The sequence below is a fragment of the Primulina tabacum genome, chromosome 17 (genome assembly GCF_025594145.1).
Source record: "Primulina tabacum isolate GXHZ01 chromosome 17, ASM2559414v2, whole genome shotgun sequence".
Lineage (NCBI taxonomy): Eukaryota > Viridiplantae > Streptophyta > Magnoliopsida > Lamiales > Gesneriaceae > Primulina > Primulina tabacum.
The window spans coordinates 15,761,015-15,830,605 of NC_134566.1; the positions used below are offsets into that span (position 1 = coordinate 15,761,015).

At 34.1% G+C, this 69,591-nt stretch overlaps 4 protein-coding genes and 2 pseudogenes across 4 annotated transcripts; 3 read left to right on the forward strand and 3 right to left on the reverse strand.

Annotated features, from left to right (window-relative positions):
* Nucleotides 1–22,787: 22,787 nt before the first annotated feature.
* On the reverse strand, nucleotides 22,788–25,361 carry LOC142530740 (tubulin alpha-3 chain-like; annotated as a pseudogene).
* Nucleotides 25,362–36,194: 10,833 nt separating this feature from the next.
* On the reverse strand, nucleotides 36,195–41,280 carry LOC142530739 (tubulin alpha-3 chain-like; annotated as a pseudogene).
* A 3,986-nt stretch (nucleotides 41,281–45,266) lies between these two features.
* LOC142530853 (protein transport protein SEC13 homolog B-like) lies at nucleotides 45,267–46,408 on the forward strand. The gene has a single exon (XM_075636725.1). The coding sequence runs from the start codon at nucleotides 45,267–45,269 to the stop codon at nucleotides 46,170–46,172; it is 906 nt and encodes a 301-aa protein (XP_075492840.1). The 3' UTR covers nucleotides 46,173–46,408.
* A 3,464-nt stretch (nucleotides 46,409–49,872) lies between these two features.
* LOC142531941 (GATA transcription factor 9-like) lies at nucleotides 49,873–51,348 on the forward strand. The gene is made up of 2 exons (XM_075638225.1): nucleotides 49,873–50,284; nucleotides 50,550–51,348. The coding sequence occupies exons 1-2, from the start codon at nucleotides 49,991–49,993 to the stop codon at nucleotides 51,192–51,194; spliced, it is 939 nt and encodes a 312-aa protein (XP_075494340.1). The 5' UTR covers nucleotides 49,873–49,990; the 3' UTR covers nucleotides 51,195–51,348.
* Nucleotides 51,349–56,578: 5,230 nt separating this feature from the next.
* On the forward strand, nucleotides 56,579–60,098 carry LOC142531863 (nuclear pore complex protein NUP35-like). The gene is made up of 4 exons (XM_075638134.1): nucleotides 56,579–56,714; nucleotides 57,316–57,920; nucleotides 58,602–58,713; nucleotides 59,703–60,098. Exons 2-4 carry the CDS (start codon nucleotides 57,331–57,333, stop codon nucleotides 60,009–60,011), a joined length of 1,011 nt encoding a protein of 336 aa, XP_075494249.1. The 5' UTR covers nucleotides 56,579–56,714; nucleotides 57,316–57,330; the 3' UTR covers nucleotides 60,012–60,098.
* Nucleotides 60,099–65,979: 5,881 nt separating this feature from the next.
* On the reverse strand, nucleotides 65,980–66,489 carry LOC142530543 (secreted RxLR effector protein 161-like). Its single transcript, XM_075636376.1, has one exon. It carries the CDS (start codon nucleotides 66,487–66,489, stop codon nucleotides 65,980–65,982), a length of 510 nt encoding a protein of 169 aa, XP_075492491.1.
* Between the last annotated feature and the right edge of the window lie 3,102 nt (nucleotides 66,490–69,591).

Consider the following 69,591-nt stretch of genomic DNA (forward strand, 5'->3'; position numbering starts at 1 on the left):
ATGCATGAAGGATGATCGAGAGCCTTGACCAATGTGTTAGGTGTATGTTAGGATATTTTACTGTTTTATTCGTTTTTAATATTTGATATTATTAAAGTGGGCCTGGTTTATGGTCTGTTCTCACCCCATGAGATGTATCTATTATGTGCCATGGCTATTTAAATGTAATTATTAGAAATAATGGGAGTTCAAGACTGGAAGATGGTGGGCCCGATGAACGAGATGAAGACATGTAAAATATTGGAAGCTCTTGTAATAGTTGCATTTGCATCCCTGCATTCACCTAGGTTTTGGACCTGGATCCATGTATGGCTCACATGGATCTAATAGTGTTGGCGATCGATCATCCTTATTTATTGTTGAATGTCATATTATGATATATGCGATATATAGTAGTATGCATGTATGTATATTATTAGATAATATAGTTGCATGGATCCGGCAAACATACAAACTCGTGGCACGCGATTTTTAAATTAAAATGATGAGACAATTTTAAAATTAAAATCCCTCATTTTGAATATGATTCAAAATTTATATCAAACCGTAAAAGTAAAAATTAAAAGATTTAATTTTTTCTTGCCTTCCATCAACCGTGGTTGCATGTTGATCGCTACCCGCGGACAGTGTGTGGCTCATATTATTGGGGAGGCCTGTACGCCGAAAAGCTGTGACTTCCACTGGACATATGATGTGAATTGAGTGGAACTCCCATGACTTCGGCTAATATTATTGGGGGAACTCATGGCGACCGTCTACTACAATTCAATATTGATGAGTCGGTTTGATACGCGAAAATAAACGACGTCATATTATTGTGTCCTTATTAAACGTGAGGCAAAACACGCGGAGGTTGCATAGGGATGCAATTGGATTCTACCTTTTAGAAATTATAATTGGCTGATATTATTCGGGATTATAATTGGCTAATTGGACTCTACGTGCCCACTAAACAAATACGATTTTCCTTTTTCATCAGAGGGTGGTGGAAATGTCAAAATAGTGGGAGGGAGATTTATAAAATAAAATCCATATTTTATATCTTAAAATTATTTTAAAATAATCAGCAACCATTATTCTGTTTCCATATCAGTATATTTTCGATTTCGTCACGTAATCCATTTTTTATCAACAAGCTAACCGAATCTAATTTTCAAGACTGGTTGGGAAATTGTTCTGAATTCGGAGAAAATGACGTACACACTAATGTCAGTCCTGCTGAACTGACAAAGCATGCAAGATGGTAGGACCATAGTATGCAAGCTAAAGTGTAACATGCTCGCTTTTGAATGCTGCTGACATTCGAATGCACATGCAAGAGTTGCATGGTGCATGAAACTCATACGATGATGCACACTACTTTCAAGGAGCTCATGAATACACACATGCAAGATGGGGCTCTAGCCCATGAGCATGGTGTACATATGATTGGGCTTATTGAAAATGTGGTGGGCATGGAATATGTGATTCCTAACGAGTTAATTGATAACATCAATTTGTTGTCTTTCTCTTCCTCATTTGACGGGGTGATGGTGAACTTCAATTTGAATAAGATAGATGATAGCCTTGATGAGCTAGTCAATACGCTTATAACTTATGAGATCACCATAAAACAGGAAATTATTTTTTTTCTTATGGGCATCTCGTCAGACGAAAATGGCCCACAAGATAAGGGAAAGAAATGTTCTGCCCCTCACAAGAAAAACAATCTCAATAAGAGGCAAACTCTGAAAGACACTTAAAAGGCCTACAAAGCCCGATAAGTTAGAACATATTTATTTCATTGCAAGAAATCCGGACATAAGAAATTATATGCGCCAGAAATGTTCTGGAAATGATAAGTGAATGTTCAAGTAAACATGATTTCAACAACAAACAAAATAAAGTTAGATGATCCAAATCCCACACAAATATGGCACGCTAGACTATGTCACATTTCCCAAAGAAGGATGCATAAACTAGTGAGAGAAGACATGTTTGACTTGTCAAACATAAATTCTCTACTTACTTGTGAGTTCTGTCTAAAAGGAAAAATGACCAAGACTCCATTCGATGGAAACGTGGAACGTGCGCATGGACTATTGGATTTGATCCACACAGACATTTGTGGCCCGCTAAGTGTTAACACAAAATATGGGCAATCCTACTTCATTACCTTTATTGATGACCATTCGAGGTATGGGTATGTTTATTAGATAAAACACAAATCTGAAGCATTTGAAAGGTTCAAAGAATTCAGATTTGAAGTAGAAAAACAGCTAGAAAGGAGTATTAAGACACTACGATCTGATCGAGATGGTGAATACTTAAGTGCTGAATTTTGGGTTATCTAAAAGAGAATGAGATTCTATCACAGTGGACTCCACCAGCAACACCACAATTGAATGGTGTTTCTGAACATCGTAAGCGAACCTTGTTGGACATGGTTTGATCCATGATGGGATTCACTAAATTGCCTACATCGTTTTGGGGCTTTGCGCTTGAAACCGCGGAAATGTTGTTGAATAATGTCCATACTAAAGCAGTGGATAAAACACCATACGAGATATGGATGAGAAAAACTCCCAAATATTCTTACGAAATAATATGGGGATGTCCTGCTTACGTGAAGCAGACAGTGGGAGACAAATTGGATAGTAGATCCACTTTGTGCTACTTTGTAGGATATCCAAAGAATTCTGTTGGATATTATTTCTATCATCCAAATGAAGCAAAATGTTTGTTTCAAGAAATGTCACCTTTTTGGAAAAGGAATTTCTATTAGATAGAAAAGGCAAGATGATAGAACTTGAAGAAATTCAAGATACTCCCTCAACTATAGAAGTTGAACCCATTTTCCAAGAACCAGTAGTTGAAGTACAAGCTCCTAGAAGGTCTGATAGGGTTATTAGACCACCTGCAAGATATACGCTTCTTCATGAACAAAGCCCTGATGAGCATTGTGTTGGATGTGATCCAATTAATTTTAAAGAAGAAATATCTGATACTGATTCAACCAAATGGCTTGAAGCCATGCAGTCAGAAACGGACTATATGTATCCAAACCAAGTCTGGACATTGGTGGATCAACCTGAGGGAATCGTTCCTATAGGGTGCCAATGGATCAACAAAAGAAAGCTTGGGGCGAATGGGAAGGTAGTGACCTTCAAAGCAAGGTTGGTTGGAAAAGATTATACTCAAAGGCAAGGAGTTGACTATGAGGAAACTTTTTCACTAGTTTCTATGTTTAAGTCCATTAGAATACTACTAGCCATAGCATCATGGTATGACTATGAGATATGGCAAATGGATGTAAAGACTGCATTCCCCAATGGAGACATCAAAGAAAAAATTTATATGTCTCAACCTGAGGGATACACATCAGTAAGAAGTGAGCATAAGATAAGCAAACTTCAGATATCAATATATGGTCTCAAGCAGGAGTCAAGGAGTTGGAACCTCAGATTTGATAGCACTATCAAAGAGTTTGGTTTTGCTAAGAATCCTGAAGAACCATGTGTTTACAAGAATGTTAGTGGGAGTGCAGTGACATTCTTAGTACTTTATGTTGATGATATCCTGCTCATTGGGAATGATGTAGGATTACTACAATCAACTAAAATATGGTTAGCAAGTAAATTCTCCATGAAAGACATGGGTGAAGCATCCTATGTATTGGGAATATAAATCTATAGAGATATATCAAAAAGGATGTTGGAGTTCACCCAAGCCACCTATATCGATACCATTATAAAGCGATTATCTATGGAAGAGTCCAAGAGAGGATATTTACCAATGTGTCATGGTGTTACTCTATCTAAGGCAATGTGTCCCAAAACTGATGAAGAGATATAGATGATGACACGTATTCCATATGCGTCAGCCATTGGTAGTATCATGTATGGTGTGATATAGACACGTACTGATTAGGGGTGGGCGTCGGTCGGTTCGGTCCGGTTTTTCTCTATAATGGTTCGATTTTTCGGTTTTCGGTTTTGAATATATCTGGTCCAAAACCAAACCATTTTATTACGGTTCAGTCCGGTTTTTTTGTAATACGGTTCGGTTATATGGTCGGTTTTATAATATTTTGTTAAGAAATAAAATTATACATCACTTGATGCTTGATGGATGCAACACATATAAAAAAAAATGATAGTAGATGAATAGAACATATACGATGATTACAATACACTTATGGCTTAACAATCTAAGATTCAATAACAATTTGAAATACAATTTCAAACAGTAGCTCTTCAATAAAAGAATATACAGTCATTAAATTCCAATTTTCAACTCCAAAATGCACATAGATTTTGCATCTCAAATCTCAATACATTTAACAATATGAGTTTCAATAAAAATTTGAAATTTCATTTGTCATATGATGATTATACTGAACAACCCTCCCTCGGACTTTCCAAGTGGTTATCATTCATCGAGAGGATAAGTCCTTGGTTATGATTGTACACCATTAGTCCTTACGACGCGGGACAACACTGAGGCTCTATATGCTAGGGATGTGCTTTGACTCGTTTACCGGCTCCAGGAGAGTCATCAGGTGGTGAGGTTGGGTACAGTTGCGACACATATAGGAGCCAGTGCATTGTAGTCGGGGATTCACCGCTCACCTACGGGTGTGGATATCCTGTGTGATCTGATGAAATAATAGTGCATGGAATCTCTGGCCAGAGTACGAGATGTACGTTGGAGAAGGAGTTCTCCAATAGTATACGCGATGCCATTATTATAGTTATCACATAGTTATCGAATTATTATGCAACCCTCGATGAACCAATGGTTGCAGATTCGATCGGGATATATGAGATGAAGGGACCGTACTGTACGTTAATCATAATCGACTGGTTCTTGCAGGCACTATCAGTGATACCTAGGGGATCATGGGGCGATGCTACTAGACGCTCTTACCATGATCCGATGGGTGCAATCAGAATTGAGTTCTGACATTCTTAATCAAGGTGTTGATAAAAAGAATGGGGCTAACCAGGGTAAGCCCGAATAAGAATAAATATTATTCTGAATCACAAAGAGTTGTGAACCCACGGCTAGCTGTATCCCTGAACCATTGAGGGTTACACAAGCACTGGATCGTTTGTTCCCGTTGAGAGAATAAATTCAAGGGGTTGAATTTATATTATGATATAGTAAATCCAAGGAGTTGAATTTATGATAATTAAATTTTGAGAAAAATAAATTCAAGGAGTTGAATTTATGATATAGTAAATTCAAGAAGTTGAATTTATGAATTTATAAAATTTGGAGAGAATAAATTCAAGGAGTTGAATTTATAGAATTTGAGAATTTAATTTATTAAACTCAAAAGTTGGGTTTATTAAATATTAAATTTTGGAGGTGATAAATTCAAATAGTTGAATTTATAATTTAAATAATAAATTCAAATTTTGAATTTATAATTAATTTAATTTATTAAGCTCAAAAGTTGAGGTTATTAAACATTAAATTAAATATAGTGAGTAATGTGTTTAATGGGCTTGTAGGAGTACAAGTCCAACATACTAAATAATTAAAGTTTTTAATGGACCTTGATTAATTAATTAAACTAGTTGGACTAGCCCAATTAATTAATAAAGCTCATTAATGTTAATTATGAATGCTAGGTCATGGATTAATTATAAATAGATGTAATCAAGCCATAACCCTAGCCACCACCTTCACAAATTTCGAAAAACCTCTCTTTCAAAGCTTGAGAAATTCGGCCACTTCCTTTTGAAGGAAAACTTTGAGCCGTCTCTCGTTTTCAATCTCCAACGTTAAAACTTCTTCTAATTTTCTAGTGCGAATTAGAAGAGGAACAAATCATCTAGTTGTGGACCTGATTAGAAGAAAGGAGTCCTTGAAGAAAGTTCGTAGGGATTCATCAAGAGCTAATCCGTTTATACCGGATTAATTGGAGCCTCGTGATTAATTCACAAAGGTATAATCTTCTAACATCTTGAATGTCAAGATCTAAAATTTTTTAAACTTCCACTGCGTTTGGGCGTGTAGAAAACCGTGATCCAACACATGCTTCAAAATAAAAACGAAGCACTTGAAGCCTTTAAGGTTTTTAAGGCTGAAGTGGAGAAGCAATGTGGAAAACATATTAAGATCGTGAGAACTGATAGAGGTGGAGAATATTACGGTAGATACACTGAGAATGGACAAGCACCTGGTCCGTTTGCAAAGTTTCTCCAAGAACATGGGATTGTTGCCCAATATACTATGCCTGGTTCTCCGGACCAAAATGGCGTAGCTGAGAGGAGAAACCGAACATTATTGGACATGGTGAGGAGCATGTTCAGTAGCTCTAAACTTCCTAAATCCTTGTGGACTGAAGCTCTTAAGACAGCTGTGTATATATTAAACCGAGTTCCAACTAAGGCTGTCCCAAAGACGCCATTTGAGTTATTTAAAGGTTGAAAACCGAGTTTGCAACATATAAGCGTTTGAGGTTGTCCTTCAGAAATAGGAGTTTACAACCCACATGAAAAAAAACTGGACCCAAGAACTATACGTGGATATTTCATTGGGTATGCCGAAAAATCCAAAGGGTACAGATTCTATTGTCCACAACACTAGAGTTGTGGAATCAAGAAATGCAAATTTTCTTGAAAATGACTTGATTAGTGGGAGTGATCATGACAAAATTTTTGAGAATGATCACATTAATGCACAACCCTTTTATTCAAATGACAGATTGATTGTTATTCGCACCCTTCAAGACCAAATGGGTGTTAGGCAACCGATTACTGAAGTTCCACAAATCGCTGATGAAAATCCAGTAGATCAAGTTGTTAATGAAGAACAACAAGAAATTTTTGATCAATCAAACAACCTTAGGAGATCTACTAGAATAAGAAGATCAGCAATATCTAGTGATTATGTTGTGTATTTACAAGAATTGGATTTTAACATCGGAGCCGAAAATGATCCTGAAACGTTTTTACAAGCCATGAGTTGTAATGAGTCAAAACTATGGTTTAATGCTATGAAAGAAGAGATGAATTATATGGCATTTAATGGAGTCTGGGATCTTGTCCAGTTGCCTGATGGTGTAAAAGCCATTGGATGTAAATGGGTCTTCAAAACACAGAAAGACTCATTAGACAACATTGAAAGGTATAAAGCAAGACTTGTTGCTAAAGGATTCACTTAGCAGGAAGGAATCGATTATAAGGAGACTTTTTCTCCTGTATCTAAGAAAGATTCTCTTCGTATCATTCTAGCATTAGTTGCACATTTTGACTTAGATTTGCAACAAATGGATGTGAAAACAACTTTTCTCAATGGAGAACTAGAGGAAGAGGTTTATATGAAACAACCTGAAGGATTCTTCTCTAGTAATGTTGAGCAATTGGTTTGTAAGCTTAAGAAATCTATATATGGATTGAAACAAGCTTCCCGTCAATGGTATTTAAAATTTCATGATGTTATCTCTTCATTTGGATTCGTTGAGAACCCCATGGATCAATGTATATATATACCAGAAGGTCAGTGGGAGCAAGATTTGTTTCCTTATTCTATATGTGGATGATATATTACTTGCAACCAATTATAAGGGTTTGTTATATGAGGTGAAACAATTTCTCTCTAAAAACTTTGATATGAAGGATATGGACGATGCATCTTATGTCATTAGCATTAAGATACATAGAGACAGAATTCGAGGTATTATAGGTCTGTCTCAAGAAACCTATATCAACAAAGTTTTAGAGAGATATCGGATGAAAGATTGTTCACCAAGTATAGCTCCCGTTGTGAAAGGCGATAAATTCAATTTGAGCCAATGCCCAAAGAATGATCTAGAGCGAGAACAAATGAAAAACATTCCTTATGCTTCTGCTGTCGGAAGCTTGATGTATGCTCAGGTTTGCACTAGACCTGAAATTGCATTTGTTGTTGGGATGTTGGGAAGATATCAGAGTAATCCAGGTTTAGACCATTGGAAAGCTGCAAAGAAAGTAATGAAATACCTTCAAGGGACCAAAGATTATATGCTTATGTTCAGATGAACTAAGAATTTGGAAGTAATTGGCTACTCTGATTCAGACTACGCTGGCTGCATTGACTCAAGAAATCAACTTCAGGATATATTTTCATGCTAGCTGGTGGAGCTGTATCTTGGAGAAGTGCAAAGCAGACATTGACTGCTACTTCCACTATGGAAGCTGAGCTTGTATCTTGTTTTGAGGCAACCTCACATGGTGTATGGTTGAAGAGTTTCATTTCGAGGCTTAGAATCATGGATTCTATATCTAGGCCATTAAGAATATGTTGCGACAATTCAGCTGCTGTTTTTATGGCTAAAAATAACAAAAGTGGTAGTCGAAGCAAGCACATCGACATTAAGTATTTAGCCATACGAGAACGTGTTAAAGATAAGAAGTTACTTATCGAACATATTAGCACTGCATTGATGATTGCAGATCCTTTGACTAAGGACATGCCACCATTGAAATTTAAGGATCATACAGAAAGAATGGGACTTGGTTCCTCTATGTAATTTTGTTGTAAGAACAAAGTTAATGAAACTATGATGTGATATTTTCTCATATTTGTTGTGTACACATTCATTGATTTGAGAAATATCAATAAAGTCGGACCTCGAATAAACATTGGGTTTATTCATTAAGTTATACAGATTTGAGAGGCATAATGCGTTGTAATACATGGAAGATAATATTCGTTTTAAGATGACCTATCGCCATGATTCATATATTTTGTTTTCTCCTATGGTAAATGAAATATATGTGTCAAGTGGGAGAATGTAAGAAAAACGTGACACATATTAAAAGAAGTAGCGTGTACAGATTGATATTGGCGACGGCCAAGAAAATTTAAATGCGTACACGATTCTTCTTCTGAATCTCGGCTCCCGATACACTCATCGATAGTATGAGAAACGCCTACAAATAGAGCGATTGAGGTCCCTAAGCATACACACCTCATAAGAAATATACACCGTCTATCGATAGGGTGGAGTGCTTAGAAGACTTCAACCGAGCGGAAAAACAGAAAAATCAAAAATTTTCAATGGCCGGAGGTAATTTTTGATTAAACTTCCGCATATTATATATCATGTTTATATATACGTAGGAACATGATTTTGAGAAAAATTCTAACATCTGGTTCAGCCCCCTTTTCAGCCGAGTCTACTCTACCTTGCACTATACCTCTCGAAACCCACTCACCCAAGAACACCACCTCTCGGCCCTTCATCCTGTAACCATCAGCAACGAATTTAATCTCCAAAACAACATCATGACACCATGTTCAGCCCCTTAACAACCAAAAACCGCAGCCCCTTGCACAACATACAAAGAAAAATGAGTTGGTAAAGAGGAATGCAAAGATTTGAACAAAACCGAAGCCTTAACATGCTATGTGTTGGATCGAGATATCTATGCAAATAACACATAAAGCAGCAATTATTTAGCATGTATGAAGCATAAATGAAAGTACATGGCATGCCTTTGATGTTTGAAGAGCAAGAACGAGAGGTAGGAGGAGCCGGAAAATTCTTTGTTGCAAGAACAAATGAAAAACAAGGCACCTAGAGGTTGCTGATGAAGGAAACCGAGGGACTGAATCTGAAAATGAGAGAAAAATATGGTGGGGGAGGGAAGTGTCAGCTGGTGGGAGGGAGATTTAAGTTTAGTGGGTTTAATTAAATAGTTAATTAATAGATAATGGCCTTAGTTGTCTTTTAAAAGTTTAAAAATGAGTTTTAGGCTCAATAAGCTTAAAATTATGCCCATTTAATTCAAACACACTCTCAAAAAATATTTCGTGTTGGAAAGTTTTTGAAAATATTAGCCGATCCCTCAAAAAGTTTTCCGATTCGATAAAATTTGCGTAACGGATAAAAATAAAAATCCTTCGGTAAAATACCCAACAAATCTCATTTTTGAAAAATACATTTAAAACATCTTATATTAATTAATAAAAATTAATCATGTAATAAAAATAATTTTCCTGAAAATTCTCCGGTCTCCGATCATTGATCGAGCGCGAAATGCAACTTAAAAATCTTTAATGCATGAATCTTTAAAATTTCATGAAATAAATTCTACCATGCAATAATTATGCATAAAATGCACAAAAATAATTAAACACATAATTTAAATAAAAATCCTAGATTGCGTGCATTCAGGTTACGTAAATTAAATTCATGGACCTTACAAGTGCCGTTGCGCAAGCTAAGGAACTGAGGTTTCATCAGCGATCTAAACATATACTGAAGAAGTTCCACATAATCTGGGAGATAATGGGAAGAGGAAACATATTAGTAGAGAGAGCCAGCTCTGCAGATAACGTTATTGATCTAATGACGAAGCCCCTGGTAAGACCATTGTTTGAGAAGTATCGTGAAGCAATGAGTCTAAAATCTATAGATAGTTGGCTATAAGGCAACTGGAAATTGTTTGAGTATGTGTCCAACGAGCCAACTTGTTGCTTGAGCTTTATTGATTCTTATGTAAAAATAATTTTATTTTAATAATCTTTTACTGTTTTATACACATACAAATATATAGATATAATAGATCCACTTATCCATATTAATAAGAAATATTTTTGATAATTATTTATTTTAAAATTATATGACAAAACTTGTCTTATAAATATTATGTTTACGTAATGCATGTGTTTTGGTTGTTAATCTAAATTTTAAGGCATGAGCATTTTTATAAAAATTAAAGGATAACCATATAGATAAGAACTATACAAACAAAACAAGATAATAGCCACAAAATTGATGAGTGTAAAATGACAACAATGTGGACGACATGTGAAGTAAAGAATTGTCTACTAAAAGTAAACATGCAATATAATGCAATGTTGGTGAGTCCATAATTTGTTATGTAGTAAACTTGCATAAATGTTTGCAACGAAGGGGTAAAAAAAGCCAAATTAAGTGATTTTAGCTAGCTCACTTCGCAACAAAGAGAAGTAGTTTATTTGTTTGCTTATCTCGAAGATGTCAACTTTGTTCATTTACGTCTCTCGTTTACTTGTTAGCCAGTCCTATTCTTCACCTTTGCTTTGAGGGAATTTTTTGTTGTGAAAAGCATTGGATCGAGCTCTAATTTGACCAACATGTTCCCAATGGATTGAAATAAATTGTGAATACTGGAGATCGGGTTTGGATATTGTTTGAAGTATATCCTGGATGAAAAATAGTAGTTATTGTATTCTATTCTAAAATCTGAGCAGTTTTCTTGCAGATGCTTTATATGAAAAATGGTCCACTGGATTTGGCTGAATTTTGGATATGTCAAAAATGTGGGTTGGTATATTTTGAGCTGTGTAGATTAAATTCATAAAGAATTTTGTTTTGAAAGTTCCACTCAAAAAATGAACATAATGTTTCTCATAAATTTTTTGTTAACACAAGTTAGAAAATGTGAAAGAGGTTTTGTAGATTTTGGTGCTTCAATTAAAAATGAGAGGTAAATATTTTTCAGAGTGATGTAGGAGTAAAATATGACAACTTGCTAGCATCAAGGCAATAGTTAGCCTCGATTTCATCCATCATGCAACTGATACTTTAGTTCAAACTGTTATGTTCTGATTCAAGGGTTCTTCTTTGGTACGACTTGTCAGTCAGTCTGCTGATACTTCAATTGATTATGTGGCCAACTAATTAGAAATCAACTGATCAGCCAATCAATTCAGCTGGGCATTATCAGTTGTAACTGATGTCCTATCAGTTACGAATAATTTAGTTGATAAGGTTTTTTCAGTTTAACTAGAACGAGGTCTTCAGTTACGATTACACGACTGTTCGATCACTTAGATTCTTCAGTTCTCTTCTTGATTAATTTGTCGAACTTTGAAACTTATAATATTCCAACAACATCCACTATGGCATGCTACTATCAAAGAGCTCATGACATTAGAGAAGGGACCTCGGTTCATTAGCATGGTGTGAGAATGATTAGGCTCATCGAGAAGCTAGTGGGCATATAACTCGTTATTCCAAACGAACTGTCTACGGACATTTACTATTATCGTTTCCATCGTCGTTTTTGATAGGTTTGTAGTGAAATTCAATATGAACAATTTGGAGGTCAGTCTTGAGGAGTTGGTGAACATATTTACAAGATATGAAGCCACCATAAAAAGGAGAAAACATGTTTTCCTAGTGGGCTCCTCGTCAGGGACGAAAGAAAAGCCCAAAAGGAAATGGGAAAAAGCGTTCTGATCCATCAAAGAAAAACAAAAGAAACAAGCACCAAACAGTTCTAAAGAGCCCGCAAAGCCCGATAAGGTAGAAGATGTTTGCTCCCACTACAAGAAAGCGTGGATATTAGAAGCGTAATTACAAGGAATCTCTAGAAAGAAAAAAAAGAGTTCTAGCAAGGGTATGTTTTATGTTGAAGTAAATGTTTCAATTAAATCAACTTCTTGCGTATTAGATACTAAATGTGGTTCTCATCTATGAAATGATTTGTAGACGATGACAAGAAGTAGAAAGCTAAGGGATTGTGAAACCTTCCTGAGGATAGACAATGGAGCAAGAGTTCCTGCAAAGGTCATATGAGACGTTTACTTAAAATCAAACAATAACTTTAAGTTTTTTTTTAGATATGTTTTATATGTTACAGATTTGGTTCAAAACATTATTACTATTTCTATATTTGATAAAGATTGATTTTTTTTGTTTATTTGATAAAGACGTTCGTAATATTTACAAGAATGAATGTTTAATTGAAAAGGCGAACTACGAAACGATTTCATAACTAAAAAATAAAATATATTCCAACAAACAATGTACAAGTAAACACGATATCAACAACAAATAAAAGAAAAGAAGATAGTCTAAATAAAGCACACTTATGGCATGCTAGACTATGACATATTTGCTAAAGAAGGATGCACAAGCTATTGGAGAGGGCATGTTTGACATGTCAGAAACTAACTCTCTTGAAACATGCGAGTTGTGTCTAAAAAGAAAGATGACCAAAGATCATTTCCCAAGGAAAGTGGAACGTGCACATGATCTATTGGATTTGATCCATACATATGTGTGTGGTCCACTAAGTTTTAGCACAAAATACTGTGAATCTTACTTCATTACCTTTACTGGTGACTACTCGATGTATGAGTATGTGTATTCAATGAAATACAAGCCTGAAACATCTGTAATGTTCAAAAAATTTAGAGCTAAAGTAGAAAAACAAACGTTTTGATCTGATCGAGATGGGTAATACTTAATTACTGAGTTTCAATACCACCTTAAGGAGAATGAGATTCTCTCACATTGGACTCCCCATGCCATACCCCAGTTGAATGGTGTGTCAAAACGTCATAATCAAATATTAATGGACTTGGTTCTATCTACCATGTGATTCACTGAATTGTCGTCATCCCTTTGGGAATTTATATGCTTGAAACCGCGACAAAGCTGTTGAAATGAGTTCATACAAACAAGCATCAAGGAGCTAGAACCTCATATTTGACAACACTATCAAATAGTTTGATTTTGTCAAGAATTCTGAGGAACCTTGTGTATACAAAAAGGTTAGTGGGAGTGTACTGACATTCCTTGTACTTTATGTTAATGACATACTACTCATTGGGAATGACGTAAGGATATTACAGTCAACTAAAGTATAGTTAGCTAAAAAATTCTCCATGAAGGATATGGATAAAGAATCCTACATATCAGGAATCCTGATATATATCGATAGATCAAAGAGGATGTTAGGACTCATGTAACCCACTTATATCGATAATATATTGAGGAGATTATCTATGGAAGAGTCCAAGAGAGAATACATCTCAATGTGTCATGCGTTACCCTGTCCAAGTCTATGTGTGAAGGGTGAAATCATATCCTCGTGATAGAACGGTGACGTAGGAGCATTTGAAATCTCCGAACATCCATTAAAATATGTGTGTTCGTTTCAGTTACCATTTCAGTTTTACACTATATCAACCCTAAGTATTCGATCTATATTTCAATCTTATTCCGCACTATTATCAGTTGACTGATTTATATCGACAAACAAGATTTTAGAATCAGTTCCTCAAAGAACTGATTCACATTTTGAAAAGAGTACAAAAGTCCGAAGTGTTTATTCAACCCTCATTTCTAAGCACTTCAACTACCTTAACCAATCATATCATAAGTTAATCCGCCGTCTAAAATATTTATTCTTATGTTATATGAAAAAATGGATGAAGAAATAAAATTAAAAATTGAAATTCTAATTTATTGACGTATGAAAATTTAAAAAAAAATTCTCTAGTTTTTTGTGACATGTGAGTTGTGATTTATGAAGCTTGATTCTCGCTCAACAAGAATATAGTGAGATTCTTCTCTCTCTCAACTCAAACACTTGGCTATTATATATACTAGTAAATTATGCACAAATTTTGTGCATGTAAAATTATAATCATAATTTATATAAGATATTTTTTTATTAAATGCTTAATTTCATTTTTAATTTAATAATAAATTATAGAAATTAGTGAGGGAGTCATAATGTAATTTGAGAAGGGTGATATTGAAAATATTTTGTGAAAATTTTGAGAAAAAATATTGGTGTAATGGCAATTTGGGAAAGATAAAAAGTAATAATTTTTCGTGGGTGACCCAAATAGGAGATCTGTCTCACAAAATTTATTCGTGAAACCGTCATACAAAAGTTTTTGTGTTGTAACAGTGAAAACATTTTGAAAATATAAATAAATACACCCCCTAAAATATTTATTCCTACGTTACATGAAAAAATTGATGAAGAAATAAAATTAAAAATTGAGATTAATTTATTGATGTATGACAATTAAAAAAAACAATAAAATTCTTTTTTTTTTTTTTTGTGACGTGTGAGTTTTGATTTTAAAGCTTGATTCTCGCTCAAAAAGAATATAGTGAGATTCTTCTCTTTCTCAACTCAAACACTTATCTATTATATATACTTGTAAATTATGCACAAATATTGTGTGTGTAAAATTATAATAATAATTTATGTAAGATTTTTTTATTCATTAAATGCTTAATTTCATGTTTAATTAATAATAAGTGACAGAAAACAGTAAGGGAGTTTTAGAGCAATTTGATAAGGGTAATATTAAAAATAAGTTGTGGCAATTTCGAAAAAAAAATATTGGTGTTAAGGCAATTTGGAAAATAAAAGATTGTTCATATTTACAATAAAATTAATATTTTTGACATAAAAATTAATATTTTTTCGTGAGTGACCCAAATAGGAGATCTTTCTCAAAAAAATAACTCGTGAGAACGTCTTACAACAATTTTTTTGTTGTAACAATGAAAACATTTTTAAAATATAAATAAATATACTGCCTAAAATATTTATTCTTATTTTACATGAAAAAAATGGATGAAGAAATAAAATTAAAAATTGAAATTCTAATTTATTGACGTATGAAAATTTAAAAAACAATAAAATTCTAAATTTTTTGTGATGTGTGAGTTGTGATTTCTGAAGTTTGATTCTCGCTCAACAAGAATATAGTGAGATTCTTCTCTCTCTCGACTAAAAAACTTAGCTATTATATATACTGGTAAATTATGCACAAATGTTGTGTGTGTAAAATTATAATCCTAATTTATATAAGATTTTTTAATTTTATTAAATGCTTAATTTCATGTTTAATTTAATAATAACTGACAGAAATCTATGAGTGAGTCATACTGCAATTTTAGAAGGGTAATATTGAAAGAAGTTGTGGCAATTTTGAGAAAAATTTTGGTGTAAGGGCAATTTGAGAAATAAAAAATGATGTCCTCTAGATGGCAAATTCTTTATATAATTGTATAAATTTTTATTTTTCTTGGTCTTAGGCTATTTAGGTTGTAATTTTATCTTCAATTCAAGGGGACATATCTTTATTTTGGAACATCTTTTTTTATAATATGCGATATCTATATTGGATCATAATTTCAATTCTATAGAACTTATTCATAAACTATACATTATTTAAATTAAAATTTCTATTATTGTTTGAGTTCAATGAGGGAAAAAAGGGATGAATATGTGTAAATATTTATATTTATGTGAATATAAAATGTAATTTTCGAAACTTAAGACCATAGAAATGTATAAATTATCAAAAATAAAATTTAAATTACAAAAGTATGAATATTATTTTGAGAATAAAAAGCATAAATATTATTAAAAATTAATTAAATTTAAACTATTGTATTGTTTTTGTAACGCCCCGAAAATTTAAGGTCCACGTGAACCACATGCGCAAGTTATTAAATTCCTTGTGTATTTCAATTAAATGTTTTAATTGCATTGATTTAATATGTTGTGTATATTGACATGTTTAAAATATATTTTCTACATGATTGCATTAAAATGTATTTTTAAAGGTTATTCGAGTCGCGATCGAGGAACGGAGACCGAAGACTGAAAAATAGAAAATTTTTTATTAAATAATTGTTTTAATTATTTAAATTAAGGGTGATGTTTTTTCTTATTTTTGAAAATATGGGGTTTTGAGTTGATTTTATACGCCGGGACGTAATTTTTATCGGTGCTGGATTTTCAAACGAAAATGCGAACATTTTGGCAACCCGGGTAATAAATTCACAAACTTTATTGAACAAAATAATTTTTAAATTTCAATTAAACACTAATAGGCCTAATTAACTCCACTAAATGGCCTAAGCTTGTTTAGTTATTAATTAACTATATAATATTCAAAACTCACCCCATAACCTACCCTACAACCCCACGCCAGTCTCCTATTGAATCACAAATTTTCTCCATCACAAATACACGGCACACACAGTAATTTTGAAAGGAAATTTCGAAGCTTTCAAAGGATAATCAAACCAAGGTCCTCCTCGTTGTCGTTCTTCAATTACCAACGATTATTCGTGCGTTAAATACGCAAAGGTACGTCATATTCTTTCCTTCAATCATCTATCACACCATAATAATTTTTTTAAACATATTTTGCATGAAAAACAAGGGACACTTTGTTATATTTTCGTTTATGCATCAAAGAGTATTTTTAAAGCTTGATTTTTGTGCCAAAAATATGTTTTATATGTATCTAAAGGGGCTGCCATGAATTAGGATGTTAAAGTGAAAGTTTTACACAAGTTTAGGGGTCTTAGAACACACTAAAAACACTGCAAACGAAATAGAAACAAGCTGGATTAACCACCGTGGAAAAGAAAAAGAGAGAGCGTGAGTTTGTGTTGGTTGTGCAAGATGCAAGGGTTCGGTTGTGTTGCACGGGGGCTTGGGTCTCGACCAGGTCTGGGGGTTGGGTCCTAAGGGTCGTGGCTAGGTCGTAGGAAGAGTCCTAGCATGGCTAGGACTCGTGGTTTAGGCTGGGAAGGAGTCCACGAAAGCTAGGGCTTTCCCCAAGCAACTCCCGATCAGCTGCTGTGCAAGGGGGCTGCGCCTCGGTAGGGGCACGGGCTAGGTGGTCTAGAGGGTGCCTTAGGAAGGTCCAGGGAGGGTAGGAAGGGCTGGGCTCAGGAGGTGGCTCGGTTGGGTCCTGGCTCATGAAAAACGTGAGGATGGCAGCAAGGTGTACGCGCAGGTTGCTGTCCTTGGTTCCAGGGGTTCGCAGCTTGGGTTGTAGGGCGTGGGATGGTCTGGGCTGGGTCTGGTCGTGGTCCAGGGATGGTTATGGTCATGTGGGCACGGTGGTGGCTCGGCTGGGAGAGTCCTTGTGCCACTAGGAGTCTTTGGGGCGAGAAACTCCTTGTGCGCAGGTTTGGGGGTCAGGTCCAGAAGGTTTTTGAGCGGGCCACGGCTGGTTTTCGGGCTGGGCTTGGGCAGTAGGGTGCCGAGGTGGGTTGGCTAGGGTTTGGCTCGAGGTGGCTCGGGCGTGGCTCGAGTAAATCGGGAGATGGCTCGGGTTGATCGGTTAAGGGTCAAAAACGAAAATTAAGGAACTAAAATTGGAACCATGGGTCCACGGATGTGGTTCATGGCTCCCAAGGGTTTAATAAATGATAAAAATGTTATGCTTAAAATTTGAAATCAAAATAATGAGTTTTGGATTTATCAGGGATTTAATCGTCACACGAAACATTAATTAAAGACTTAATTGAAACGCCTAGTTTTATGCGGAATAAAATTATGAAAAATTATATTTAAACTCAAATAATTATTAAAAATATAAGTTTTTAATTTGGGAATTTTATATTAAGGTTTGGTTTAATTCGGGATTAAAACGCATTAATATGTTATTTTTAAATATTAATTTAAAAATCATCGATTTAGTCCAAATAAAAATACGAGAAAATTCAGGTAAGCTTAAATAATTATTTGCGATGGTCTAGAGTCGACGAAATTAAGAAAATGTCAAAAACGGAAAATGTTATGTCTAGGGATAAAACAGTCATTTTGCACCTAGAAAATAGCAAACGTCGTGGCAGTGCCTTGAATGCTGTTTTATATGCTAATATGATTATTTTAAATGTTTATGGATGCTTTATGATTTCATATGCCAAAATGTTTAGCAGTTCTATGATTCAAACTATTGTCTTTTGGATTTTTAAAAGTTAGTTGTTTATTTTTAAAATGTTGCAAGGTATTTTTACCACTAAATTTATCCATTTGCAGACAAGTAATATTTAATACTTTTTTTATTTAGCCATTTTGTACTCATCCAGAACGATTTAATTATTTACTTCAATAATAACAATTTTAATTTCTATAATTAAATCAAAATATAAATCTAACCTTTTAAAATATAAAAAAGATTTTTTTTAGTTTTAAATAAATGCAAAGATACACCAATTGTAGTCCAATCGATTTTTAATATTAACTCACAATTTGGATATGTGAACATAATAATATTATTTATTCAATTTATAATCTATAATTGAATTTATAAATAGACAGAAATTATTAGTTTTTAATTTTATTAATTAATTATTTAAGAATATATACACGAACTGTACTTAGAATCCCTCCAAAATTTAATTCTTCGATCCAAATTCAAATATGATTCATACTAAATTCAAACTCCGTTAAACTATATCTCGATATCTAGCAAATTATGCACATATGCATATTTTGTGTGTAAAAGTATAATCATAATTTATATAATATTTTTTATTTTATTTTATTAAATGTGTAATTTCATGTTTAATTTAATAATAATTGATATAAATTAGTGAGGGGCAATAATGTAATTTGAAAGAGGCAATATTGAAAATAAGTTGTGGCAATTTTGAGAAAATATGTTTGTGCAAGGGCAATTTGAGAAACAAAAGATTGTGTCCCAGATTCTTTACATCAAATTTATAATAGTACATATATATACAAATTCGTCAAAATAACTCTTTTTTCCCAGTTATTGGACCCTAACTTTCAGAAATAAACGGCTTTGACATATTCGACAAGAGAAATACGTCTCTGAGTTTCGATTCTTTCATTTGTCGCTGTCTTTTTCTTTTCTTTTTTTAAATATATTTTTACGTGTGCATTACATGTTCATGGCGGATTATCTTCTTTGTTCGTTCTCGTTTTCTTTTTTTAGTTATTAATTCGGATCGATATGGAATTTTTCATTGAAAAGCGTTGATATATATACATGTGGTTCTTGAATATTTTTGTTGTGATACTTTTTGCAAATGTTAATTATTTTCTTGGGGCTGGATACTTAGAAACCTGAATTCTGGTTGAATTTAAGAAAGATGTCTGGTGCCGACTTGATTCGATCGATAAAACAAGTAAGTATAAGGTTTCGGAGAGTGTGTATATATATATTTTCTTCTGGTTGTAATATACTACATAATTAATGTTATATAAAAATCGGATCTCTTTTTTAACTTCTGAAAGATCATATCTATATTCCTTGTTCAAGAAAATGAAATTTTGTTCGAATGTCAAGAGTTATACTAACATTTGATTCGTCCTTGCATGTATGTACTAATTTCAGGTGCAGAATCTTATAAAGGGGTGTATCCAGCGTAGCATGAACAAATCAGAGTGCAAGCTTGCTCTCGAGTTCATCACGAGATCCATCCGTATATAACCGAAACAAGTAGCTACTCTGATCGTTTTTCTGCAATTTGAACTTAATTAAATTGATATATTGGAATCAAATAAATCATATTTCGGCCCATGAGGTCATGACGACGTTCTATACGTCCTAGACGATATTTTTAGACAAGAATTAATCTAATCTAGCCTACATGTAGCTTCCCAAAAACTTTAAATAGTGAAATGGTACAGGAGATGAAATATTATTGAGATACATTCCGATATTGTCAAACTGAAATGAAAATTCTCATTATTCACGAGTTCAGTTTTATTAGTTTGATTTGATTTGATTTGATTTATGGTTTGTGTTGCTGCAGTTTGGCGCAGGCTTGAGAAAGAAAACGAAGAATTTTTCCAAGCTTATTATGGTAGATTGGTGTTGATAAAACAAATCATAAAATTCAACATGTTTGTTGCAAAACAAGCGAGCTGGATGTATGAGACAAGGTTATCCACGATGCACACATCCGATCCATCTCCCGCTTTAAACAGTAAGATACTTTTCTATTTATATACCTCCGAACTTTTCCATTTTCCATGCAAATCTTTTATTTACTAGTTCTATTATAAGGATCGATACAATAAATTAATACTATATTGAAAGACTATATTAAAGTCAGCACAATGATTAAATTTAATTTGACATGCAAATTGAAATGTGTTTCCAGAAAATATTTATCTATTTGAGGATTATATTGCGGATGCACATAATATAATATGGCTAAAATATGTAAATCTATTCAGTCAGTAACTCCACACACACACACACAAATATATATATAATGAATACAATCTCCTGTTTTAAGCATTACTCGGTGTATAGGGCAGCAAGCATCCCCAAGTGCACCTCCATTGAAAGCTGAGGATATGCAGAAACCACATGTGTGTCACAACTTTGTATCGTCAATCCAGCCATCTCCAAAAGGATTTGTTAATACGCCGTTTTGTGATGGACAAAATATCAAAATGCATTCTGAACGCTTTGATGATGTACCCTCTGCTGCTCCACAAAACATAGTACCTTTGATAACAGTGAATATGCAGCAGCGACCCGAGTTTGGACCATCAATCCTGTCATCACCGACTCTAAGAACCGGTTATGTTTCCTATCCTGCTGCTCCACAATATCCCATATCTTTTGGTGCTGGACCGTCAAACCCAGGGTATTTTCAAGAAAATGTTTCTGTGTCCGGTTATGATCTAAACTTTGGAAGTTCTAAAAACTTAGTCGATCCTCGAAACCGAGATGCCATGATGACTAAAACTGAAAGTGTTATCACTGGAGAAGCTGATTATGATGGCAATCTGGCTTGCAATCCTGCTCCATACGGATATTTTGAGGACTTGTCTCCTCTAACGGGTAATGATGCATCCATCACTGCTTTAAGCAGTGACTGTACATCCATCATGTCTACACCAACAAAACTAAATAACCTATACTTGGAAGGTAATGCCTTTTCATTTCACATTTCCTACATTTGGGATAAATATCCAACTATAATGGTCTTAACAATGCCTCTGCTAACGTGATCACTAGTATCTACTCCTTTTTGTCTAGAAGACATATACCGGTGAAGTTAGTTTCAAGTGTGTCTACTTTATTGCAGATATATTAAGTCATTATAGAGCCTCATGGTTGGTGTGTGAGATCATTGACACTAATTGTTTTTTAATCATTTTCTTCATCAGAAGTAACCACAGTTTGTATCATGGTTTCAGCAGAAATGGAGGACGAGAACTTGGGAGTCCAGATGTATGAGATAGCTTTGCCCTGGTGACGACTGATATATCTTTTTATATGTGTCAAACAACAATGTGGTTCTTCTCTCTGTTCCTTTCGTGCAAAGTTTTCCGATACCTCTGTGGTTTCTAGGACTTTACCTAGTTCGGCTTCATTTTGTGCTAGGATCTGTTTTCACCTAACTTGGTGGTAGCAAAATCATCATCTGTGATAATTGAGAAATCTTTCTTTCGTATTTGGAGATAAAGCATTTGATTATTAGTGCGGTAAAGTGGTATTTTGAAACTATTTCTGCTCATATAGCGAGCATCAGTTGGTTGTTATGATGGGATAACAATTTGAAAAATAACTTACCATTTGGCTCAAGAAATGGGATGAGATGAAAGATGTAAGAAATAAGGATCATAAATCAATATATATGAATAATAAGATTATTTATAACTCAAATTATTCATAGAAAATGAGTCAAACAAGGAATGAAACAAACATCTGTAATCAACTAACAGATTATTATACCATTACTTTTATGTTAATATTTATTGAGCAGTCATATTCTCTATCATACTAACCAAACAATAATCATAGCAGCAAAATTGCGATATCATTCATTTTGGAACAAAACTCAATTACATCAAAATTTACTCAGCCCTAAAATTTATGCCTACTTTCTTAGTGCACAAATCTTCAACTAAAACTGTCAAACAAAATTGATTAAGCAATTCAGAATGGTTGATTCAGCAAAATTTATTTCTTCTTGGTTATTTTTTTCCCCAAAAGCCGAAACTATAATGACAGCCGCACTCAGAAAAATTACATTTTATACAAATTTGATTCGTTAATTCAGTTTATCTTGACTATTTAGGCTATTTCAGTTTGGCTAGTTTGGTTTCGTTAAAGTTGGAATCAACCATTTTATAAAATTTTAGTAATTTGGTTAGTTCATAAAAATTTTTGATTTGTTAAAAGCTAAGTTCGTACAATTTTTAAAACTTCGGCTGGATCAGTAGCCGAACCCTGTTTACTTCCTTGTTCTATGAATTTAGATTGCATTTAACCATAGAATATGATGTTCCAGCACCAAGTAACCATACATCAAATATTTTTTAAAGTTCCATGAAATTTTCACACAGAAGTTGGTAAACAGCAATACACAACATGATATTCATAGGTATAATTACACAAATGGTGGGAGAGTAACCAACCTTGCTAATTCAACAAACTTGTACTACAAAGATGTCAACGCATCATTGTTACTATTCTTCGCCTTCCTCTTCGTCATCTGCACCTTCGGCACCGACTTCTTCATAGTCTTTTTCGAGAGCAGCTAAATCTTCGCGGGCTTCGTTGAACTGCCCCTCCTTCATTCCTTCACCTACATACCAATGAACAAATGCCCTTTTGGCATACATGAGATCAAATTTGTAGTCAATGCGTGAAAAAACTTCGGCGACCGCGGTGTTGTCGCTGATCATGCACACTACTCGTCGCACTTTAACAAGATCACCTCCAGGCACCACTGTTGGAGGTTGGTAGTTGATTCCACACTTAAAGCCAGTTGGGCACCTGTCGAGTCCACGGGCCAACCGATTTCAGAACGGGTAATCTTATGTAACAACTCATATTGTAATTATTCGTGGACATCGCAACATCATAAATTTAGAAGTGAGACGGTTCAACAAACGCAAATTGATATTGAGTGCCATCATCAGCTACCATTGTCCAAAAGCTACAAGAAATTTACTTACCAGTCAACAAACTGAACAGTATGTTTGGTTTTAATGGCAGCAACAGCAGCTTTGACATCTTTGGGAAAAACATCTCCACGGTACATCAAGCAACATGCCATGTATTTCCTGTGTCTTGATCACATTTTGCCATCATACTCGATGGCTCAAAAACTGCATTCGTGATCCCATGGACCGAAAGCTGTTCATGATATGCTTTCTCAGAGGAAATAACGGGATCGTAAGATGATAGCTTGAAATGGATCCGAGGATATAGTACGAGGTTGGTCTGGAACTCAGTAATATCAACATTGACGTCACCATCAAATCGTAAAGAAGTAGTCAAGGATTACATGATTTGGGAAATCAATTGGTTCAAATTGGTATATGTAGGCCTTTCTATGTCTAATGACCTTCGGCATATATCATAAATGGCTTCATTGTCCAGGAGCACAACCACATCTGTATGCTAAAAAAGGGAATGAGTTGAGAGAACACTGTTGTAAGGCTCCACAACAGCAATGTAGACCTGCAATTGGAACGAAACCCGAAATTACAATTTTATTCATCTGTCTGAAAGTCCATGCTCAGAGTTATCGGACTTAATGCGTGATGATACAGTAATACCGATACAAGGAGTTCAGATTGTAATAGCTAACGAATAAAAAAAAAATTATCTCTATAGAAGTGACATATTGCTCTATACATAATTTCAAGAAGAGAGGTCCACTGAAGGAACCCCAGATATAATGAATCAAGAACTGCTTCAAGGCATCTGAGGTGATGGGTAAACAGTGAATCCAAGCTTTGACTTCTTTCCATAGTCCACTGAAAAACGTTCCAAGAGCAGAGAACCCAATCCTGAACCAGTACCACCACCTACGGAAATAAAAATAAAGAAAAAACCTTTGCAAACCTTTGCAGTTGTCAGCCAACTTCCTCACTCTAGCCAGACAAAGAACCACCACCTCTTTTCCTACTGCAAATACACCATTATTACAAAATCACATTAGCACTGGCTTGTAGTTAAATTGTGTATTGCCAATCAAATTCACCATATTAAGCCTGGATATTAGATACGTATAAATTACCTAAACTAAAGCTATCAATCATGTGAGAAAGACGTCCTCGTTGATATGTCAGTGAAAACAGGAATTATTAGCTATGCAAATAACAACGCTATTGCTACTTTACCTGTATGATGGCCCCGAGTACAGTTGTTGGCTGCATCTTCTATTCCGGAGATGAGCTGTTCTGGGTGGAAGAGCTGGCGATAAGTCCCTGTCCAAACTTCATCCATAACTGTGGGTTCAAGATCAACAAAAATTGCTCTTGGGGGATGCTTTCCGGAGCTAGTCTAGCTGAAGAAGGTGTTGAAAGTATCATGTGCCACACCAACAAAAGCGTCGCTGCAAATCCACAAATAATTTATTTCAAAAATTTTAACTTGAAAAACATTTGATAGAAAATAAAACAAAAATGTGATCATCTCAGATTCAGAAAAATGGTTAGCTAGCTTTGTGGTTGATTTTCACTTGGGGACAGAGGATAAATAAGTTAAATTCATCCCTTTTCCAGCCCACTTCAGACTCAACGAGAGACCACTCATCCATCAATCAATCAATCAAATCATACAAAAGAAGGGAAATCATATGGTCGAAGAACAAGATTAAAAAAAAGGTAAAAGTTTGTCTTTCCGGAACATAAAACATCAAAAATCACGACTCAACACGAAATTATGTTAAACGCGAAAGGCCCAAACGTAAAAAGCAAAAAAGAAAAGAACATGGGCATCATCCAATCAGGATGAACGCCGTGTTCAAGGCAATAGAGCTCCCAGCATTAATTCCCAACTTGAATCCCCGCTTGGCCGATGTGTATGCTAATTATCTATCTCATCTTTCAGATTTATTCCTCCTCGTATTCGATCGGTGATAGATTGGAAAGCAAACTATCCACGATCGTCTACAGAGAGAACCAGAGAGAAAAAGAGCAGAGACGGTAAGATGGGAAATGACAAGCTGCCCATTGTGGGTCCCAAACAGCTCATCTAAATTCGTTAGATTGGCCGAAGATCTTGATATTATTTTTAATCCAATTTTGACCAAATTGTATAAATTCAATAAATAGTGAATAATGAGTTTTGAGAAATATTAGAAATATTTTACTAATATTTATAGGTACACGTATAAATATATAGATATAATAGATCCAATTATCCATATTAATAAAAAATATTTTTGATATTAAAATTATATGACAACACTTGTCTTATAAATATTATGTTCACGTAATGCATGTGTTTTGGTTGTTAATCTAAATTTTAAGGCATGAGCATTTTTATAAACATTAAAGGATAACCATATAGATAAGAACTATAATATGACCTCACAAACAAAACAAGATAATAACCACAAAATTGATGAGTGTAAAACGACAACAATGTGGACGGCATGTGAAATAAAGAATTGTCTCCTAAAAGTAAACATGCAATATAATGCAATGTTGGTGAGTCCATAATTTGTCATGTAGTAAACCTTCATAAATGTTTGCAACGAAAGGGTAAAAAAAAGCCAAAATAAGTGATTTTAGCTAGCTCACTTCGCAACAAAGAGAAGTAGTTTATTTGCTTGCTTAGCTCGAAGATGTCAACTTTGTTCATTTACGTCTCTCGTTTACTTATTAGCCAGTCCTATTTTTTTCTTCACTTTTTCTTTGAGGGAATTTTTTGTTGTGAAAAGCATTGGGTCGAGCTCTAATTTGACCAACATGTTCCCAACGGATTGAACTAAATTGTGAATAGTGGAGATCGGGTTTGGATATTGTTTGAAGTAGATCCTGGATGAAAAATAGTAGTTATTGTATCCTATTCTAAAATCTGAGCAGTTTTCTTGCAAATGTTTTATATGAAAAATGGACCACTGGATTTGGCTGAATTTTGGAAATGTCAAAAATGTGGATTGGTATATTTTGAGCTGTGTAGATTAAGTTCATAAAGAATTTTGGCTTGAAAGTTCAACTCAAAAAATGAACATAATGTTTCTCATAAATTTTTTGTTAACACATGTTCGAAAATGTGAAGGAGGTTTTGTAGATTTTGGTGTCTTCAATTAAAAATGAGAGGTAAATATTTTTCAGAGTGATGTAGGAGTAAAATATGACAACTTGCTAGCATCAAGGCCATAGTTAGCCTCAATTTCATCCATCATGCAACTGATACTTTAGTTCAGACTGTTATGTTCTGATTCAAGGGTTCTGCTTTGGTACGACTTGTCAGTCAGTCTGCTGATACTTCAATTGATGATGTGGCCCACTAATTAGAAATCAACTGATCAGCCAATCAATTCAGCTGGGCATTATCAGTTGTAACTGATGTCCTATCAGTTACGAATAATTTAGTTGATAAGTTTTTTCAGTTTAACTAGAACGGGGTCTTCAGTTACGATTACACGACTGTTCGATCAGTTAGATTCTTCAGTTCTCTTCTTGATTAATTTGTCAAACTCTGAAACTTATAATATTCCAACAACATCCACTATGACATGCTACTATCAAAGAGCTCATGACATTAGAGAAGAGACCTCAGTTCATGAGCATGGTGTGAGAATGATTGGGCTCATCGAGAAGCTAGTGGGCCTATAACTCGTTATTCCAAACGAACTGTCTACGGACATTTTACTGCTATCGTTTTCATTGTCGTTTGATGGGTTTGTAGTGAAATTCAATATGAACAATTTGGAGGTCAGTCTTGAGGAGTTGGTGAACATATTTACAAGCTATGAAGCCACCATAAAAAAGGAGAAAACATGTTTTCCTAGTGGGCTCCTCGTCAGAGACAAAAGAAAACCCCAAAAGGAAATGGGAAAAAATGTTCTGATCCTTCAAATAAAAACAAATCAAGTAAGAAACAAGCACCAAACAATTCTAAAGAGCCCGCAAAGCCCGATAAGGTATAAGATGTTTGCTTCCACTACAAGAAACATGGATATTAGAAACGTAATTACAATGAATCTCTAGAAAGGGGAAAAAAAAGAGTTCTAGCAAGGGTATTTTTATGTTGAATTAAATATTTCAATTAAATCAACTTCTTGCGTATTAGATACTAAATGTGGCTCTCATCAATGCAATGATTTCATGCTTTCTGTTGGTCAACAACCAACCCAAACCTCATTGAAACAATGGCAGGAGGGCCCTTGATCTCTCAATAGAGGGAGAAAAAGGGGGGCATTCCCCTCTCTAGACGATGACAAGAAGTAGAAAGCTAAGGGATTGTGAAACTTTCTGAAGATAGACAATGGAGCAAGAGTTCCTGCAAAGATCATAGGAGACGTTTACTTAATATCAAACAATAACTTTAAGTTGTTTTTTAGATATGTTTTATATGTTCCAGATTTGGTTCAAATCATTATTACTATTTCTATATTTGATAAAGATTGATTTTTTTTGTTTATTTGATAAAGACGTTTGTAATATTTACAAGAATAATGTTTAATTGAAAAGGTGAACTACGAAACGATCTCATAACTAAAAAAATAAAATATATTCCAACAAACAATGTCTAAGTAAACACGTTATCAACAACAAATAAAAAAAAAGAAGAGAGTCTAAATAAAGCACACTTATGGCATGCTAGACTATGACATATTTGCTAAAGAAGGATGCACAAACTATTGGAGAGGGCATGTTTGACATGTCAGAAATTAACTCTCTTTAAACATGCGAGTCCTGTCTAAAAAGAAAGATGGCCAAAGCTCATTTCCCAAGGAAAGTAGAACGTGCACATGATCTATTGGATTTTATCCATACAGATGTGTGTGGTCCATTAAGTGTTAGCACAAAATACTGTGAATCTTACTTCATTACCTTTACTGGTGACTACTCGATGTATGAGTATGTGAATTTAATGAAATACAAGCCTGAAACCCCTGTAATGTTCAAAAAATTTAGAGCTAAAGTAGAAAAACAAACGTTTTGATCTGATCGAGGTGGATAATATTTAATTACTGAGTTTCAATACCACCTTAAGGAGAATGAGATTCTCTCACAGTGGACTCCCCCTGCCATACCCAGTTGAATGGTGTGTCAAAACGTCATAATCAAACATTGATGGACATGGTTCTATCTACCATCCCTTTGGGAATTTGTGCTTGAAACCATGACAAAGCTGTTGAACTGAGTCCATACAAACAAGCATCAAGGAGCTAGAACCTCATATTTGACAACACTATCAAATAGTTTATTTTGTCAAGAATTATGAAGAACCTTGTGTATACAAAAAGGTTAGTGGGAGTGTAGTGGCATTCCTACTACTTTATGTTAATGACATATTACTCATTGGGAATGACGTAAGGATATTACAGTCAACTAAATATAGTTAGCTAAAAAATTCTCCATGAAGGATATGGGTAAAGAATCCTACATATCAGGAATCCTGATATATATCGATAGATCAAAGAGGATGTTAGGACTCATGTAACCCACTTATATCGATAATATATTGAGGAGATTCTCTATGGAGGAGTCCAAGAGAGGATGTATCCCAATGTGTCATGTGTTACCCTGTCCAAGTCTATGTGTGAAGGGTGAAATCTTATCCTCGTAATAGAAGGGTGACGTAGGAGCATTTGAAGTCTCCAAACATCCATAAAAATATGTGTGTTCGTTTCAGTTACCATTTCAGTTTTACACTATATCAACCCTAAGTATTCGATCTATATTTCAATCTTATTCCGCACTATTATCAGTTGACTGATTTATATCGACAAACAAGATTTTAGAATCAGTTCCTGATTCACACTTTTGAAAAGAGTACAAAAGTCCGAAGTGTTTATTCAACCCTCATTTCTAAGCATTTCAACTACCTTAACCAATCATATCATAAGTTAATCCGCTGTCTAAAATATTTATTCTTATGTTATATGAAAAAATGGATGAAGAAATAAAATTAAAAATTGAAATTCTAATTTATTGACGTATGAAAATTAAAAAAAATTTCTAGTTTTTGTGACGTGTGAGTTGTGATTTTTGAAGCTTGATTCTCGCTCAACAAGAATATAGTGAGATTTTTCTTCCTCTCAGCTCAAACACTTGGCTATTATATATACTAGTAAATTATGCACAAATGTTGTGCATGTAAAATTTTAACCATAATTTATATAAGATTTTTTTTTATTAAATGCTTAATTTCATGTTTAATTTAATAATAAATTATAGAAATTAGTGAGGGAGTCATAATGCAATTTGAGAAGGGTGATATGGAAAATATGTTGTGAAAATTTTGAGAAAAAATATCGGTGTAATGGCAATTTGGGAAACATAAAAAGTAATAATTTTTCGTGGGTGATCTAAATAGAAGATCTTTCTCACAAAATTTATTCGTGAACCGTCATACAAAAGTTTTTGTGTTGTAACAATGAAAATATTTTGAAAATATAAATAAATACACCCCCTAAAATATTTATTTTTATGTTACATGCAATAAAATGGATGAAGAAATAAAATTAAAAATTGAGATTAATTTATTGATGTATGACAATTAAAAAAACAATAATTTTTTTTTTTTTTGTGACGTGTGAGTTTTGATTTCTGAAGCTTGATTCTCGCTCAACAAGAATTTAGTGAGATTCTTCTCTTTCTCAACTCAAACACTTAGCTATTATATATACTTGTAAATTATGCACAAACTTTGTGTGTGTAAAATTATAATACTAATTTATGTAAGATTTTTTTATTCATTAAATACTTAATTTCATGTTTAATGAATAATAAGTCATAGAAAACAGTAAGGGAGTTTTAGAGCAATTTGAGAAGGGTAATATTGAAAATAAGTTGTGGCAATTTTGAAATAAAAAATGTTGGTGTTAAGACAATTTGGAAAACAAAAGATTGCTCATATTTACATTAAAAATTAATATTTTTGACATAAACATTAATACTTTTTCGTGAGTGACCTAAATAGGAGATCTTTCTCAAAAAATTAACCCGTAAGAACGTCTTACAACAATTTTTTTGTTGTAACAATGAAAACATTTTTAAAATATAAATAAATATACTGTCTAAAATATTTATTCTTATTTTACATGAAAAAAATGGATGAAGAAATAAAATTAAAAATTGAAATTCTAATTTATTGACGTATGACAATTTAAAAAACAATAAAATTCTAAATTTTTTGTGACGTGTGAGTTGTGATTTCTGAAGTTTGATTCTCGCTCAACAAGAACATAGTGAGATTCTTCTCTCTCTCGACTCAAAAACTTAGCTATTATATATACTAGTAAATTATGTACAAACGTTGTGTGTGTAAAATTATAATCCTAATTCATATAAGATTTTTTAATTTTATTAAATGCTTAATTTCATGTTTAATTTAATAATAACTGACAGAAATTTATGAGTGAGTCATTCTGCAATTTGAGAAGGGCAATATTGAAAAGAAGTTGTGGCAATTTTGAGAAAAATGTTGGTGCAAGGGCAATTTGAGACATAAAAGATGATGTCCTCTAGATGACAAATTCTTTATATAATAGTATAAATTTTTATTTTTCTTGGTCTTAGGATATTTAGGTTGTAATTTTATCTTCAATTCAAGGGGGACATATCTTTATTTTGGAACATCTTTTTTTATAATATGCGATCTCTATATTGGATCATAATTTCAAGTCTATAGAACTTATTCATAAACTATACATTATTTAAATTAAAATTTCTATTATTGTTCGAGTTCAATGAGAAAAAAAAGGGATGAATATGTGTAAATATTTATATTTACGTGAATATAAAACGTAATTTTCGAAACTTAAGACCATAGAAATGTATAATTTATCATAAATAAAATTTAAATTACAAAAGTATGTATATTATTTTGAGAATAAAAAGCGTATATATTTTTAAAAATTAATTTAATTTAAACTATTGTATTTTTTCTCTAACGCCGCGAAAATTTAAAGTCAACGCGAACCACATGCGCAAGTTATTAAATTCCTTGTGTATTTCAATTAAATGTTTTAATTTCATAGATTAAATATGTTGTGTATATTGACATGTTTAAAATATATTTTTCTACACGGTTGCATTAAAATGTATTTTTAAAAGTTATTCGAGTTGCGATCGAGGAACGGAGACCGATGGTTGAAAAATAGAAAATGTTTTTATTAAATAATTATTTTTAATTATTTAAATTTAGGGTGGTGTTTTTTTCTTATTTTTGAAAATACGAGGTTTTGATGTGATTTTATACGTCGGGACGTAATTTTTATCGGTGTTGGATTTTCAAACGAAAACGCGAACGTTTTGGCAACCCGACTAATAAATTCACAAACTTTATTAAACAAAATAATTTTTATATTTCAATTAAACACTAATGGGCCTAATTAACTCCACTAATAGGCCTAATTTTGTTTAGTTATTAATTAACTATATAATATTCAAACTCACCCCATAACCTGCCCTACAACCCAACGCCCACTCTCCTATTGAATCACAAATTCTCTCCATCACAAATACACGGCACACAGTAATTTTGAAAGGAAATTTCGAAGCTTTCAAAGGATAATCAAGTCAAGGCCCTCCTCGTCGTCGTTCTTCAATCGCCAACGATTATTCGTTAGTTAAATACGCAAAGGCACGTGATATTCTTTCCTTCAATCATCTATTATACCATAGTAATTTTTTTAAACATGTTTTGCCTTAAAAACAAGGGCACTTTGTTATATTTTCGTTTATGCATCAAAGGAGATTTTTAAAGCTTGATTTTTGTGTCAAAAACATGTTTGATATGTACCTAAAGAGGCTGCCATGAATTAGGATGTTAAGGGGCAAGTTTTACACAAGTTTAGGGGTCTTAGAACACACTAAAAACGCTGCAAACGAAATAGAAACAAGCTGGAACCACCGTGGAAAAGAAAAGGAGAAAGCGTGAGTTTGTGTTGGTTGTGCAAGATGCAAGGGTTCGGTTGTGTTGCACGGGGGCTAGGGTCTCGACCAGGTCTGGGGGTTGGGTCCTGAGGGTCGTGGCTAGGTCCTAGGAAGAGTCCTATCATGGCTAGGACTCGTGGTTCAGGTTGGGGAGGAGTCCACGAAAGCTAGGACTCTCCCCAAGCAACTCCCGATCAGCTGCTGTGCAAGGGGGCTTCGGCTCGGTAGGGGCGCGGGCTAGGTGGTCTAGAGGGTGCCTTAGGAAGGTCCAGGGAGGGTAGGAAGGGCTGGGCTCAGGAGGTGGCTCGGTTGGGTCCTGGCTCATGAAAAACGTGAGGATGGCAGCAAGGTGAACGCGCAGGTTGCTGTCCTTGGTTCGAGGGGTTCGCAGCTTGGGTTCTAGGGCGTGGGCTGGTCTGGGATGGGTATGGGCGTGGTCCAGGGATGGTTAGGGTCAGGTGGGCTCGGTGGTGGCTCGGCTGGGAGAGTCCTTGTGACACTAGGAGTCTTTGGGGGCGAGAATCTCCTTGTGCGCAGGTTTGGGGGTCAGGTCCAGAAGGTTTTTGAGAGGGCCAGGGCTGGTTTTCGGGCTGGGCTTGGTCAGTAGGTGCCTAGGTGGGTTAGCTAGGGTTTGGCTCAAGGTGGCTCCGGCATGGCTCGAGTAAATCGGGAGATGGCTCGGGTTGATCGATTAAGGGTCAAAAACGAAAATTAACGAACTAAAATTGGAACCATGGGTCCACGGGTGTGGTTCATGGCTCCCAAGGGTTGAATAAATGATAAAATGTTATGTTTAAAATTTGAGATCAAAATAATGAGTTTTGGATTTATCCGGAATTTAATCGTCACACGAAACATTAATTAAAGAATTAATTGAAACGCCTAGTTTTAAGCGGAATAAAATTATGAAAAATTATATTTAAGCTCAAATAATTATTAAAAGTCTAAGTTTTTAATTTGGGAATTTTATATTAAGGTTTGGTTTAATTCGAGATTAAAACACATTAATATGTTATATTTAAAGATTAATTTAAAAGTCATTGATTTAATCCAAATAAAAATACGAGAAAATTCGGGTAAGCTTAAATAATTATTTGGGATGGTCTAGAGTCGACGAAATTAAGAAAATTTCAAAAACGGAAAATGTTACATCTAGGGGTAAAACAGTCATTTTGTACCTAGAAATTAGTAAACATCATGGCAGTGTCCTGAATGCTGTTTTATATGCTAATATGGTTATTTTAAATGTTTATGGATGCTTTTATGATTTCATATGCCAAAATGTTTAGCGGTTCTATGATTCAAAATATTGTCTTTTGGATTTTTAAATGTTAGTTAATTGTTTATTTTTAAAATGGTGAAATGTATTTTTAAAGTATATATATATATATATATATATATATATATATATATATATATATATATATGTGTATGTATGTATATGTATATTTTTAAATGTTAGTTAATTGTTTATTTTTAAAATGGTGAAAGGTATTTTTAAAGTATATATATATATAAATATATATATATGTATGTATATTTTCCAATCGGCCAAATTTTGAGAAGTTAGAAAAAAAATTCTAGTACTTTTTAAATAAAACGAATAACAGACGTTTCAGTTTCGACTTTACATTTATAACTTAAAAAACATGGGATGATTTACAAATAAAGTTTGAAGTCTATTTATACCACTAAATTTATCCATTTGCAGACAAGTAATATTTAATACTTTTTTTATTTAGCCATTTTGTACTCATGCAGAGCGATTTAATTATTTACTTCAATAATAACAATTTTAATTTCTATAATTAAATCAAAATATAAATCTAACTTTTTAAAATATAATAAATATTTTTTTAGTTATAAATACATGCAAAGATACACCAGTGGTAGTCCAATCGATTTTTAATATTAACTCACAATTTGGATATCTGAACATAATAATATTATTCATTCAATTTATAATCTATAATTGAATTTATAAATAGACAGAAATTATTAGTTTTAAATTTTATTATTTAATTATTTAAGAATATATAAACACGAACTCTACTTAGAATCCCTCCAAAATTTAATTCTTCCATCCAAATTCAAATAGATTCATACTAAATTCAAACTCCGTTAAACTATATATCGATATCTAGCAAATTATGCACATATGCATATTTTGTGTGTAAAATTATAATCATAATTTATATAAAAAAAATTTATTTTATTTTATTAAATGTGTAATTTCATGTTTAATTTAATAATAATTGATAGAAATTAGTGAGGGGTAATAACGTAATTTGAAAGAGGCAATTTTGAGAAAATATGTTTGTGCAAGAGCAATTTGAGAAACAAAATATTATGTCCCAGATTCTTTACAGCAAATTTATAATAGTACATATATATACAAATTCGTCAAAAAAACTCATTTTTTCCCAGATATTGAACCCTAACTTTCAGATATAAACGGGCTTTGACAGATTCGGAAAGAGAAATATGTTTCTGAGTTTCGATTTTTTCATTTGTCCCTATCTTTTTCCTTTTTTTAAAAATATATTTTTACGCGTGCATTACATGTTCATGGCGGATTATCTTCTTTGTTCGTTCTCGTTTTCTTTTTTTTAGGTATTAATTCGGATCGATATGGAATTCTTGATTGAAAACGTTGTTATATATATACATGTAGTTCTTGAATATTTCTGTTGCGATACTTTTTGCAACTGTTATTTATTTTTTTGGGGCTGGATACTTAGATACCTGAATTCTGGTTGAATTTCGGAAAGATGTCTGATGCCGACTTGATTCGGTCGATAAAACAAGTAAGTATAAGGTTTCGGAGAGTGTGTATATATATTTTCTTCTGGTTGTAATATACTACATAATTAATGTTATATAAAAATCGGATCTCTTTTTTAACTTCTGAAAGATCATATCTATATTCCTTGTTCAAGAAAATGAAATTTTGTTCGAATGTCAAGAGTTATACTAACATTTGATTCGTCCTTGCATGTACGTACTAATTTCAGGTGCAGAATCTTATAGAGGGGTGTATCCAGCGTAGCATGAACAAATCAGAGTGCAAGCTTGCTCTCGAGTTTCATCACGAGATCCATCCGTATATAACCGAAACAAGTAGCTACTCTGATCGTTTTTTTGCAATTTGAACTTAATTAAATTGATATATTGGAATCAAATAAATCATATTTCGGCCCATGAGGTCATGACGACGTTCTATACGTCCTAGACGATATTTTTAGACGAGAATTAATCTAATCTAGCCTACATGTAGCTTCCCAAAAACTTTAAATAGTGAAATGGTACAGGAGATGAAATATTATTGAGATACATTCCAATATTGTCAAACTTAAATGAAAATTCTCATTATTCACGAGTTCATTTTTATTAGTTTGATTTGATTTGATTTGATTTATGGTTTGTGTTGCTGCAGTTTGGCGCAGGCTTGAGAAAGAAAACGAAGAATTTTTCCAAGCTTATTATGGTAGATTGGTGTTGATAAAACAAATCATAAAATTCAACATGTTTGTTGCAAAACAAGCGAGCTGGATGTATGAGACAAGGTTATCCACGATGCACACATCCGATCCATCTCCCGCTTTAAACAGTAAGATACTTTTCTATTTATATACCTCCGAACTTTTCCATTTTCCATGCAAATCTTTTATTTACTAGTTCTATTATAAGGATCGATACAATAAATTAATACTATATTGAAAGACTATATTAAAGTCAGCACAATGATTAAATTTAATTTGACATACAAATTGAAATGTGTTTCCAGAAAATATTTATCTATTTGAGGATTATATTGCGGATGCACATAATATAATATGGCTAAAATATGTAAATCTATTCAGTCAGTAACTCCACACACACACACACAAATATATATATAATGAATACTATCTCCTGTTTTAAGCATTACTCGGTGTATAGGGCAGCAAGCATCCCCAAGTGCACCTCCATTGAAAGCTGAGGATATGCAGAAACCACATGTGTGTCACAACTTTGTATCGTCAATCCAGCCATCTCCAAAAGGATTTGTTAATACGCCGTTTTGTGATAGACAAAATATCAAAATGCATTCTGAACGCTTTGATGATGTACCCTCTGCTGCTCCACAAAACATAGTACCCTTGATAACAGTGAATATGCAGCAGCGACCCGAGTTTGGACCATCAATCCTGTCATCACCGACTCTAAGAACCGGTTATGTTTCCTATCCTGCTGCTCCACAATATCCCATATCTTTTGGTGCTGGACCGTCAAACCCAGGGTATTTTCAAGAAAATGTTTCTGTGTCCGGTTATGATCTAAACTTTGGAAGTTCTAAAAACTTAGTCGATCCTCGAAACCGAGATGCCATGATGACTAAAACTGAAAGTGTTATCACTGGAGAAGCTGATTATGATGGCAATCTGGCTTGCAATCCTGCTCCATACGGATATTTTGAGGACTTGTCTCCTCTAACGGGTAATGATGCATCCATCACTGCTTTAAGCAGTGACTGTACATCCATCATGTCTACACCAACAAAACTAAATAACCTATACTTGGAAGGTAATGCCTTTTCATTTCACATTTCCTACATTTGGGATAAATATCCAACTATAATGGTCTTAACAATGCCTCTGCTAACGTGATCACTAGTATCTACTCCTTTTTGTCTAGAAGACATATACCGGTGAAGTTAGTTTCAAGTGTGTCTACTTTATTGCAGATATATTAAGTCATTATAGAGCCTCATGGTTGGTGTGTGAGATCATTGACACTAATTGTTTTTTAATCATTTTCTTCATCAGAAGTAACCACAGTTTGTATCATGGTTTCAGCAGAAATGGAGGACGAGAACTTGGGAGTCCAGATGTATGAGATAGCTTTGCCCTGGTGACGACTGATATATCTTTTTATATGTGTCAAACAACAATGTGGTTCTTCTCTCTGTTCCTTTCGTGCAAAGTTTTCCGATACCTCTGTGGTTTCTAGGACTTTACCTAGTTCGGCTTCATTTTGTGCTAGGATCTGTTTTCACCTAACTTGGTGGTAGCAAAATCATCATCTGTGATAATTGAGAAATCTTTCTTTCGTATTTGGAGATAAAGCATTTGATTATTAGTGCGGTAAAGTGGTATTTTGAAACTATTTCTGCTCATATAGCGAGCATCAGTTGGTTGTTATGATGGGATAACAATTTGAAAAATAACTTACCATTTGGCTCAAGAAATGGGATGAGATGAAAGATGTAAGAAATAAGGATCATAAATCAATATATATGAATAATAAGATTATTTATAACTCAAATTATTCATAGAAAATGAGTCAAACAAGGAATGAAACAAACATCTGTAATCAACTAACAGATTATTATACCATTACTTTTATGTTAATATTTATTGAGCAGTCATATTCTCTATCATACTAACCAAACAATAATCATAGCAGCAAAATTGCGATATCATTCATTTTGGAACAAAACTCAATTACATCAAAATTTACTCAGCCCTAAAATTTATGCCTACTTTCTTAGTGCACAAATCTTCAACTAAAACTGTCAAACAAAATTGATTAAGCAATTCAGAATGGTTGATTCAGCAAAATTTATTTCTTCTTGGTTATTTTTTTCCCCAAAAGCCGAAACTATAATGACAGCCGCACTCAGAAAAATTACGTTTTATACAAATTTGATTCGTTAATTCAGTTTATCTTGACTATTTAGGCTATTTCAGTTTGGCTAGTTTGGTTTCGTTAAAGTTGGAATCAACCATTTTATAAAATTTTAGTAATTTGGTTAGTTCATAAAAATTTTTGATTTGTTAAAAGCTAAGTTCGTACAATTTTTAAAACTTCGGCTGGATCAGTAGCAGAACCCTGTTTACTTCCTTGTTCTATGAATTTAGATTGCATTTAACCATAGAATATGATGTTCCAGCACCAAGTAACCATACATCAAATATTTTTTAAAGTTCCATGAAATTTTCACACAGAAGTTGGTAAACAGCAATACACAACATGATATTCATAGGTATAATTACACAAATGGTGGGAGAGTAACCAACCTTGCTAATTCAACAAACTTGTACTACAAAGATGTCAACGCATCATTGTTACTATTCTTCGCCTTCCTCTTCGTCGTCTGCACCTTCGGCACCGACTTCTTCATAGTCTTTTTCGAGAGCAGCTAAATCTTCGCGGGCTTCGTTGAACTGCCCCTCCTTCATTCCTTCACCTACATACCAATGAACAAATGCCCTTTTGGCATACATGAGATCAAATTTGTAGTCAATGCGTGAAAAAACTTCGGCGACCGCGGTGTTGTCGCTGATCATGCACACTACTCGTTGCACTTTAACAAGATCACCTCCAGGCACCACTGTTGGAGGTTGGTAGTTGATTCCACACTTAAAGCCAGTTGGGCGGCACCTGTCGAGTCCACGGGCCAACCGATTTCAGAACGGGTAATCTTATGTAACAACTCATATTGTAATTATTCGTGGACATCGCAACATCATAAATTTAGAAGTGAGACGGTTCAACAAACGCAAATTGATATTGAGTGCCATCATCAGCTACCATTGTCCAAAAGCTACAAGAAATTTACTTACCAGTCAACAAACTGAACAGTATGTTTGGTTTTAATGGCAGCAACAGCAGCTTTGACATCTTTGGGAAAAACATCTCCACGGTACATCAAGCAACATGCCATGTATTTCCTGTGTCTTGATCACATTTTGCCATCATACTCGATGGCTCAAAAACTGCATTCGTGATCCCATGGACCGAAAGCTGTTCATGATATGCTTTCTCAGAGGAAATAACGGGATCGTAAGATGATAGCTTGAAATGGATCCGAGGATATAGTACGAGGTTGGTCTGGAACTCAGTAATATCAACATTGATGTCACCATCAAATCGTAAAGAAGTAGTCAAGGATTACATGATTTGGGAAATCAATTGGTTCAAATTGGTATATGTAGGCCTTTCTATGTCTAATGACCTTCGGCGTATATCATAAATGGCTTCATTGTCCAGGAGCACAACCACATCTGTATGCTAAAAAAGGGAATGAGTTGAGAGAACACTGTTGTAAGGCTCCACAACAGCAATGTAGACCTGCAATTGGAACGAAACCCGAAATTACAATTTTATTCATCTGTCTGAAAGTCCATGCTCAGAGTTATCGGACTTAATGCGTGATGATACAGTAATACCGATACAAGGAGTTCAGATTGTAATAGCTAACGAATAAAAAAAAAAATTATCTCTATAGAAGTGACATATTGCTCTATACATAATTTCAAGAAGAGAGGTCCACTGAAGGAACCCCAGATATAATGAATCAAGAACTGCTTCAAGGCATCTGAGGTGATGGGTAAACAGTGAATCCAAGCTTTGACTTCTTTCCATAGTCCACTGAAAAACGTTCCAAGAGCAGAGAACCCAATCCTGAACCAGTACCACCACCTACGGAAATAAAAATAAAAAAAAAACCTTTGCAAACCTTTGCAGTTGTCAGCCAACTTCCTCACTCTAGCCAGACAAAGAACCACCACCTCTTTTCCTACTGCAAATACACCATTATTACAAAATCACATTAGCACTGGCTTGTAGTTAAATTGTGTATTGCCAATCAAATTCACCATATTAAGCCTGGATATTAGATACGTATAAATTACCTAAACTAAAGATATCAATCATGTGAGAAAGACGTCCTCGTTGATATGTCAGTGAAAACAGGAATTATTAGCTATGCAAATAACAATGCTATTGCTACTTTACCTGTATGATGGCCCCGAGTACAGTTGTTGGCAGCATCTTCTATTCCGGAGATGAGCTGTTCTGGGTGGAAGAGCTGGCGATAAGTCCCTGTCCAAACTTCATCCATAACTGTGGGTTCAAGATCAACAAAAATTGCTCTTGGGGGATGCTTTCCGGAGCTAGTCTAGCTGAAGAAGGTGTTGAAAGTATCATGTGCCACACCAACAAAAGCGTCGCTGCAAATCCACAAATAATTTATTTCAAAAATTTTAACTTGAAAAACATTTGATAGCAAATAAAACAAAAATGTCAGAAAAATGGTTAGCTAGCTTTGTGGTTGATTTTCACTTGGGGACAGAGGATAAATAAGTTAAATTCATCCCTTTTCCAGCCCACTTCAGACTCAACGAGAGACCACTCATCCATCAATCAATCAATCAAATCATACAAAAGATGGGAAATCATATGGTCGAAGAACAAGATTTAAAAAAAAAAGGTAAACGTTTGCCTTTCCGGAACATAAAACATCAAAAATCACGACTCAACACGAAATTATGTTAAACGCGAAAGACACAAACGTAAAAGGCAAAAAAGAAAAGAACATGGGCATCATCCAATCAGGATGAACGCCGTGTTCAAGGCAATAGAGCTCCCAGCATTAATTCCCAACTTGAGTCCCCGCTTGGCCGATGTGTATGCTAATTATCTATCTCATCTTTCAGATTTATTCCTCCTCGTATTCGATCGGTGATAGATTGGAAAGCAAAAGATCCACGATCGTCTACAGAGAGAACCAGAGAGAAAAGGAGCAGGGATGGTGGTAGACGCGTCAATTTTACCAATATTCATAATAAAAAATAATACTCTTAAAACGACAGTAATGTGGACGGCATGTGAAGTAAAGAGGATCAGTCTGAGCAGTAGCATGTGCAGTAAACTAGGTTTCCATGACAGTCACTCCCATGACAAAAGTGTACAAGTCATTGCTGGGTTGAACAACAAAACCAGTGGAACGCTTGGTAACCATGTGCACAAGAGCAACAAATATGATACAAGACCAGTTAACATGTACACTGGTAGTGATTACAGCCATCATCAAAAAATTCCCTTTGGTGCTGGCATCAAATAACCAGCGGCTGTCCTTAAAAGGTTTATGAATCGGAAAACATGTCAGTTACATTATATGATAAAGTCACTGATTGATATTTAGGTGAGGCTCCTTTTCAGTAGACCCTTATGATTATCAATGTAACCAGTAGATCGATCTCCAACAGAGATCATTATTACACCCAACGGCAACCTACCATTAAAGTTTTTGAGAAAATCACTTATCTCAGTACTACTTTCACCCAATCACATTTAACCTAGCGATATGACTCTGCTACTAGTTTAATATAAAAATTCGAGCATTTGATCATTCAAGATATCTTCTAAACTAATGCATTAGAGAACTAATTATCTCTATTAGATATATTTTCACTTGATAAAAAAATAAATTTTTTTATTATTTTATAAACTAATAAGATAATACTTTTTTCTTGAAACCCTTAAACAACTTTATGATACAATTCATATTGTAAATTAATAAATTATTTAAAATTATTAAACATCATACTATCATAAAATATGTTTTTATTATAACTTTTTATCTACTATAGTTCCATGTTTTACACATCTCATTGTTCATTTGTGATTTGAACACTTTTTAGATAGAAATAAATGATTTTCGTAAATATTAGAAAATTTTGTATTTCTTCACATAGAAATTTATTAAACTAAATAATACAATATTTTGTTGAATATATACATAGATATACTTATATAATTATTATTGGATCAAAAATTCACTTCATAAATTAATTGTTTGATTAGTAATACCTCTTCTAAATAATAATACTTTTAATCAACACATTATTAATTTAATGGGTTGAAACCTTAGTGGGCCGTTCCAACTGATGTTTGTGGTGTGGCCCAATCTGTTAAACGAGCTCAATGTAGACAAAAGTCAACAGACATACGACGTCGTTGCTCTCCCCATTCCCGTAAAAAGTGAATTGTCGCTCGAGTGGAGTGACAAGTCCAACCGGAGGCGCTTCGCAATTACGTTTCAGGTGGGAAATTTTACCTCTTACAGATTTTTGATTAATTTCATTTTATACTTTTAGTCTATTCAGCAAGATTAGATTTTATTACTTGATGTTCATGATTTGTGTGTCTACAAGTTTTGGTAGTGATGTTGAATTTTGGGAATTTTTAGCTTACGTGATTGACTCGATTGATAACGCAAATATCGGGTTAGGGTTTCGCAATTAGCGTGATGGGATTGTGAGTTGATGTGTTTCTAAAGTCCTTTGAAATGAACTCTCTGGTTATTTGAATGAATGCAGTCAACGACGTAGTCTCTTTGGTCTTGTTTTGGCTTATTGAGTCTAAATTTGATTTATTTGGAATTGTTGTTATTGGCGAGAGGAACCAGTTATTATGCGTTTAGGACGAAATCTACTATATGTAATATGTAAATCAGTATCTTATATGGTATACGCCTCTCTTTGTTCCTGGAGCCCTCGATCCACTACTTTCTCCAAGAGCTTCCTCTGATGCCACCTACATTTCTGTCTCTTCTAGACCCAACTGTGATCGTTCCGGAGTTCGGCTCATGACCATTTGTGATGTACCTAACCTCATCACCATAAATGTTGGCTGCTGAATCCCCGCTTAAATAAAAACATGCCGACTATGCCACCGGGGACATGCAATTTAATACCCTCTTCGTTGGCCATGACCTTGTTGCTTTCATCTACAGTAGCAAATGGACCAACTCCAAATCCTGAATATTCTCTTTTGCCAAGATCAGCTTATTCTTAACACCATCACCCCTCCATTGCCACCCTCACAATGTTACTAGCCTCTTGGACCACCCACTTTGACACTTACAAACCCCTCCTATGGTTGTATTATGTCTCTCAAAGAAATCCTGGGTCATCTAAACAAGGGTGAGAAAAACATTATGGAGTACATGCAAACCGTTAAAGTGTGCAACAATCAGATTCTCCTCATTAATGCCACCTATGATATTGATGAGCATGCTCTCGAAATTCTTAGTGGTCTTGGTGACAAATACTCTCCACTTGTTTTTTCCGGCAAAGATCTTGAACACTTGTTTTCTTTGATGAGCTTCATGAGAAGGTCACCAGTTCATGTATCAAGCCCAGTTGAAACAAGTTTAATGTTGCAAGCTCAATTTTCCTATTAAGTGTTCGACGAATGAAATCAAAGTTGAATATAAAATGAAATATTGGAATCATAGTTGTAAAAAATGTGTGCCTTGCGCCTGGGTGCAGACCTTGCAAGAGGCGAGCCCAGACGCACGCCTCTTGCAACGCGCAAGGCTTGCTTGTGAAGAGAAAAAGTGTGCTTCTATGAAAATTGTTTGTGTGCAATGTTTTCCCACGTTCACATAACCCAAGCCCGATAAGATTAAGCCCATAACCTTTTAATTATTAGAAAACCCTGCATGTATGTATTGACAAACTTTTATTCCATCAAAACTCTAAGCGCGGAGCACTATTTTTCTCCTAATTTTAATCTGCGCAACCTTAATTTTTTCTTCTCTTTGCAATATCGATTACAGTACTTATATATTACTTCTTTAATTAGTGCATTGCTCTCTTTATTTTGTTTTTTTTATTTTTTTATTTTATAAACACTTAAATGTATTAGCAATCACTCTTTTTCTTATGTTTTTTTTACTGCAATTTAATTCCAAGAGCTATCCAATTTTTTAATCTAACGTTTTCTTTAAGAAGACAGAGGGTTAACGTTTAGGTAATTGATGTTCTTAAGAACATTACCATGTATGTGTGTTAATGAATTTTTTATTTTAATTATTGTTTAATATTATGTGAAATCTATTTATATGTATATAAATTTTAGTTAAATTCACGTTAAATATGTGAATTCTAACGATTTATGCTTAGTGTGCCTTATTTCGATAAGGCACGTGCCTCGCCTTGCGCTTTAGTCTCTAGGACACTTGTGCACCTTAAGTAACTATGATTGGAATGAAATATCATATATGGAAATTTTAGTTTTCCCAGAGATTTACTGTTTACAAGGTTTCCTCTTCCTCACCCTAGCAGTGCTAGTAACAAAACTCTCAGAGAACAGAACAACTTCTCTCTCCTCACATTTTATTCTTCTCCTTCCCTTTCAAGTTTCACTTGCACTGTGATGAACTATGGAACTCCCTGACTTGGACCTTGATACTTCTTTCACTAAATCTTGTAACTAAACCTCCTTCCGCGCTTTCTCGGCCTTATGTATTTGAGTCCGTAATGATACCGCCCTCTTTGACACCAGTTTTGTCCTCGAGAGTCAAGATTGAAACTTAACTCTGATTGTCTATGGTTTAAGCATCCACAGCAGCCTCAATCCTTAAACGTGGAGCATATAAGCCAGCAACAAGGTCAGTTCCTTCACGAAGAGCGTTGGTCATTCCTTTAGTTATAGATAATTGAAGTACAAACCAAATTTCTGGCGCTGAGGCAATCTTTCCAATATGAAAACGGAAACGATTAAATAAATGAGCCAAGACATGAATTCTGATTTTCGACTCTAGGTTGAACGCGGTTCACCTTTTCTGGAACTATTTACTTTTGAACCTTTTTCATTATCCCAAATGGATTACTCTTTAGTCTTTACAGCAGCTGATAGGTTCCAAATCTCCCCGTTCCCTCTTAGCTTTTCATATCCACTTATTTATTTTAGTTTACTCTTTCAGATGTATATAATTAGAATTAGTAAAATGAACTAGGATTACTGAAGAAACTTTCAAGTTAGGTTGTTGATGTTCTTTTTATCCATCGTTTAATCAGGTAGTTGTGCATTTTGTTGCTTTTCAAATTAATCTGTTATGAATTTATATATTGCTTTAGAGTGACCTTTTCCTCTCTCCTTCTGGTTGTGATTAGATTTTTCTGTCATTCGAGAGTTTAATTGCTATTATAGAATTCGACTGCTTTTTGTTTGTTCAAAGTGCTGCAACATTGAACCGAAGGCCTGCCAACGCTGTAGGAGCAAAAGATCCGGTAATCCAATTTGTGGGTGGCACTTGTTTGGAAATCAAGCATGCCTGGACAAAAGATTGAGACTGGCCACCAAGATGTTGTTCATGATGTGGCAATGGATTACTATGGTAAACGTCTCGCTACGGGCTCGTCTGACAATACGATCAAGATCATTGGAGTTACGAACTCGGGATCTCAGCATCTTGCTACTTTAACTGGTCACCAAGGGCCTGTTTGGCAAGTAGCATGGGCGCATCCGAAATTTGGGTCGCTTCTTGCTTCTTGTTCATATGATGGAAAGGTTGTCATTTGGAGGGAAGGAAATCAAAACGAGTGGATACAGGCTCATGTTTTCGATGATCACAAAGCATCTGTCAATTCGATATCTTGGGCACCTCATGAACTTGGCCTATGTCTCGCATGTGGATCTTCGGATGGTAATATATCAGTTTACATGGCAGGTCCAGATGGTGGATGGGACAAATCCCGTATAGACCAGGCTCATCCAGTTGGTGTTACATCTGTTTCATGGGCCCCATCAACCGCCCCTGGTGCTCTAGTAGGCACTAGCCTACTCGATCCTGTTCAGAAGCTAGCATCCGGTGGCTGTGATAATACGGTGAAAGTGTGGAAGTTTGACAATGGAACTTGGAGATTGGACTGCTTCCCAGCTCTGAGCATGCATAGCGATTGGGTGCGGGATGTTTCTTGGGCACCAAACCTAGGACTTCCCAAGTCGACAATTGCAAGTGCTTCTCAAGATGGAAAGGTAATACTATGGACTTCTCTGAAGGAAGGTGATCAATGGAATGGCAAAGTTTTGAAGGATTTCAAGACTCCTGTTTGGAGGGTCTCGTGGTCGCTTACCGGAAACATACTTGCTGTGGCTGATGGGCAAAACACTGTGACACTCTGGAAAGAAGCAGTGGACGGAGAGTGGCAGCAGGTGACTACAGTCGACTCATGAAATTTTTAGTTCCTAATATTTTTTTATACTAGATCGTTTCCGGATCTTCTTTTTTAAGGCTTTAAGGTATATCCTGTTTCCATATACTGCTTTTATGAAGTCGATTCCAACTAGCTTGAGACTCAGGGTCGGGCTATTTCACCTGACTTCTTTTTATTGACTAATTTGACTTGAAGAAGCAGACTTCTGCAACGCAATTAACTAGAACATTGATGGGACATCATTTTCAGGCTGTTTATTCACTTTGTCTGCGCATATTTAGTACTATCTTTTCTCAGAGACACAAAAATTGGTTTTTGTCTAGTGGCCGAAGTTTGCTAATTGATAATGGTTTCGTTTAAGCTTCATGTGTTCAAGAAATATCGGTTCGTGCTGGACCCTATTGGTAGAAGATGTAACTGGATATGTATTTGTGAGTTGTTTTTTTATATAAAATTTACTCTGTGAAAAACACGAACTCATTATCGGTAATAAATTACCAGTGTCCATCTCCGCAGTGATCACTCGTTTTAGAAAATGTCACTGTATAGGGTTTGTCAGTCTCATTTTCCTGCATGGTTCCCTTTTTACATCCAAGTTGCTGGCTTTCCGTCTCGTTCATGAGGTTTGTTTTTGGAATTGTCTTTTGTTCAAGATGGTATTGTGCAAGGTTGAAGATGGTATTTCCCACAGTCTTGAAATTCAAGTATTAAAGTGACAATCTTTGAATGTTAGTGTGTTGTGTTACTTTAAGTGACTATTTTCTCGACAAGATTAGTTCACATTATCGAAAATGGCCTTTTTTATTTGTGTTTTTTTTTGGGAGAAGTAGAATTTTACGATTGAGTTTTGAATTCGAAATCTCGTCTCGGAACATTGATATCAGATAAAAACTGCAAATTATTGAGAGCGTTTGGACTATGACCCTTGATAGGTTACCCTCGTTTTACGTTATTTTATGGTCATACAGCTTATAATAAATAATAAATAATAAATAATAAATAATAATCGAGAGCAATTTGATTTATTTAAAGGCCTATCACATGATGGCTGACAAAGCAACCTCATCTTTGTCACGTGGTTAGTTGGGCCCCACAAACTAAAATTAAAAAGAGATATTTTTTTATTGTTATATATAATATCAATATTTAATTTCTGGAAAGTGGCGGCTTCGGGAAAGAGAACAGATACGTAGAGTTTATAGAGAGATTTTTTTATACAGAGAAAAAAAAAATAACGGGGATGATTGGCATTTGAAATTTTCTCAATCTAGATATCGATTTAATTTGTTTGAAGACGAGGTCTCTTGTGAGACGGTCTCTCGAATCTTTATCTGTGAGACGAGTCAATCTTACCGATATTCACAATAAAAAATAATAATTTTAGCATACAAATTAATACTCTTTCATAGATGACCCAAATAAGATCTCTGTCTCACAAAATACGACTCATGAAATCGTCTTACACAAGTTTTTGCCTTATTTCAATCACTATATTCATCCCAAAATAATTAGCCATGTTTAAGTAAAACGAAGTTATCTTATTTTTTTAAAATGTTAATCATGATATAAAAAATAAATTTAATCACATATAAATACTTAGTATAAATATTGAAACAAATGTAACAAAAAAAATATATTAAAATTATCTGAACATATGTTAAATTATTATATAACTAAAATATTTTGATTTTAATTAAATTTTTTAAAAAAAAATATTTAAAAGAACAGAGAAATCTTGTAAGTAATGAGTCATATTTCTACATCTATTGGTTCATGATATGTCTTTCTCATATTGTTATAAGTATAATATTATTTCCTAATCAAAAAAAAAAAGTATAATATTATTTCTATTTTTATTTAAACTACAAAAAAAAATTTATTCTACAACCTAATTACAAATATTGAAGAAACAAAAATAAATTAAAAACAAAACTACGATTGAACAAGAAGACAACACGTGCTCTAGAGTGCTAGTATATCTAATAACACGAAAAAAGAAAATTAAAATTATCTAAAAGTAATAATTTTTTAGAAATTAAATGATTCATATAAGTGAAAGATTAATCTCCTAATTTGGAGCATATGTCATGTCATATGTGGGACTTGTAATGGTAAATGCACATGAAATTAAATGAAACATGTGATGTAAATTGGCCAAATAATAGACCTTGTAACTATTCAAACTAAGCCAAAAGTGACCTTTCATTTCATGTCATGGGGAACCAACACTTTTAATGCATAAGTTGACACCAATAACAAAAATAACCAAAAATTTGTGTGAGACGGTCTCACGGGTTATATTTTATGAGACGGGTCTGTTATTTAGGTCATCCATGAAAAAAGTATTACTTTTTATACTAATATTACTTTTTATTGTGAATATCGGTAGGGTTGACTCGTCTCACATATTAGGATCCGTGAGACGGTCTCACATGAGATCCACTCACAAAAATAAATCAAGTGTAAAGCCAATCACTCCATTCAACAAACTCTTTTATTACACCAAACGTTTGTTCTAATTTGATGTTAACCTAATTCAGTCTGATAGACGAAACGACGCAAGAACCCATAGATAAAATATGCAGGAAATACAAATATTACAAACAATATTTTGAATATCACTAGATTTTTAAGACGGCATTAAACACTCAAAAACAACAGTGACCATATCGTTAGATTAAGTACAAGCTGTACCCATCGTGCTTAAACGTGGGTCAAGGAATATAATAACATGAGTAAATATTAATTATGGGTTTATCTCAAAAACTAATTAAATAAAAATAAAATGGTCAGAGTGCTATTTTTTCAGGCCAAAATAATTAGAGAGAGAATCAAGCTGTAAACTTGGACATTGGTGGTGTAGTCTCGTGGACAAAACATGGGAGATCGATTCTCAAGGGTAAAAGGTTGAATTTTTTTTTTTATAGTAATTTTTTGCTCAATCAATTTCCATTAATAAATTATTTTTCACTTGAAAATTAAAAAATTTAATTAAATGTACTTGCTTATACATACATACATACATACATGACATATAAGAATATATATATAATATTTATTTTATATTAATTTACTTAAATAATGCATGAATCAAGTGCAATGTTTTTATTACATTTAGCTATATATATGCACTAGCATAAAATGCAAAATTTAATGGAGGGATATATATATTTTATATTAATTATTATTTATATAATTGGAATTACAATAAAGTATTCTAAAAAAAAGAAATAAAGAAACTAATATATGTAATTTCCACATTTTATTCCTTACTTGCTAGTCTCTCGCAAAAAAAGTAGGAGTAAAAACAAAAGGGATAGAATGATAAAAACAAGGAAAAGAAAAGAAAACAAAAGGGTATTAAAGTAAAATTAAATATATTTTAAATATATTTTTTAGAATTAATTAATTTTACATATGAAATACAATTTCATTTGATTATTAGTTATTTTGCAATTATCAGTGTAATCTAAATTGAATCATTTTTAAAATAAAAATGATTTAAATAATGTAAAATAGGGTAGGTTAAATGAATGAACATGCATTTATTAATTATATAAAAGAAAAATAAAAAAAGTTTATTTATTTATTTTTTAAGTACAAATTATTCATTTAATGTTGAAGTAAGTTTTTAAATAATATTTTTGTATATTTCCCGTTTTGCCCCTGGTCTGACTCATCAAAAGCCCACCCTCCTCACCCTCACTTTGAAAACACATACTGTTCTTCTACAAAAGAAGCTCTTTCCCTTTATTCTCTCTACCGTTGCTCTGTTTTTGTCCATTTCGATTTCTTAAAATTTATACAGAAAAATCGGAGGATTGAATTCATACATTCATGGAGTATTTCGTTGGTAATTATGGAGAATTTTCTTCTGTTGAAAACGGAAATTTGAACAATAATGGTGTTCATTTCATGGTGGATGATTTGCTGGATTTTTCCAAGGCGGATGAAACTGTGACCGACGGGTTTTTCGACAGCTTGGGAGGGAATTCCGGTTATTCATCCACCGTCACGGTGGTTGACAGCTGTAACTCATCGGTTTCCGGCGGCGACGGCCAGTTTAACGGTAATGTCAGCCGTCGCAGCTTCAACGAGCCGCAGTTTTGCAGCAACGAACTCTGTGTTCCGGTAATTGATATTTGGATTACCTTTTCTTCGAGAATTTTCCATTATTATTCCAGTATTTTGCGATTTTCTGCATGGAGAATGTGTTCTGTATGCGTTATGCGCGCGTTTTTCACAATTTTTTGTACACACCGACGTTGATTGTTCCTGATGCGAAGTGTTAAATTTCAAGAAGATGTAGCCGCGATTACAGTAATGAAAAATTTCTTCCACAAAATTAAAATTCGTATTTGACATTTTTTTTATTTTTCATTTTTCCCCTCTACAGTATGATGATTTAGCTGAGCTAGAATGGTTGTCGAATTTCGTGGAAGAATCCTTCTCAACCGAGGAACTCCATTTCATCCCCACAAACACCACAGGGCCCGCCGCAGCAGCCGCAAAAAGCGCCGCCACCGACACTTCTTCTTCCGTAACCACGACACACTCGCCACCAATTTTCTCCACCGATGTCTCAGTCCCAGGCAAAGCCAGAAGCAAACGCTCACGCGCTGCACCCTGCGACTGGTCTTCCCGCCTCCTCCTCGTTTCCCCTTCCCCGACCCACAAAACGACACCGTCTATCAAAAAACATCCCGCAGACACTCCGGGCCGGAAATGCCTTCACTGCGCTTCGGAGAAGACCCCACAATGGCGAACCGGCCCGATGGGCCCGAAAACCCTGTGCAACGCCTGTGGGGTCCGCTTCAAATCGGGTCGACTCGTGCCCGAGTACCGACCCGCCGCAAGCCCGACTTTTGTCACCACAAAGCATTCGAATTCGCACCGCAAAGTGATCGAGCTCCGAAGGCAGAAGGATCTCCAAAAACAGCAGCAACAAGTCTCCATTTTAAACGTATCCAACGGCTGCGATGAGTTCTTCATTCACCATCATGATTCTATCAACGGTCCTGACTTTAGGCACATGATATAGTGAGTGTGCAAGCACGTATTAGATTACTGGCCTCCCTAGCTTCGCCAAGAAATCCATCCTAACCCAATTTTTTCCCCCTAATTCACCATGCTTTAGATATTTGAATTTTGAAGTAGAAGTTATAATTCATTTTATTCCTAGCTTTTGCAATCAATTCATTATGTTTTTTTATATAAAAAAAGACAAAAACTTATGTGAGACGGTCTCACGAGTCGTATTTTGTAAGACGGATATCTTATTTTGGTTATCAATGAAAAATACTATTTTTTATACTAAGAGTATTATTTTTTATTGTGAATATCACTAGGGTTGACTCGTTTCACAGATAAAGATTCGTTAGATCGTCTCACAAGAGTCCTACTAAAAAAAATTATGTATCAAACATAAAGAATGGTAAAGTTCCAAATTCATAGACAAGAATTACAATGTATACTATAATTCATATTGGTACTATTATACATATCATGATATTTAAATGCGTCTCGATACACACAATAGTAATAATATTTCATAGCAAGAAAGGTGAAATATAAGATCATTACTTTATATCATAAATAATTAAAAAAAAAAAACAACATATCCAAGTATTGACAAAAACTTGTGTGAGACCGTCTCACGGGTCGTATTTTGATCGAAGCATTCTTTAGATTCGAGTGATGGCAAGAAAGAATTCTTCTTCAATTGGCACTACGAGGAAGGTTTTTGATCGAAGCATTCTTTAGATTCGAGTTTAGACCGCGGATGTAATTCATCGCACGAGCTATCTTAAAAAAAAGTGACGATGAAGGAAACATGAAGCTGGAAAGTAGTTGCTTACAATCATGGGAATGGGTGCAAAGCTTTTATCGCGGAGCAATGGGCCATGGGATTGCGGTGGGATTGCGGGGGGATTGTGTCTATTTCTTCAAAGTTTGGGAATTTGCACATGGAGGGCCTCTTTCTCTCAACCAAAAAATCAACATCTCCATTCTAAATATTTTTTTTATTTTAAATATCGTATATAACAAACAATTCATCTCCTTTTTATTTAATAGATTTGACATTTACATCATTACATGTTATCATTTTTTGTAATTGATAAATCAAATAAGAAAGTTAATGTCAAATATATTAAATATAAACGAGATCAATGCAAAAATTGCTTGCGCGCTCCACCTTATCATATTACATTCCATAAATAAATAATTGTTCATTCAAGAACATTTCAAATTAATACAAATTCTATAAGCTTCTAGTTTGAGTGAGCTATTTAAAAAAAAAATAAGAGGATAAATTTTTTTACGTGATAGTAAAAAACGATTCTATCTCTAGATGTTCGTTGATGCGTTATATTAGTACATGAAAAATAATTATTAAATAAAAAATTGACACTAGCATGGATTTCAGTGATTAATTTACTTGATTATATTTAATTAACATGGTGTTTGTAGGTTTTTTCGAAAAAAAATGTCAAATATCTTAATAATGTGTGTCTAATTAAAAATAGAACTAATTAAGCTTGGTCTGTATTGTCGCGATATAACTGTCTACCCAATCCTATACATTTGCCCTTCCTCAGGGCCCACAATTAATATCCTAGTCAACTTGGGAAAACTCCATTTTTTTATTGCATAACTAAAATATTAATTATTTGTATAACTTCTTTTTTTTTAATAAAAATAAAAGAGTAGATCTATGTTAAACCAAATTAGGTAACATTTAATTTAAGAATGTATTTTTAAATATTTTTTGTTTTTTTTAACGTGAGTTTTGACTTTCTAGACAAATGTTATTTATGATAAGATTTATATTATCTTTTTTATTTCAATAGATTATTTTCTAATTAAATTCTAGTTTTCATGTTTTGTAGGCATCTATTCAAGGTATAATTTGAGTATTACTCGTCTTTGTTTTTGCTTTGTTGTCGGAGAATGTTCAAGAAGTTTAACCACAATACTTAGTTGAAGCGTTGTTGAAGACTTGTTCGTTGAACTAGGTTTCCTCTATAGTTGTTTGATTATGTTGGTAATAGATATTTTGGATGTACTTTAATCTCTTGGTGTGTTAACAGAGTTAGTATTTCGTTATTTATTAGTAATGTCTTTGTATAAACTGAAAATATTTTTTTAGTAAATTTCTTGTCATGAGGCACCGCAAATACACTTGTACATAATTCTTTGTGTTTTAATTTATTTACGTAAATTTTTGTGTGTTGAATTATTTCGCTCCATGTTATGTTAGATGTTATAATACCACACACAACACTTACCACTGAAACACACCGTTCCTCTATTACACATTACTTTTACGTTAAACAACCACATTTCACAAGACATCAACAATTAAGAGAGCGTCCGATCACTCAACAATGATCATATTTATTCTTGACAGATTACATTTTTATCTTCTAATATGAATGTTTTTCTCTTTCATCATGTTTCTTGACAGTTCATGATTTTTCTAGGATACTAATTTGCATAATTTTTTTTTCAACATCAGAAGTGACATTGCAAAATTATGATTTGGATTTTGGAACCATAAAATGATGACGAGTCACCTGGCATTGCGAACATATTTGACGTCACGTCAACACTTGTGAGAAAAAATATCTAAAATTATGAATTAACTAATAACCAGATTAAAATAATAAAAATGCAAATTACTTCATAAAAAATGTAATTTTCCCTATTTATTCTAAAATATCAAAATATTATCCATATGCACTTCACTATAATTTTTTTTTTTACCGCACATACTGATAGATTTTTAACCTTAAATTTGTATCATCTCCAATTACATTATGAACTTTTGATTTGTATTTTTATTCGTAAAGTCAAAATGATATAATTAGTGTATTCTTCATATTAAGCACAAATACTAATTAATGTGCACGTACAATTATTAGTATTATATAAAGTGTGTCCACTTCGCAATTTTATTCACAATTTTAATAAATGAGACGACTTTTTTTTAGATCCGAAGTAAACATACTCCTATGTGTCGAAGAAGTTAATTTAATTTGCTAACCATAGATCGAAGGTTGAATATGTATTTTCTCAACGGGTAAAACTTTATGAGTAGGTTTCTTGTGAGACAGTCTCACGGATCTTTATCTGTGAGTAGGGGTGGGTACACCGTACCGAACTACGGTACCGTATACCGTACCGAAAATATCGGTATGGAAAAATTCCATACCGATACCGATACCGAAATTTCGGTATACAGCACATTCGGTATACCGAATTTTCGGTATGGAAAAAGTTCATACCGGTACCGTACCGACATCGAAAATTTTGTCGGTATACCGAACTTAAATTTAAAAAAATAATAATAAAAAATTATTTTCGGTATTTCGGTATATACCGAAATACCGAAAAAAAAATATTTCATACCGATACCGAACATTGCGGTACGGTATCGAAATGTTCGGTATACCGATTTTTTCGGTAAGTTCGGTATTTTTTTCGGTACGATTTTATGGTATTTCGGTATTTCGGTATTTTTTCCCACTCCTATCTGTGAGACGGGTCAATCCTACCGATATTCATAATAAAAAGTAATATTATTAGCATAAAAATTAATACTTTTTAATAGATGATCTAAATAAAATATCTGTCTCACAAAATACGACCCGTGAGACCGTCTCACACAAGTTTTTGCCAAACTTTATTCGATTACATGAAATTAATTTTTTTTTTCTTTTGAAATTAGACTATCTCCAAATGACAATATTTCCCTTCAATTTTTTTTTAAAAAAACGTACTTTCCGGTACAATGTATGTGCACATGTAAATTCCAAGAAGTTCCCAAAAAAATTCATTTTCCATATAATCAAATCGTGCCATCATATTCATATATATACACACACATGTATACAAATAATATATGCATAAACAGATACGTACATAAACATATAAAATTTATTTAATTTTGGAATATTATTAGTTGGAGGAGATTACATACATGTGAAGTCAGGGAGGGGGGTGGGGTGGTATCACATGCGGTTGGTTATGCGATGTGGAGGATGCTTTGGATAATTTACATACAAGTACCTAAGAAGACATGGCATTGTTGTCTATGTCTTGGGATCTTTCCATGTTATTTCATCAATGGTTGCTATTATTGTTGTCTCCCCTTCCATCTTTTACTATTTATTTTAACACAAAACACACACACACACACATATATAAAAGTAAATATTAAAATGACATATGATAGAGTTTTTGTCGAGATTTGTTATATATATCCCGATATACTTGGAAAATAGAAGCAATTCTGGAAGACATGATTCGTGGTTGATCTGATCTGAACATCTACACTGAGCGTATCTGGAAGATGAACCCGGGGACGTGGGAGGTCGTCCTCTCACAAGATTAATCGGGTGAAACCTGGACACTTGTTCTAACAGTATTTTTTTCCCTTCTTTTAACACATGAGCAGAGTTAATATATTATGGGCTTCAGTTTTGAGTTAAACGGAATTAGGTTGTTGGTCAAAGTAGAGAATTAGGTGTATTTTCATGGTGACAGCTACAATCGGGGTAATGTTGTGAGGTGTTAATGTCAATTGTTAGAATAATATTTGAGCACGATTTGGTAATTAAATAATTTAATTTATTATTTATATCAGCACTCCTAATTATAATTCAAAGCTAGCTACATTAATTGGTAAGAGTCCGAGCAGGCCAAATTCAATATTTAATACGAGTTGAAATATACAATAAAAGCAATCGAGTCAAATATGACTTACAAAAATCTAATTTTATATTCAACTTCGAGATCAAATTCACGTGGTTCAAATTCATGCTCTAAAATAAACCATTTGAGGTGTGGATTCAGATTATTCGAGCTCGCTTTTTGGCAAAAACTTGTGTGAGACGGTCTTACAGATCGTATTTTGTGAGAAATATATCTTATTTGGGTCATCTATGAAAAAGTATTACTTTTTTATGCTAAAAGTATTATTTTTTATTGTGAATATCGGTAGGGTTGATCCGTCTGACAGATAAAGATTCGTGAGACCATCTCACAAGAGACCTCCTCTCGATTTTTTTATTATTTGAACTTCATTATGGAACTTGATTTTAAAAAATATTCATGAAATATGATAAAATACGTTAGATGATCGTGCTTGGATGGAAATATTTGAATTTTTGGGAGGATTTCAAATCAACTGTATGAATTTCAAATGACTAGATTAAAAAATAGATTCGAAATTGTGTTGGAATTCTTGGGCTTTAATAATAATGGGCATTAGAATGTGTGTGGGGAACTCATTTGTCAAAAAAAGTGTGGAGCCCGAAATAAAAGGTCAAGGAAGCCCATTTTTAATTTGGGCCCATTGATCTACATTTTGAAGGTTAATATAGTCATTTCGTCGAATTTTGAAAAATTCACAACTCATGCTTGGAGCTCACGCGTTAACTTCAAACGAAGTGTAAATTAGAAATTAGGGTTTCCTAAAATTTCCCTCCTACTCTGCTCTCCAAGAATTGAAAATCCAAATCATTCTTCTGTATTAAACCTAATATACGAGCTTCAGGTATTCTTCCTCTGTATTTATGTATTAGTTACGTTCGTAATTTTGAATTATTATTACTATTTTTAATATTGTTTCGAGGAATTCAGCAATTTGAGCTTTATTTTAGCTTAATTTTTTTGTATATGTATATGTATGTGTTGCATTACTCAGTTTATGTTATATATCCATGGTCGTTTAATTTCCTGTAACCTTTTCTGGTCATTTCGGATGACTAAGTGGATTAAGCAATTAGTATTAGCTACTTAGCTCATTGTGCAGCTGTTTCTGTATTGTTGTACTTTAGAAGAGTTTATGGATGCGAGTTTGTTGATTTATCATCGCGCTTGTGTTTGAGCAGAGTAGGTAACTGTTATGAATTCTCACGTGCATCTTAAATAAGTTATTGTAGTGAATCTGTGATAATTGGTGCTTTATGTTAAACAACATGGAATCAACTATTTTGGATAAGAATTTGGAAATGTACTAAATTTGTTATGCTGGTTGTTCGATGATAGTCGACATGGTTTACCTGCTGGTATGAAACATCATGTATATATTGTTTATGGTGGTCTTATTTCTAGGCTGTCTAATTTTTTTGTTTTATAAATCTGTGTGTATCTAGGGCCCATAAAGAGAGATGAGCACAAGTGCCCGTAGAAACCCCAGATCTGGGCGGCAATCTTTGTTTTTTCAAGATTTAGCATCCCCTGTGTCATCTCGACGATCTGGGGGAAAATTCAGTACTCCCGGCCATGCAGCTGCAGTTTCTGCCTTATGGCGTGAAAATTTTGCCAACTCTGATCTTCCCCCTCCACCAGTTTTTACTCTCGAGGACCGATCTGACTTTTCTCCTGAATCAGGGATTCTGGAATATGCAGTGTCCCCGGAATTAAAATCAGATCCTAGAACACCCGGGCAGCGTATGAGCAGGGAATTTTCAACTCCGAAGAACAAGTCTGAGGTAAGCACTTCGTATGCTGGAACCAGCAAGCAGCCACCGCAGCAGAGTCAGCAGAGTCCTGTGATGAATTCTAGCTGGTGGTCACCTCCGAAGAGTGTTGGTATCGCAGAGCAAGACAAAGGAAAGGGTTCTCCTGTTGAAGGTCTGGTTCAGCCTGGTGCCTTGTTAGTTCTGCCACCGCCTAGGGAGGTTGCAAGACCTGAGCTGAATAACAGTTTGGTACCTGTGGGGAATTTGAACGAGGAAGTTTGGGTTACTGTCTATGGGTATGATGTTGGTCCTTTTTTTATGTTTGAGTGGCATTTACATTATATGTATCAGGTTCTGAGGAGTTTATTATAATCTTTTGGTTATCATGCAAGTGTATCTGATAATAGCTACTAATGATGCCGACTTATTATTAAAATTCTTTAGCACCTTGAATGCATTGTATATCAATTGGTAAACAATGGACTTTAATTTGATAATATGCTGATATTTGTTGTTCGAGATGCTGTATGTTAAATTTTGTTGAGAGTTTTGTTGCTCAATATATACGTTGCCTGTCTTCCCTGGGATCAAGCTCAACTTAATTGATCAAATTCTGCTTTTATGTGATCTTGTTATTCTGGTAAATGGAACCTTTTGGGCCCTTGTTTTTGAACTTCCACTGATATCAATTGTGTCTCTATAATTATTTATATCTTGCAAAGTAGCTTCAACCTGTTTGTTATGACTTTGTGTTAATTAAATTTCAATTTTTAAGTAATATATGTACATTGTTGATCTTTTCAAAATTTTAAAGAGTATTAATCGACATGAATTAGCATGACATGGATTTGTCCACCCATTGTATACAAGGAGACTAAGGTTGCTGTTTAAACAATTCTAGATTTGAAAATATCATTTTTCTGTCATTGCCTTTTAGTGTTTAAAGTTGTGATCATGTTCGAAAATTTGTTTTCCAGATTTTTACCAGCTGATACCAATATTGTTCTTCGGGAGTTCGAAAAGTGTGGGGTTATTCTGAAGCACATTCCTGGGCCGAGAGAAGCTAATTGGATGCACATTTTGTATCAGGTTATTGTCCTACTATTACTAATGCAACATGTTGTTTTAAGCTTTGTTATACTTTATACATTTTCCTCGAGACTGTTTTTAGAATCTAAACTAGTCATTTTTTGTTGTTAGATGAGCAGGTTGTGTGTTGTCCATCATGTTTTTAAATTCATTGGCACAGTTAGTTTCACACTTTAGGTAACTATTGGGGAAGACATGTGATGTGTTGAACTGTTTGTAGAGAATTTGCAGCAGACACTTACATTCTGTTATTAGTTTCAGATCATTAGCTCTTTGGAGTGTCTGTCTGCTTCACTTTTCTGTTTGAATGAATTATTCTTCTTTCTACCCTTGTTATTCCCTGGCTTGATGTGAGTGAAGGCTGCTTAGCTTGGTTACGCACATCTGAAAATGTATCCTCTTATCGACATGGTCTAGGTGAAATTGCTGTCGTATTAGCATTCCGTTTGACATAACTTTGAGCTGTAATTTAAATCTGAGCGGTCTATTCTTTTTATGAGAAGGCTTTTATTTGATTCACAAACTTGAAACCTTTCATGAGAAATATCTTGTTATTCTTGTAAAAACAAGGGTTACTTCTATTGTTTTGAGGTTGAAGTATCTGAGTTGTGTTCTACATCGTGTGCAGTGCATAATAGTTATCCACTCAAAGTAGATTTTGATTTATTTTAAAAGCCAGTACACTTCGCTCAAGTACTGTATTTTTGTATGGTATTCTAGCGCACTAAGCAGTGGTGCACTCTCCTTTATTACTAGATTATATGCTATGGATGAGTGTACGTAATACTGTTACAATGAGTAAGACGGGCAAAGCGTTAGGCAGTTGTTCGAGTTGATTGTCATAAGCTTTTTGCCTTCTCAGTTAAAATGTCGAGATTCGCTCGACTGCTTTTATTCATACTTGAGAAAGTAGCGGATATTCAGGTCAACTGACGGTTGAACATGCCAATGAATGTTATATCTAATATGCATTGCAAATATTTGCGCAGAATCATTCCGATGCTCAGAAGGCGCTCAGAAAAAACGGCTCGGAAATAAATGGAGTTCTTATCATAGGAGTGAAGCCTGTTGATCCAATGCAACGTCATGTACTGAACGAGAGGATTAAAAATCAAGGGTTCATGACATTTACACACACACCTTCAAATACGATTTCAGAATCAAATGGCTTCAAAGTCTCCCCTTATCCACACTATCTCCAGAATGGCAATCCCAGTGCTCGACAATCTGCTGGCACAATGGCCACTCCTGCCAAATCAATGGTGTCAAAAGTTATGGACTTGATATTTGGTGTCTAGCTTTTGGTTTTGGTAAATTTTCGGTCCTTGTTTGTTCGATCATGTGAGGTGGAAATTCATTACAAGATTGCTGTGCGGTTAAAGTTTAATTTTTTGTCACTCGTATGATTTTAATTCGGCAAGCGCTAAGTGAACTTAATCCATTTTTCGTAGCGGGCATATTGTATAAACTCATTAAATCGATACTTGAAAATGATAAAATGATAACCAAAATATTGGAGTGAAAAAATTACTTTACACTTCAATAAATAAAATGACATTGAAAAGTAATGTGTATTTAGTTGGATTTAATAACAATAATTGTACTTAAAAAAAATTTATTTAAGAGTAAAATTAATTTTTAAAATTTGATCATATATCACAGATCATATGCCAATTAAATTATTTACAATATTTCATGTATCAATTTATTAATAGTTGTACCAAAATAATTTTTACTCTATAAATTTGTTTGTTTGACATACATAAAAAGATAAGGATTTCCTTAGGCAGTGCATGAAAATATTTTTTTATAACATATAATTTTTTATATAATTAAATATCTTGTGCTCATGTTAAATAAGTGTTAATTAAAATGAATTGATTCGATTTTCATTTTTCTTTATGACCAAGTTTGAATTTGAAAATTGAAATATGTAGAATGAATTTGAGTTTGACATTAAAATTAAAATAATTAATTATCATCTGCTCGATTTTGCACTCTTATGTATGACTAGGGATGTCGAGTCGGGTCGAAAAATATCTGATTCATATTCAAGTCGAACTTGAACATGTCAACTTTTTTCGAGTCGAAATCGAGCCCAAATTATTTTGTTCGATACTGCGAGCTTTAGTATTTTATTAATATTATGTAATTATATATTAAATAAATAAATATTGAGTCTTTCGAGTACTTATTTTGAGAAATAGTTCAAATAGTTCTTGAACATATCCAAATCTTTCGACCCGAACTCGAACTCGAGCTTTAATTCGAATCGAATTCGAGCAAAAATTTTAAAATTTTCGAATTTCGAATCGAGTTTGAACTCGAATAAAATTAATTCGAGCGGAATTTGAGCTTCAAATTTTTGTGATAGTCGACTTGATTCGATTTGTTTACACCTATATGTGTAACATGACTTGTGAAGCTTTCCAACTTGTATGATTGTTGATTATCATGTGCTCGAATTCGCACTCCTATGTATAGACCTCGTCACGGGCCAGATTTGGTCCGGTGAGAAAATTTCGACCCTTAACTGGGCCGTTCATGGCTCATTAAGGGCCGGGTTATGGAACCGGTGGTCCGGGTCTGGGTCCGAGTCCTAGTTCGATTCCGATTGACTTACGAGTCCAGGGCTGGTTTGGCCGGATTCAATTTAATTTTTTTTACATAACTTAAAAATTATTTCTTTTTAAAAAAATTAAACATTTTTAAAAATGATTGCATGCATTTGATATTGGAGTTGGTTTAATTCACTATTTATTTATTTAATTAATTAATTTTTTATTATTTTCTCGTGAAAATTGTAAAAAGAGCTTTGAGTGTCCAAATATTGACTATTTTTCCGCAAATTATTTCATTTTTATTAATTTTTAAACCTACCAATTCAATGTGTTTAATTTTGGACTCGAGACATATTATTTTATTATTGTTGACTATATATTTAGGCTTGTGATTTCGTAAGATTCTTGTCTCTACTGTCATTAAATAGTTAAGAAAATAATCTGGTGAAAATACAAGACTTTAAGATATAGTAAGTATTTTATTAATGTTGCCAAATTATTTAGTCATGTTTATTTAATTGCATTAAACAATTAATAAAAATAATCTAATATCAAATATAAAAAAAATATACGTTATAAAAAATCAAAATCAAACAATGAAACAAGAATTTATGCTAATGTTTTTTTTTAAAAAATATATAAAAAAATAAAAAATGCCAACTCGACGGGTCAGCCCACCGGGTTTCGGAGCCATAAATCATAAACGACCCGTGATTGGGTGGTTATGGTCACAGTTTCGCATCGAATCTATTGACCCGGATAACCGGCCTGTTGACCACATGCAAGGTCTGATTTGAGTCTGGGTTAGACATGAACCATGGCCAGGTCTACAATTTATAACACGAACTTGAAGCTTCATAACTCGTTTGATTTTGTTTTGTTCGATTCGAAACTCGAACTCTTATTATTTTCGATTCGAACTCAGGCTCGAGTTCGAATTCGATTCGAACTTGAATAATATTATATATATTATATAATAATATAATATATATATATATATATATAATATGATCGTCTCACGTGAGTTTTTATCTACTTGCATATAATGAAAAGAAACAGATTTGATTTTCCGAGAAAAAGAGGGAGAGAGAGAGGACCCAGATCAAGGAATAAAATGTCGAAGGTGCAGACCTTATATTTGAGCTCCGCTCGATGAATATAATAGAATCCAATCATCCCACAATTTATCGTGCCTGCAATTATCCTAAAATATCCCCATCGGGCCGAAGACATCGCCACTTGTTCTCCCTGTGCTTAAATTCCAGAATGAGGCAAAACATATTACCGATTTCACTGCTGATTAAGGCAGACTAGAACTCCAAAATTTGAGGCCTTCAGTAAACGATCTGCGTATAAGGAGGGTAAAAAAGCATCTCGTCACAACACGCCGCCGTAACCTCCTCCGCCACGCCGCCACGCCGAGATTTTAATTGCACAAGCACCGTTGTAGAGAGGGGGAGAGATGGTGGCGAAATAGCATTTTGTGGGCTTGCAACGATGGTGTCATGTTTGCTAGTGTTGGGCTTTGACTGGGACGACTAGAACTTCTTTAATTGGGCTGAGCCCAATAAATATAGGAGCATCGGGCTTCAAAAATTATCCGGTTCATAAATAACCCATTTTCTAAAAACTAGGAAATATATAGATATTGGACAAAAGAAACATTGTATAAGAGCTGAAAAACCATATTTATTTTCTCTTATAGTTTTTTTTTAAGAACAATCCACTTTTTTTGAAGAAACAAATATTTAAAAGAGGAAAAAACTGAACTTTTGATCTTCTAATACTTTTTTTTTTAGTAGTTTACATTGTCAAAATTCATATTAATCCTGAATTTTTAAAATTTTGGCAATTATAACGCGAGATTATCCACGCCTGTATGATATTAGCATCACGTCGAAAAAAATGTCTAAAATTACAAAACAAACAAATTTACTGAACAAAAATTGAAATTCGATAATATAAAAAATCAAAATCACGGAGAAACAACCTTATATGACCATAATTAAAAAATTTCCTTTCAACAGTTAACTTATCTCTTCCAATCGATCCACTTTACTACGATGAGATATAATTAATAACTGTAATTATAATTAATAAACTATCAAAATGTACAAAATATTTTAAAATAGCAGTCACTTCAAGAAATCACAATTACTTGTAATTAAAGATCTTAATGAAAATTACATTTAATTTACTTAAAGTTTGGAAGGTCTTGGAAAGTCATTAGTGATCTACCTAATGACTAACATATTATAGGTCCCCAAGAAAACTTCCTACACCAATTATTTTTCGAACAGCTATTGAATTATGGTGTTTTCGTAAGCTAAAAGTACCATATCTTATGTCAATATAAAATTAAAAATCTAAAAGAATTTGAAGATTGTACCGAAAGCTATCTCAAACGTTTGACGTTTTACCAAAAGTTATAGCAACTGATAACAGTGCAACTAAGATATTTTAAATCATACATCAACCCAATGTCACGTGTTCAATTTTCATAGATTGCAAATACTGCAGTTATTTGGTGATAAATTGATGAGGTACACTAATTATTTTGCTAAAAGAGCGACTAACACACGACGCTTGAGCTGCTTACTATTTAAATGTTGAAGTTATATGGAAAAATGGGTTTGAAACAACATATAAATTCTTTCCACAACAACAATTTGAAAATTATAATTTTATGTGAAATCTCGTAATTAAAATCAAACGTTCATTTTCTATACCAAGAACATGATCTGATAGGGATAATTATTTTAAACTAAAAAATCAATTCGTTATTATTTAATTTAAAAATGTATTTCACGTTTACAAAATATTCGTCAGTTAATTTAATTATATCTTATGCAATCAGATTATATAATTTGATAATATTAAGGTGACAATTATTTTGATTTAAAAAAATGGAATTTCCTAACCTCCTATGGTTAATGTCACTCTTGTGAAAATAATTAAATAATCTTGACAATTTACGTTATTTTCTAATCACGTCTTTCACTCGAATCAAAATATTTCATTCTCAATCCAACCTCATCTTGACAATCTAATGAATAATTTCTTGACTCTGTCTTACTTATGATATTGTCTCATGTCACATTTTACGTCCTTTTCAATCAACAAGAACATACGAAAGCGTCAACAACTTGACGCAACCTCCTGCAAAAGATTCACATGTATCACTCGTACTAATATTTTTTCACTTACTCACGCTCATTCCAAAAATCATAAAATGATATGTTTGTAATATATAGAAAAAGTAATTTGTATTTTTGCATAAACTTATACTTTTACTGTTGAAATTGTTCTTCTTCCATGTTTTGTGATATCCTAACAAGTTTAACCATAAAATCCCATTATCGAATGGTCCAATTAATTTAATTTAAATTGAATTTTTTTCAATTATATAAGTGGTCCGTTGAAAGCAACATTCATTTTTTTGTACCTCCTTTATTATAAATGCGAATGAAGAGAACTAGAAAGAAAAGTCAAATGGGAAAAAAGTTGAAATAATGTGTTTAATATAATGTAATATATTAATACTATATGCCATACATGTAATTGCATGAGAAAATGATTTACGTGGTTCGGCCTTGGCTGACCTACATCCACGGGAAGAAAGAAGACAAACTCTTTTATTGAAATTACAAATACAACGAATATGAATACCACTCAAGAATTTTTCTATCAAGCTTCAGCTCTCTGATCTCTTCTTCTTGATGTGCTTTTGCTCTCATGAATTCTTCTGTGTATTTGTGTGTTTTTCCTTCAGCCGAGAGTTCCTTTATAGGCCACAAGCTGACCTGTGTTTTTTCTTCTCCACAGCTTATCCAACTCCCCTAAGTAACGGCTCCTAACTCCCTCAACTAACTGAACATATTTAAATTTTTAACACCTTAATCGTCTCCAGTCCTCCGTCCCCGGCCAACCACCGATATTCGTCTGAAAATCTTTAAATCATGAAATCAAACAAAATTACACAATTAATCATTTAGTCACCCAAAATAAATCATTCAAGCATCAACCTTATTTTAAATAATTAAAAACAATTATTTATTAAAAATATTTTCTCTTATTCAGCCCTCGGTCTCCGTTCCTCGATCGCAATTCGGATAACCTTTAAAAATACATTTTAATGCAACCATTTAGAAAAATATATTTTAAACATGTCAATATGAACAACATAATTAATTAGTGCAATTAAAACAATTAATTGAAATACACAAAGAATTTAGTAACTTGTATGCATGTGGTTCGTGTGGACCTTGAAATTTTCGGAGCGTTACATATCCGGTTGGCCAGGTCTACGGTTTTAAATTCCCATTGACTTATCTTGCAGCATTCCTTTGAGAGACACCCCAATCATCTCTCAACAATCTCCACCTTGTCTCATAAAGGGATTAGTTCACTGTCACCAAACTTCCCTCTCCCCTAAGGGATTAGTTCACTGTCACAAAACTTACCAAGTCCAAGCATTGCTTGAACTAAGCTTGTGGCAGCCCTTTTGTTAACATATCAGCTGGATTATCATGTGCTGAAATCTTCTCCACCTTGATATCCCCCTCTGCAATGACATCCTGTATAAAATGTAACTTTACATCAATATGCTTACACCATTCATGATATACAAGATGTTTGGTTAGGTGAATTGAACTTTGGCTATCACAATGAACTGATACACTCTCTTGTTTAACAACAAGCTCTATCAGAATCCCCTAAGCCACATTGCATCCTTTACTCCTTCAGTTAAAGCTATATATTTTGCTTCGGTAGTGGACAGAGCCACCACAGACTGAAGGGATGCTTTCCAGCTTATGTCAGTTCCATACAATGTGAAGATGAGTCCAGTCACGGACTTCCTTGTATCCAAGTTTCCAGCGTAGTCAGAATCAACATAGCCGACCAAGGGCTGAGTTAATTCAGTTCTTTTCTTGAACAACAACCCTATATCTGGCAGTCCCTTCAAGTATATCATAATCCACTTCAAGGCTTCCCAATGTGTGCTCCCAGGAATTGACATGAATCTTGAGACCACACTCACGGCATATGACAGATCCGATCTAGTACAGACCATTCCATACATCAAGCTACCCACCCCACTAGAATAGGGGACACTTTCCATGAGCCTCTTTTGTTCATTATCTGTGGAACACTGATCACTGGATAATTTGAAATGTTGTCCTGAAGGAGTATTAACTTTCTTAGCTTCATGCATTCTAAACCGTTGGAGTACCTTCTTGATGTACATGTTTTGACTGAGGAAAAATGTTCCCCTTTCTCGGTCTCTGTTTATTTCCATCCCAAGCATTTTCTTTGCTTCACCCAACTCCTTCATATCAAACTCAGAGCTCAACAGCCTTTTAAGAGCTTCAAGGTCTACTCTTTTCTTGCTTGCTATTAGCATGTCATCAACATATATTAGCAAGAATGTACTTGGTTGAGCCCCTTCATTCTTAATATATAGGCAGCTGTCAAACTTGCTTCTGGTGAAGTGTATATTTGTCATAAAGTCATCAAACCTCCTGTACCATTGTCTCGGGCTCTGTTTAAGACCATTTAAGGACTTCTTCAATAGGCACACTTTTTTTTTTGTTTCCCTTGAGTATTCTTCGGGTTGGTCCATGAATATGGTTTCCTCAAGTTCACTATGAAGGAAAGCAATTTTAATATCAAGTTGTTCCAATTTTAAGTCCAACTGATTGACAAGGGCTAACATGAGTCTAATGGAACCATGATAAACAACTGGAGAGAAGATTTCCTGGAAATCAATTCCTTTTAGTTGCGTATAGCCCTTTTCCAGTAGTCTCGCCTTATATCTTGCATTTGAATTGTCTGGGCCGCCTTTCTTCACCTTAAAAATCCATTTACAGCCTACTACTCTATGCCCTTTTGGTTTATGAACAAGTTCCTATGTTTTGTTTTTTTATCAGAGATTCCATTTCCTCCTTCATTGCTTCCAACCATTTATTTCTGTCTTTACCTCTCATGGGTTCCTTGAATGTTGCAGGTTCAGTGGTCTCCACCTACTCAGCTATTGTAATTGCATAGGATATCATACTGGCTTGAGCATATCTCTGAGGTGGTTTGATGTGTCTTCTTTGTTTGTCTCTCTGGTTAACATGTATTGGTTTTCATCAACCTCATATTCAGGTTCTTGTTCCAGATCTGATACTTTTTTATTAGTATCACTTTGGTCGTTAGGTAGTCTCATTGAATCCCCGACATTCTCCACCTCAACTTGGGAACTAGAGGTAGGATTTTAGGTTGTAGTAGTGCTGCCTCTGATATGTGAGTATCCCATCTTGGTTTCATCAAAAGTAACATCCCTTGTGATAATACACCTAGGACCAGCTTGTTCTAGGTTCCACAACTTGTATCATTTTACCCCCGGGGGATAGCCAATGAATATGCATCTGAGAGCTCTTGCTTGTAGTTTATCTTGCTTGATATGTGCATATGCTAAGCACCCAAATACTTTTAGATTCGAGTAATCAGCTGGTTTACCTTACCAGTACTCCATAGGTGTCTTGGACTTCAAAGAACTAGATGAGCTTCTATTGATCAGGTAACAAGCAGTGGCTACTGCCTCTACCCATAAAGTTTTGGTAGACCAACATTTAGCATCATGAACCTTACCCTTTAAAGCAAAGTTCTATCCATTCGTTCTGCCAATCCATTTTGCTGTGGAGTTCCAGGAGCAATCTTGTGCCTCGCAATCCCTTTGTTTCGGCAGAATTCTTTAAATTGGTAAGAACAATATTCAAGGCCATTGTCAGTCCTGAGGTATTTCAGTCTTTTTTCCAATTGATTTTCAGTCATTATTACCCCTTCTTTAAACTTTAAGAATTCTTCGTCCTTCGACTTCAGTACATACACCCATAGCGTTCTCAAGTAGTCATCCAATATCGTCATAAAATACCTTCCACCTCCATGTGTGAGTGTTCTTGAAGGTCCCCACACATCTGAGTATACATACTTAAACAGTCTGGATGTAGTATGACTCTCTATTCCAAAACTTACTCGTCTTGAATTTCCCAATATACATAATTCACATGTTTCCAGACCTTGAATTTGGTCACCACATAGAAGATTTTGTCTTGACAGTTCAATTAGCCATGTTTCACTTATGTGACCAAGTCTTAAGTGCCAGAGTTTAGACCCGATATCTTGTTTTTCAATGTTAAAGACCCTCCTAGCACAGTATTTCCTAATAGAATGTACAAGGAGTTATTTCTAACCGCTCTCATGACAACAAGAGACTGTCTAAATACTTTAATGTTCTCATTATTAGATTTGAAAGCATATCCATTTGATTCAAGAGTGCCTAATGATATGATGTTCCTTTTGAGTTCAGGGACGTACTTCACTTGTTGCAATATTATGTTCGCTCCATCATGCATCCTTAGCTTTATATTTCCAATACCCTTCACTCTGCATGACTTATTATTTCCCGTGATAACCAGTCCTAAGTCTGATTCTTGCAGGGATTCGAACCAGGACTTTGAAAGGCACATGTGGAATGTGCACCCTGAGTCTAGTATCCACTCGTTCATTGTATCTTGATCTAAAATTGCAAGGGCTTCAGCCGATCCATATGCTTCAGAGGCCACTGATGCAAAATTTTATGCGATTTGGTTCGGTGTGGATTTTATACGAGTGTGTTGAGGGCGGGCAAATGCTTGTTTTATACGACACGCTAGTTCGGTGAAAGGTGCAAAATTTTATGCGATTTGGTTAGGTGTGGATTTTTGTTTGGCTCAAAGGTACACCGTATGCATTTTTTCGAATTCCATTCTGACGGTGTAAACGGTCATCCAACATGTTGAGGATCTTAGTCCGGAAGGGGCTATCGCTATGGAAGTTTAACACATGCCTTCAATTTTCGGTGTGTGTGTTTCTGAAGCTCATGCGAAGATCAGCAAATCGTCTAGCTCGTGAAGTTTTTTTTTTTATCATGATCAAATTTGGAGCTTATTAATCGTAATCTGTCATCTTGGCTTTGTGCTGGTGTAAGTCGTGGCTCATGTATTTGATTTTCAAGATAATTTTATTTCCAAAAAAATAAAAATAAAAAATTATCTTTCACAATCAAGTTTTCCAACTGGCATACTTAAACTTTATTAATTAATTTCTGACTCTCCAAAACTAGTCTCGGAAAAATGAATATATTAATTAAACTAATATTTTCTTGATATACACATTTCATTTAATAAATCTAATTTTTTTTTATATTTGTAACAGAAGACGCCCGAATAGATTATTAAAATTCGATCAAGGGAAATAATTAATTTTAGACGCGCAATTTTGATGGAGAGAT

Excerpts from the sequence above, each read along its gene's own strand:
- LOC142530853 (XM_075636725.1), top strand. The coding sequence starts at position 45,267 with ATGCCTGGACAAAAGATTGAGACTGGCCACCAAGATGTTGTTCATGAT.
- LOC142530543 (XM_075636376.1), bottom strand. The coding sequence starts at position 66,489 with ATGCATGAAGCTAAGAAAGTTAATACTCCTTCAGGACAACATTTCAAA.
- LOC142531863 (XM_075638134.1), top strand. The coding sequence starts at position 57,331 with ATGAGCACAAGTGCCCGTAGAAACCCCAGATCTGGGCGGCAATCTTTG. Across the intron at positions 57,921-58,601 it reads GTTTGGGTTACTGTCTATGG|ATTTTTACCAGCTGATACCA; the intron begins GTATGATGTTGG and ends TTTGTTTTCCAG. Across the intron at positions 58,714-59,702 it reads GGATGCACATTTTGTATCAG|AATCATTCCGATGCTCAGAA; the intron begins GTTATTGTCCTA and ends ATATTTGCGCAG.
- LOC142531941 (XM_075638225.1), top strand. The coding sequence starts at position 49,991 with ATGGAGTATTTCGTTGGTAATTATGGAGAATTTTCTTCTGTTGAAAAC. Across the intron at positions 50,285-50,549 it reads GCAACGAACTCTGTGTTCCG|TATGATGATTTAGCTGAGCT; the intron begins GTAATTGATATT and ends TCCCCTCTACAG.